The sequence below is a fragment of the Eurytemora carolleeae genome, unplaced genomic scaffold (assembly GCF_000591075.1).
Source record: "Eurytemora carolleeae unplaced genomic scaffold, Eaff_2.0 scaffold26, whole genome shotgun sequence".
Lineage (NCBI taxonomy): Eukaryota > Metazoa > Arthropoda > Copepoda > Calanoida > Temoridae > Eurytemora > Eurytemora carolleeae.
In genome coordinates, this window is record NW_019396043.1 from 595,171 (window position 1) to 656,334 (window position 61,164).

Consider the following 61,164-nt stretch of genomic DNA (forward strand, 5'->3'; position numbering starts at 1 on the left):
GAAAATCTTAAAAAGAATAAGCTTTAATCACGAAATTTCGGATCCTGTGAACTAAAAAAAAGTTAAGTTACAATCACAATTTAATGTGCAGTAACTTCTCAAATAAATAATTGAAACGACGCAAGTCAAAAAAAGAAGAAATGCGCCAAATCAAAAATAAATCTGACAAACGTATACACACGCAGACAGACAAACAGTGAGGATAAATCCTAAAGAATTATTTAAATGGATGGGTTGGGTTCTCAATGGTAGAATGTTTAATAGGTGTAATAGTATACTCTGAACAGACGGAGCTATTCATCCTTCCTTATACGTTCTTAGACTATTCTTCATGTATAATAGAACCAAGATAATCTCTAAAATAGATAAATAGATAAATAGATAAAAAGATGAATAATAAATAGAAAAATAGATAAATAGATAAATAGATGAATTGAAAGATGGGTAAAGAAAAGGATATTTAGATAATTAAAGAGATAAATGGATGCAGAGATAACGAGATAAATTTAAAAATGAATATATAGTTAAATTGATAAATATATACAGTGATAGATAAAGAAATAGATAAAAAAGATAACAGCGATTAATACATAGTTGAATTAATAAATAGATTAAAAGATAGATAGATAAATAGATGAATAAGGCATAGAGCATACAATTTCCAAAAATTATAAACTTTTAGCTATACACTTTGTAGCATTTACCCCCCCCCCCCCCCCCCGGCCTTTAACAGGAAATGAGTTTGGTTCTGCCCTATCTTGATATTGCCATATTATATTTCTAATAATAATTTATCATGACGACGTGTTCTACATTAGATTCCCTTGTCGCTTCCTTTACTATCTTCAACGTATACAATATTTGATTTGAAACAACATATGTGGTTTATTCCATATCATCTTCCTTATTCTTATTCCTTATCCTTATCCTTATCCTTATCTTCTATTTCTATTGTGAACATCCCAAGGGTCATGCGAGGTCCCACAAAAAATTTGGGCCCGATTGGTTCAGCCGTTTTGACGTTTATTGGATACAAACAAACAGACAAACAAACAAACAGACACCAAAGCAAAGTATTTATATAAATTAGGAAAAGTATACTTATCCCTTTCATTAACTAGAGAAACAAACACCCCCCCCTCCCCTCCACCCCCTTAGCCTCTTAATATAAATATTAAATTATTAATATTAATATTAAATTATTTTATTTTGTAAATTTATCGGCGAAGAAAAAAATTTAAGAATACGTTTGAGATTCTAATGGGTAAATGGGTGAGAAATTAAATGAAGGCCCTTCCAGTCAAGAAAACCAACAAATCTGGCGTTCCTAGAATCAAATCTCGAGATTATGTTAGTCTCGAGAATAGCAAAAAGAGAATCAAGCATTAATCCTGATATCCACCATTCTAATGTTCCCAGCTCAGTTCAGACTTAAATGCGAGGAAATATAAACATTTGTTAAATATATCTAATATATATGTATTCTCTATAGATACAGCATGGATGAGTAAGAAGCAGCTCATGTTTCCGACGTCAAATCCTAAAAACAAGAAATATTTTAAAATACGAATCATATTTATTTGATGTATATTTCACTCAATAGCTCCCCCCTATCAGCTTTACAGGGTGGCCTCTACAATGTATTAGGTATTGGACACCCTGTGGTCAGTTTAACTTAATTTAACGTATTTTTGTATTTGTTGACAGTTGGATTGTCTCTAAAAACACAGTAATCCTGGAGTACAAGAAACACAAAAATCCGAGAGTTTTTCGTCTCAAATAATCGACCTTGAAACTTATTTGAGGAGTTATAGTGCTTCAACCCGTCTCTACTCATTTGTCAAGGTATATACTGTATATACCGAGCTTAATCGATCTATCTACTGCCCTACCGTGAGAACTGAGGTAAAAAACGTAGTAAAGAAGAGGGTTGGGAAGGGAGTATATAAATAGCTTTACATCAAAGATAAATACACATTACAGACTGAACAATACATATCATCCAAAGACTAAAACGCTTTTTTGGTGTAGCGTTAAGCCACATCAACTGGATATCTAAAGTGAAAACTTTTAAATTGAAAGGAAATCCAACAAGAAAGGTTTCGATATAATTTAAAGAAACTGAGTTGTCACAAACCCTTTTTTTTGTTAGCAACCCAATACCGTACTCCTTTGATATTTCAAACTATGAATTTTAATACATCACATGATCTAAGTTTGAAATATCAAAGGTTTACAAATTAAGGTTGCAAAGATAACGGGATTAAAAAATTAGCTTTTTTGGCAAAAACTCAGTTTCTTTACAATAGCTTTAACCAACGTTTCTAAAAAATCGTTGTCATTTTGTCTGTGGCCTATTTGGTCTATGGTTGAATAGTTAAGATTATGATTTAGATATATTCTACTCAGGATAAATTATGCATCGTTCATATACTGTCATTAACATGGTTTAAATTCATTTAAACCTTTATGAAACTATTGTGTACTTTATCATTCTTACTCACTTCAACGTGAATTTCATAATAAAGTAATCATCGTGCTAGAAAGTTAAATCAGCTGTACATTATACCACGTAAGCTATAATGTTTTTATTGGTTCCCGGATTTTCTCCAAAAGATTTTGGATATTTTCAAAATATTTATTTTTATTTTTTTACTCCTGCGCAAAGCTTATTTGATCTTTAGAAAACGCCAATCGCCATTGAAATAAGACAAGTACACAAACGTTTCAAAATTAAATCTAAAAGGGCTTGAACCTTCTCGATAAAGAGAAAATTTCTGTCCAAAAAGTTTATAACACTGCGAACTAAATAAAAGTGTTATAAATAGTTATTTTAATGCCAATTTTAACTCATCTTCTTATCACACCTATCGTAGATTGCAAAGATTCTTATATGAATTAAATTTTAAACGAAAGACCATATTCGTCTAGAGATAAGGATAAACAACAAACAATCTTTTAGAAAGTTAGATCGACATTAAGTCATCCATGAGAATTTTGCCAATTACTTCTTTAAAACCAAAGCTAACAACTAGTGCTTTATAGTGCTAAAATGTACATGAAAAGGGCTAAAGAAACGTATAAGTGAGTTAGAGCAGTAACATCAAAGCCCAAGGCGTTGCGACACTTCAAAGTCGACCCATGTCTTAAAAATTGATGAGACTTTTTATAAACAGTCTGAATCTATGTTCCTTAAAGTAAAAAAGGTTAAAACCAATTAAAAAGTCGTTAAATAATTTAATTCAACAAATACGTTTGAAAGTACAAAATTTTTTAAATTAGATCATTTTGGAAGTTTGGACGATTTGTAAAGAATTGAAGAATGGAGAAGAGTGGGATATCTATCTATCTATCTATCTATATATTTATCTATCTATCTATCTATCTATCTATCTATCTATCTATCTATCTATCTATCTATCTATCTATCTATCTATCCAACCAAGGAGATGTCACGAATTAAAGATTATAAAGGAAGGAACTAAACAATAGAAATACCTATAAAAATATATCAAGCTATGATATGTAGTAAAGGGATTGTCCATGGAATTTGAAAGGATTTGGGTTTTCTATACACGGGCATCCATAGTACACTTGAATTTCCGAGCCGGGTCAAACTTTCCGGTCCCAGTTTGTACTGTATCGCCCGGACATTGGGTAAATAAAGCAGAGACTCAATAGGACTAGCCGGTGCAACAAGGTTGACGCGGTCAGCCGAAAGGTTGAATTTACTTTTAGAGGGTCAGAGGAGCGTGTATAAGGTCTTTTCCGGAAAACATAGGATTGACATAAAATAGTGCCTTTAAATAATCTGAATGTAATTCATCCTATAACAGTGAGAATTAAAAAACAGTGGAATTCTTGTAAATTTTTTTATTTTAATTATGAAATGTTGCTAGGTAATTGAAATTGGACTATCACCAAACAAGTGTCCAGGACATTTTTAGAGATAAATCAGTCGCATTATTTAAAATGTTTAAGGAAGAGTTAATTTATTCTCCAGTTTTTTCTGGTTCTCATTGTATACCCTTTGAAGTAAATGCCCTACTTCATAACAGTTTCTCGAACCGTATCTATCCAGGTACAACTAAGATTCTCTTGACTATCAATCTCAACACACGGCTGAAATCCCGTGAACTATCAACGCCTCTACCAATGGGCGTAATATCATTAGCTATTAGTGTCAATACGGACACTGGCAATTAATTGATCAACGTCTCAAACAGAACACAATCCACACAATCCCGTGAACTATTAACGCCACTACTACTTGGCGCGATCTCATTAGCTATCAATTTCAACCAGACACTAGCAATCATTCGATCAAGCCAATTCTCAAGGCAACGATCTCTACCTGTATGTTTCAATGAAACCAAATTACTTTCAACACTGTACTCAAAGTAGAGTTTCTATATCAACTAGTAAATTTGAGGTTTATATGTTACAAGTTAAAGTTAATAGACTGAATTACAATCCCTACATGGTTACCTATATCACATGATTAAGACAATCATGTTACGCATTACAACACAGTTGAAATAGGCCCAATTCAGATGTACGTCATTTTATATATCACTTGATTAAACCAATCATGCTATGTATTTATTTGAAGCGCAGTTCAAATAAATAATATTTTTTTTACGTAGAAGTTTACAAACATAGATAATTAAGAATGTACAACGTACTGCAGGTTTACAGAATATCGTGTTACCCTATATTTATTACACCCGATAATTATTACACCTGATAAATAAAGTGTATTATGATAAAACCCTGAGGATTAACATTTATAAATATATATATAACATATAAAAAATTAAGATATCCTTTACCCTTAGTCCTATTGGTAAATCTCATTGTTGTATATCTACTATTCAGTAGTCTTTCCAAAATCCTCTTTAATGGTAAGAAGATCAAGCATGCACGCAGTGCTAGGTTTATACATATATTTAACATCAGCTGTAGTTAAGATATCATTCTAAATGTGCACTGTGCACTGGGCACATCTTTTATCAGATATTGTCTTGGAATATATACTAAAGGGTGGTTAGATAAGAATCTAGGTATTAAGACCTACGCAAAATTTTCCTGATATAAACCCCTCCCTAGATTGTGCATAGCAGTAATGGGTGATAAATAATATAATCCTAAGGTTTAATAATGGATAGATTGGTTTATTACTAATAATATGTCCTATATAGATCACGTTGGTTACACTGCAATCGTACTCCAAGTATATAAGCTCTACTGTACTCCAGCTACATAGGTTCCACTGTACTCCTGGTTTATAGGTTCCACTGTACTCCAGGTTTATAGGTTCCACTGTAATCCAGGTATATAGGTTCCACTGTACTCCAGGTATAAAGGTTCCACTGTACTCCAGGTATAAAGGTTCCACTGTACTCCAGGTATATAGTTTCCACTGTACTCCAGGTATAAAGGTTCCACTGTACTCCAGATATACAGGTTCCACTGTACTCCAGGTATAAAGGTTCCACTGTACTCCAGGTATAAAGGTTCCACTGTACTCCAGGTATATAGGCTCTACTATACTCCAGGTATATAGGTTCTTCAGTACTCCTGGTTTATAGGTTCTACTGTATTCCAGGTGCATAGGTTCTACTGTACTCCAAGTTTATAGGTTCTTCTGTACTCCAGATATATAGGTTCTTCAGTACTCCTGGTTTATAGGTTCTACTGTACTCCAGTTATATAGGTTCCACTGTACTCCAGGTTTATAGGTTCTACTGTACTCCTGGTTTATAGGCTCTACTGTAATCCAGCTACATTGGTTCCACTGGACTCCTGGTTTATAGGGTCCACTGTACTCCAGGTTTATAGGTTTCACTGTAATCCAGGTATAAAGGTTCCACTGTACTCCAGGTATAAAGGTATAAAGGTTCCACTGTACTCCAGGTATAAAGGTATAAAGGTTCCACTGTACTCCAGGTATAAAGGTTCCATTGTACTCCAGGTATAAAGGTTCCACTGTACTCCAGGTATAAAGGTTCCACTGTACTCCAGGCATATAGGTTCCACTTTACTCCAAGTATATAGGTTCTACTATACTCCACGTATGTGGGTTCTACTATACTCTAGGTATATAGGTTCCACTGTACTCCAGGCATATAGATTTTAATGTACTCTAAGTATAGGTTCTACTGTACTCCAGGTATATTGGTTCCACTGTACTCCAGGTAGATAGGTTTTACTGTAATCCAGGTTTATAGGTTCCACTGTACTCCAGGTATATAGGTTCCACTGTACTCCAGGTATATAGGTTCTACTGTACTCCAGGTATATAGGTTCCACTGCACTCCTGGTATATAGGTTCTACTGTTCTCCAGGTATGTGGGTTCTATACTGTGTAATCTATATTGAATCTGGAAACTCACATGGAGCAACACCTCGTAGATTAACCAAACCCATTCCATAAAGATCTCATCAGTGGATGATTTGTCTGATTTCTACATTTGTTCTGCTCTCCATTCCCCCCCCCTTTGCTTCCTCTTCTTGAAAAGGTGCAAAACGCCCTAAATTCGGCTGGTTTTATTAGAGTTCTTGGGTGCACGACACGAGGATATATTAAAACATTTCTTTCTAAACTTCCTGATATTTTATCCTTGCTCCACCCTCGCATACTTTAAATATACGGTTGACATTCTCAAGTCCTATTTTCTTTCAAGGACAAAACCCAGAAAATATTGGAAAATATCTATCTCGTCAAACCAATGAGCCATGAGTTTCAAACTATCTTAAAGGGACTGTAAACGTATGTTTCATTTAAAGAGGACTATGTCCGATTTATGATATATGCTATTATAATAAAAATATCCTTTTTTTTTCTAGCTAAAATTTTCTTATTGTGGGTTCTCTGTGAAAGTGACATACGAATGTTATGCAGTATTCAATAAATAGCAGTTTTTCTTTTCTTTATATCTTATCTTTTTTTATTCTATCCCATTTTCTATTAAAATTGATTTTGTTTTCAACAAAATTTTTAAATCTGAAAAAAAGCATTTTAAAATTCTGTTTTGTTCATTCCTTAGAATTTTGAAGAATTAATCGAAATATAAATATATTTAAATATTTTGACATGTGTGTGCCCACGACATGGAATAAAATTCATTTGCAAATAAAGAAATATTCAATATATACAGAAGACATATTTCATTCCATTCAGATTTGTCAGTTATGCATTGTTTTTTTCGATTCGCATATTCATAGCAAATTCAGGGGGAGGGGAGGGATAACATTATCTTTTTCATTCAAGATCCGACTGTGGCCTTGTTTGTGCAAATTATTTCCCAATACTTGGGAGAAAAAATTTTAAATTAAACTTACACGTGTTTGTCGTTTATTATTCATAATCCAGTATTGATTGGCTATAAAATCCATACTTCATGGGAGGAACTATTATTTTTTGACAAAATATATGTACATATAATAAAAAGTTTCTTTTTTTCTATAGTTTTTTTTATCAAATTGACAAATAAGATTTTAGCAGATTTGATAAATGAATGGAAAGCTACGATTTTTGATTTGATAAAAGAGTTTTGTTTAAACATGAAATGAATGAAGGAGTTTTTTTTTAGTATTTTTAACATATAAGGGCGAGCATAAAACAACATATGGAATTTTTTCAAAAAAATCAAAGTAAAGAAAACTGTATGATCAAAACTAATTTTCTATAGACTCTCTTTTCAGTGCACTTTGCACTGTACAAATGTTGCTCTTCATAAGAAAACGTTATGGGCACTTTTTCAAGTGGCGTTTATAAAACAACTGTTTCAAAAGTACAAAAGAGCACTGTGAATTCTGTTAAATAAAATAATCTAAGTTTAAAATATTAAAGGTTTACGCCATCAGGTTGCACAGATATAGGGATTCAAAACATTGTGTTTGTGGCAAAGACTCAGTAAGGGTTTCCATCATAGATCAAGGAAACTGTTTCCATTTGGGACTTACTGTAACGAGATTTATTCTCAAAGAATAGATCATATTTTCAATTGTGTTTACAAAATTATACCTGGAGTAAAACCTTAACCCTTCATCCAACCCGTCCATGACCCATCAAATCCATCCTTGTTCATCAATCTTCTTCAACTAAACCTTTGCACTTCAAACTGGTTTGCCAAATCTTTGCAAATTTAAATTCAGATTGTGCAAAGTAGGATGATGTTGTATGAATACTTTTTCCAAAAAAAGGGAATTGAGTTTTTTCTCACAAACTCAACTTTTTTAATCCCTATATCTTTACAATCCTTTGATATTTCTATTTGATCTAGTTCACAGTTTAAAATATCAAAGGTCTACGACACCTGTGGTCTAAAATAAGAAGTTCAGTTCTTTAAAGGGAGTGACCGGCTATGTTAGGTAGTTGAACTGTGTATGCAGTGTTGTGGAAAACTTCTTTCGGCTTTTGCCTTGAAACTCAGTTTTTGCTATAAAAGTCACTCATTTAACTAAGAACTTTAAAACCACGATAACAACATTTCCTTGGTTCTCTCTTTCTGTGATTTAAAGGTCTCAACCTCTCAAGCACAAATAGATAAGAATTTTGCCAATTACTTCTTGAAAGCTAAAGCTAACACCAACTGCTATGTAGTGCTAAAATGTATATGTAAAGGGCTATAGAAAACCATAAGTGAGTTAGAGTGCTAAAATTAAATCTTAATGTGTTGGGACACTTCAAAGTCGACCCTGTCTTTAAAATTGATGTTACTTTGTATATACTGCAGGCTGAATCTATGGTTATTATTTTATTGCCAGTGTATTTTGAAAAAAAAGCTACCTGTCAAAAAGGTAAATCCTATGTTACACATGTGAACAGACATATTCGACATTCGACGCTCTGCTTTATATATAATTAAGTATAGATACATTCATGTGTTATGCTTCCCACTGCACCCCCCCCCCCCCTCTCATTTATTTGTATATTTGCTAAGTGTATATACAATGTTTGCACACTACACAGACCTGGGCTAAATTATGCAAATTCTTTGGTTGGTCAATTGCTAGTGGTGTATCTAGGTGTGGGGTATAAACACTAGTGGAGGTGGAACCCCCTCCCCCTCATATATTATCCCAACCTGTAATCACCCCCTCCCATCTCAAAAAATACATTCTATCACAGTGAGTCATGGATTGAGGAAATGACTTTAGAAAGAAATCGACTTTTTATTAATTATTTCAACCCATCCCACTTTATCAATAGTTCGTGAGCACGTTTATTAACTACAAGGTAATCAGGCACGTTATGACGTTTTAACAAGAGTTCAGACTTAATCAATAGTTAAATTACGTTTTTTCTTTAAATACGAGTTTCAGGCACGTTATGACGTTTAACAAGAGTTCAGACATAATCAATAGGTAGATTACGTTTTTTCTTTAAATACAGGCACGTTATGACGTTTCAATAAAAAATTATCAAATAAATAAAGTTGAAAAAAGACAATTGTGGCGTTCAAAATAGCCTTCTTCTTTAAACACTTTATCAGTGAATGCACGTTTTTTATCATTTTATGTAAAATGTTTTGTTCAAATGGAACTGTATCCTCTCCAGAAGCTTTGATTTTTTGAAAAAAGACAATTGTGGCGTTCAAAATAGCCTTCTTCTTTAAACACTTTATCAGTGAATGCACGTTTTTTATCATTTTATGTAAAATGTTTTGTTCAAATGGAACTGTATCCTCTCCAGAAGCTTTGATTTTTTAACTTGATTCATCGTAGATATTAGATATTTTAAACTATGAATTCTGTTAAAATAAATAAAATAATCAGTTTGAAATATCAAAGATTTACACTTTCATGAGACCATGGGTCATTTAGATGTAAAATCAATTAAACCACTAGACATGAAAATATATATGAAAATAATAAGAAGATTTAAATGAGTGATTATTTGTGAGTCCAAAAAAAAACATTTGAAGTAAAATGGTTTAGGCTTAGTAATTTCTGTGATTTGCAAATATTTGATGTAAATTCTTGAACAGTGTAGAAGTCCAAGAAATAAATTATGTTTCCTGTGTTAATAAAAACTTGTAAAAATTCCTAAATCCCTTTTCTACACTCTACTGCTTTAATCTAGCATTCTAAGTTTCGTGAAATTTACATATTTTATTCAAAATTTATAATCACAGCAGTTTGTCGGGGTTTAAATGTTTCTTTATCAAATATAAAAAAATATCAAAGATAATGTTCTTTAAACTTGATTTTCACAGATTAAAGGGATTGACAACGTAATTCCGAGCACATCTCCAGGTAAAGAGAGGCAACCCCAATTCACAACGGTACCATTAACCTACTTCACAGTAAAAATGATGATTATATCCTTGTTTTTACATCTGAAAATTACTAATCACTGGTTTCTCTATAAAAGTGACTATAGCAGATTTATGCAACAGGCATGCAAAAAATAAAAATTGTCAGAATTAATTAATTTTCTACATAGAAAACCGACAATATCTTCCACACTGTTGCTAAGATAACGAATTAAAAGGTACCGTTGTGAATCTGTCACGCCAACAGTCCCTTTAAATACAGGTCATGAAGAACTATCTTTGGTTTAGATAAATAAATTTCTCAGTCGATTGACCAGACTCATCCTCTGGGCAGAGTTCCGGTTTGAGAGAGGGTTGGATTGCGCCTGCATATTGTTGTACACGGAGAGAGGGATCTCAATCTCAACCTGCTCGTACTCACGTTCACTGGTCAGTCTTTCACATCGGATTGTTACCATTCGTTCCCCCTTCTCCGGGTCCCGACACGTCTCCCCTCTTCGTCTTATCCTCGGGGTTTTGGTTGATATTGAGATCATACTGGAGTCACTCCGGGTACTGGATAGAGTACTAGATTTGGACTTGACACTTACTGAACTGAGACTACCGGTTTTAGACCTGGAGCTGAAAAGGGAGGAATCCCTCTTCGGGAGTGGGGAGTCCTTGCTCAGGGAGTTCCTGAGACATGGAACAATCTTGGAGGAAGAGTTGTCTCTAATAGCAGATCTAGATCGTCTCTTATAGGACGGAGATATTGAGGATTGAGGAGAGGAGAGAAAATACGCGGATTCAAACATTGTGTACACAGATCTATCGGAGAACTTGGAAGAGGTTTCAAGATAATCCGTGGCCTGAACTTGACTAGATACAGCTCGGATCTGTTCTCTCTGCACCCCGGAGATATCAGACTTACAGCCGACCAGTATCAGAGGTATACCCGTCCCTCGTACTCTCGGATACCATTCTCCGACAGTATTGAGGAGGGTGGCAGGGTCGTTCAATCCGAAGCAGATGAGGTAGATATCCGGGTACTCCAGCAACCTCAGCTCCGACGGTTCGCTGCACTCGGAAATAGAGAACCGAACCCTACTCTCGGCAAGGATTAACTCTCTGGTACTACCAACCAATGGACCAGTCTGAAATTAGAACTAAAGTAATTAAATATTTACGACGAGGGTTAAAATTGGTTTTGTGTTTACAATGTCTAGTTCATAAGATAACAAAAAGGATTAAATGGTTGCAACCCCAAACACTTAAGTTAGGACAAAAGTCCTAAATATTAGGGTTTAATGTCAGTGATATTATTTACCGGAATCTCCAAATTAAATGAAACGCGTGTAAAGATTTGAGTCAGTCTTTATTTTATAAATAAATGGTTTAATAAAACTTTAACTGGTTTCTTCCTTTTTTATATCAATTATTATCATTCACAACATTATTTAATGTAAATACCCAGAGACTTCAACGACAATCAAAATCTCTTTCTGGTTTAGCAATCCAGTTGGCAATGCAAGAAAAAAATAACATCTGATATAACCACCAGTTTCTTGAACTTTGAAGTTTTTAACTGGTAATTAAAGAGAATTTCTTTGTTTGTATCCTTTCTGTCACAAGATTTCTTTTATAATAAATGTTTAAATATATTTCTTCAACTGCTCACCTGAATTATCCTATCTTGAAGAAATTTTTTTATAAGAGATGTTTTCCCTACTCCCTTATCTCCTATTAGGGTCACTTTAAAGTCTATCAGATTCATGGTTTTATTCGTGTGTTCACTGCTCCAGGTTCACATCTTTACTTAACGAGGGTTAGGACGCGACTGAGTGTTGTGTTACTGTTGAGATTGAGATTGAGCGTAGTGTGTAAACTGTACTCGGAGTTAGGACCGGGACGGGTTTACTCAGGTTTACTCCGATCCCGTCCATTTACACACAGGATTTACTCAACTGGAGAATCTGTAGATAATTATATATCTTTCACTTCATTTCTTTGGTTCAATGCAAGTGCAGTTAGTTTAATTGTTACTTGAACAGAGCTTTAATAGGATTTGTAGAACCTATATTTACAATTTCATAATTAGGGAAGCAAAAAGGTTTCTACCTATATTTAAGAAGTTATATTTTTATCACACGTTTTAACCCTTTCCCGATTGGGCTTTTTTGGTCTAATATACATAATAGGGAGCTAGGAAGTTAAAACATATCTTTTTCCTATTTTGTAATAACATGCATTACATACTACATTCTTTTTTCAAGGGCTTTACTAACAAGTAAATTTCAGATCTGTAATTCAAATAATAATACAAATAGTTATGTATTTTATAAGACACCCATTACCTTATTCTATCCACGACATTTTTCATTTTTTTTGGCAAACTTTGTCTTCAATTATAAAGTTTGGGCATCTTCCTCAAACAGTTTTTAGTTATCAGACCTCCCCCCCCCCACGTGATATCAGACCTCCCCCCCCCTCGTGATATGGTTAAAATAACTTTTTTCCTTACCTAAAGTTATGAACAACACAAGACACATGGATACACGTTTTCTTGGTCCATCTCGACAAATTCAGAAGATTCATTCCAATATAAGAAAATAGACATTTAGGGGTGCTCGAGATATTTATGGAACTTAAAGGGACTGTAAGAGTAATTTCAAGTGACCCTCCATGCAAAGATTGCAATGCCCAATTTACAACGGTACCCTTAAAAGCTATAAATCTTATTATGAACTAGATATCGATGTTTATTATTTCAAAACATATTTTTTTTAATAATGGGGTTTTTACACTTTTGCAATTCTACTGCAGGAACACATACATAAATTGTCAGAATTAAACACTTTTAACCCTAGAAAAGGCTGAGACAATTCCAAACTATTATCAGATAAAGGTTTAAAAAAATATGGGATTAACGTTTTACAGGTTTAATAAGATCAGCTGAGAATGTTCTGACGAAGGTTTTGTAAACTGTTTCTAAATAAAAGTATTTCTAACCCCGACCTGGCAACACCAGTGCTCGTAAGAATGCAGAAAAGGTACAATATTTTGATGAATAGAATGCAGAGGTTGAGAAAAGAAATGAAAAAAATAAGATTATATTGCAGTAAGCGAGAACAAATGCATTATTTATGACCTACAATGTACCAAGGAGATTAGATTATTTAAGTAGAGTATACTTAAGGGACTGTAAGGGAATTTCAAGCGACCCTACATGCAAAGATGGCAATGCCCGATTCACGATGATACTCTTAAAAGCTTTGTCTGATCAAGTATGAATTAGATTTCAATGCTTTTGTTTCTCTAAACTGTTTATTTTCAAGTGACTTGCCATTTCTTGCTTCTAAATCGGGCATTGCCAACGTTGCATGGAGGGTAACTAAAATTACGCTTACAGTCTGTTTAAGGGACAGTAGTAGGTTACAGTGTACACTCCATGCCAGTGTAACACTCAAGTTTTCCGACACTCAATTTTCAGCTAGAAAATTTAAGAATTCTCTGTCATCTATGATGAGACAAATGTTTGAAAAGGTACCGTTGTGAATTGTACATGTAAATGCAAGCAGAGGGTGGCTCAAAATAACGTATACAGTTCCTTTAGGTTAAAGTAACCGTGCAGGAAGATAAAGTAACAAATAAAGTAAAAAAATTGGAGTGCTTTAAAGGGACTGTAAAGGTGTCTCCGTCTGTATCACGTGACAGTATACTGCACTGCCATTGGTGGGAGTTCTGGTCACGTGATAGGGGCGTATAAATAATATTATCAATTATATCTATTAAAAAATGAAAAATTATTAAATTCCAATAATAATAGGAGCAAACCTAAGTGTCGCAGGCTCCTCTTGGATATAGTTGTTTTTAGATTGGTTGCGTACTTGCTGAATATGATCTGTTCAAGAAAATTGGAGTGCTTAAAAGGAACATCACCATATTTGAGGCTAGGTAGCAATTTCATAAGAACTTTATCAGGTTGCATGACATATTCAAGCATTTTTAGCGAGTAATTTAACATATTTTAAAATAAAATATATTTTTAAGGCATTGACAGCAAATTTGAAGAGTTTGAAGTCCTTTAAAAATTCATTGTTTTTTAAGATCAAAAATATGATTTTGATTCGGACATGCCTTTCTTTCAATAAATAGTCATTTAAAACTACAACAATCCCTTTAAGGATTTAGAATAAAAATTATGCCCCCAACATTTTCTTCAATTTCCATATTCTCTTTGTAAAAGAAAAACAAACAAAAAATTTTGCGGATTTTATAAAATAAATCGTGGATTTTTTTAATTTTAAGGATTTAGAATAAAAATTATGCCCCCCCCCCTGCCTAAAAACAGTTTTTTTATCTTGTGCTAAACCTTCTAAATTACGTTCTTAACGTTTTTCTTTCAAGACTTCAGTTCTTCCGCGTATCTTGTTACACAATCCTACTGTTATAAAAAAAAGATTATATAATTTTTTATTTTAAATGCACTTTGTGATATTTTTTCTTTTTTAAAAATTAGTTTACAGCCTGTGCACTGTGCAGGAAGGTTTAATTAGAACTTTTTTTCTATTATTTTTATTAATTCATTAATTAATTTATTTATTATCATAATGTTTTAAACTTTAAAAATTGATTATTTTTAACTGTGGGTTGTCAGTCAAAGTAACCTCTTGCCACAGAAACAATAGAGAATATTGTCAGTATAAACCACTTTTCAAAATGTCGATATATTTTCCTCCTTATATTAGTTAGATAAAGGTTTAAAGGGTATACCACTGTATCCGAACTAACAATTAAAAATTTTTACTGATCGTTATAAAGATTTTATGAATTTACTATCTAAGAAGTAAGAAGTAGTATTCCAGTGCATTGAAGTCTAATCCTTGCTACAATACAGGCCACACATATGCTTCTCGTTATATTGGTAGGTTTCACAATTTTGATTTGACTATTTCATATATATATATATACATACTAGACATTTTCTTCAATTTCCATATTCTCTTTGTAAAAGAAAAACAAACAAAAAATTTTGCGGATTTTATAAAATAAATCGTGGATTTTTTTAATTTTCAAAAATCGAATTTTCTAGAGTCCAATTTTTAAGGTCCACCACAAAATTGGGACCGATCTGTTCAGCCATGTTGACGTTTATTGGATACAAACAGACAAACAAACAGACAGCAAGCAAAGTATACAAATATTGATATATGTTCCTTATTTGCAGTCTGTCTGTTTGTTTGTCTATTTGGGTGTAGCTGTCCGTTTGTAACCAATAAACGTCATAACGACTGAACCTATCGGGCCCAAAATTTGATTTTGTTTGTGACCTCACAAATGTCCCAAGGGAAGGTTTATGATCAATCAAAATTACAAAAATTTTGATTTTTGTTAAATTTTGAAAATAAAAGAATATCATTTAATCCACGATTTTTTTATATTGGACTAAGTGAAGATGCTCACAGATAGAGTCACAATTAAAAGTTAAAATAGAAGCACACTAAAACCTTTATATATCTATAATAATAAGAAAAAGCAACATAGCTGCATGTATGTAGTTAGTGACTATAAGTCTCTGGAAAAAATTAATAATAATACTTAAAAATAAATAAGTGTGGCATTCTGACATTGAACTATTTCAGCTGATTGCTAGCTCTGCCTTCAGGAATATTCAAGAGGTCGAGTCCTTCACATGGTAATTAAATATTATCTTTAGTTAATAATTTGTTTATTTGACATAAAATTATGACATTACATCATTTGAACTTCCTATTGCCGCGTGGTTCAAATGTGAACCACCCATGCAAAGTTAAAGACTAAGGAAGAATTTGAATCGTTGGTTTAAATTTAAACCGGTGGTTGGTAGTTCAGCAACCGCAGCCCAATTCTTTAAATTTAGGCAGTTGAGCCAGGTCTCGTTGATTTTTTTTAAATTTGACCTTTTTTCCATATCAACCAACAGTCTAAAACTTCCAGACTTTCAAGACTGGAATCTTGATTACATTCCATACAGGGGCGAGGTGGGGTCAAGTTGGGAGGATATCAAAGAAGCAGATTATTATGGTAGTGAAGAAGCTGATGTGATCCCTGAAATACAGAACAATGGTAATTAATTCAAACAATTACATAATCTTAAAAAAAGTACTGTAGATACTTACTAGAAATAATGAGGCCCAAGGTTGTATGTCGAAGTATGAGAAATCATTCACAGCCCAAAACTTATAAATTAACTGTTAAAAAAAATTAGGCAAGATAAAATTAAAATCATCCATAGGTTTCCAGAAACTAATTTACTGGCTTGAACATCAGATAACCAGGAAGAAAAGTTTTGAAGAGTTTACTGAGCTTCAACCAGAGAAAATATCTGATAAAGATAATGGAACCCTGAATTTGTCTCTTCCTTCGGTTAAATCAAATGGAACTGACTATGCCGGCAGCATGACTCAGAAAAAGAAATCTAACAAAAAGAAAGCTAGCAAAAAGAAAGCTAACAAAAAGAAAGCTAACAAAAATAAATCTCAGAAAATTATATCCAAGAAAATGATATCTAACCAAAAGAAATCTAAGAGAAGGAAATCTAAATCCTCTGGCTATTAAGTCCGCCTGCTACTAGGGCTGTGTACAATTCTGATAATGAAAATTGAAAATTAATGGAAGAGTCTGTTAACAAACGGGAAAAACCGTTAATTTTCAGATCCTTAACTGCTGTTTTTGAAAGAAAAAAATTATAAATGAAAACAAAAAACAAAATTTAAAAAGGGTGAATTTCGTTAACGGCTCATACCGTAAACGATGTATAAAATATCTGCCTTTTACGTCATTAGTAATATCGAGATCATTAACTAACGGTTGCTGTAAAAAAAGTATTGTTAACAAAAGAATTATTGCGTTTCAAGCTAAAATACGAACATCTCTGAAAAAAAACGAATTGTTAGAAAAAGTCAGAATTTGCCCAGCCCTACCTACCGCGGAGAATACTATTTTACATAATGTGATTTGTAACCATTAAACTTATAAACATTAAATTTCTGCAAAAATGAATCATTTGACTTTAATAAAAAGAAATGTCATAAAAGAAATCTTAACAAAAAGAATCTCCGAAAAGAGATCTGAATTGAAAAGAATTAATATAATGGATTATCAGTGAAAAGTAACAAATTGCGAGATTTACAATTATACATTTTATTATTTAAGTTTTTACAATATAGATATAACCACCAAGTTACAATACATGCAATTGCTCAGATTTTCTTATTCCCGTATCTTTGCAACCCGCTCTGGGTAATCCTTTGATATTTGAAACTTCAGACTATTTTATTCAACAGAATTCATAGTTTGAAATATTAAAAGCCAACATGATTTGGTTTTTGCTCAAACTTAGTTCCTTTTACTTACAATCAGTAAGCAACTGCTATAGGACCACAGGGTATCCTAATAAACAAGGGAATTAATTGAGAAAACTTTGTGTCTATCTTTGTTCAAAATAGCAATTTTGTAAGTGCTTTATCAGGTTGTATGGCCTATTCAAGCATTTTTAATAGAGAGCATTTTTAACAATTTAACATATAAGCGCGCTACCTCTCTATACTAGTTGCAATTTTCTTAATTCAAGAAAATATATTTTTAGTTAATCGCGTCGAAATGCATGAATAAGCTTTCTTTTTTTTGCCATCGTAATTTTAAGTGACCTTCCATTTAAAAAGAGTGGGCTGTTCAATTCATAACGGTTCCCTTAAAAGCTTTGTTAAGAAACCAACGAGGTTATAGTGTATAGAGTGATGATGTACGCTAATCCTTTACTAATTTTATAGGCCATCAACTATGCCGAGAGCGTACTGCATATTTGTTTATTATAAGTTGATTCTGGCCTAACCTATAGTATATCAATATACAGTTGTAAGTGTATAGTACAGCTAACTGAGCACACAGGTAGAGAACTATCATCCCCCCTGTATGAAACCCTGAATCAAAAAAAAGAACCAAACAAATTTCGTACAATCGTCTCTGAAGTCTCATCCTTAGTGGGTAACCCTGTATATGTTTTGACAGTGTAAACCTTTTGCAATACAAGCAAACTTATCAAGCATACAATTTAAAAATAGGTTTAACATCTCAAGTATTTTAGGAGCCTCTTGAAATAAAAAAAAATAAGAATGTTTAAAAACAGAGCTCAAAACTATGCCAATAATTAGAAACATGTATCCTTGTAATATGATTTAACCTTGGTATTCACATTAATTAATCTATTTATCCATTAGTTATTCTATTATTCGATTAATTAATTTATTACTTGCACTTAATTCAGTGAAAACCTATAAATAGATCTATTAAAAATTGTTTGATGTTTGAATGAGGGTGGGAGTGCAGACCCGCCAGCAACCCCGCATTTCAATATCCAAACCCCCAGATTTTCGGAATAAAATCCAAGTATAAACATCCGAATTTTGAAAAAGCAAATTGGTAAAATAAATTTTGAAGATCCTGTTTACAACTTCTTTTCTGCAGCTACAAGGTTTTAAATCATTTGATATTGAACATTTTTTCATATTTTCCCCCTCTATAAAACCACTGTATTCCTCCTGTATCCCTCTCTATAAAACCATTGTATTCCTCTTGTATCCCTCAAATTTTACTGATCATTATAAAGATTTTAGTACAGTGGATTTTTGACACAAATAAAGAGGAAGACAAGAACTTTTTTCAAAAGATATTTCATCAAAATTATGTGTTTGTTTTATTTCGAAAAGAAATTTTTGTTTTTAGCGACTTTAATACCAGTAATACCTCAAAGGAGGGAAAGCAACCTCCCCCACACAGCTTCCGAACCTCATTTTACCTATTTGCGGCAGTGCGCGTCCCAAATAGGGCTTCAGAACCTCCCCCAAACAGTCTTCCGGGAATGATCTTCCGTTTACAATCCTCAATTGCTACTTAAAACCAGAATAATTGATTATTTAAGCCCGGTAGTCCAACAGATGTTGCAGCTGTCAATCAAGTGACTCAAGCTGTCGTCAGAGTTGGGTCAAAGATTGGGTCTTAAAGTCGGGTTTAAGGAAATACGGCTCGAGCCGAAGTTTTTGAATCGCGGGCTCTGGGGGCTTACTAAACAGATCCAGTTCAGCTGACAGAACCATTGGGATAATTAATTAAACTTAAATATTTTCCAGCTCTGTGTGACAAGCAAAACCATATGTGGGGTTTAGAAGGTTCTTCTACTAGTTAGATTTAATTGACACTGAATATTAAGCATGTATCAGGGTAAACATCTTAGACTTGTGCAATAAACAGTGCAATAGTTCCTTCATAGATTAAATACAGTATATAAGATCTAGAAGTATAAAAATATTCATAACACAAGATTTAGGAGTATATAAATACAGAATATATGATCTAGGACTTTGTAAACACAGAATACAAGATCTAGGAGTATTTAAATAAAGAATACATGATCTAGAAGTATATCAATAAACATAACACAAGATCTAGGAGTATATAAATACAGAATATGTGATCTAGAAGTATACAAACACAGAATACAAGATCTTGGAGTATATAAATACAGAATACATGATCTAGGAGTATGTGAATACAGAATACAAGATCTAGAAGTATACAAATACAGAATACAAGATTTTGGAGAATATAAATACAGAATACAAGATCTATGAGTATATAAATACAGAATACAAGATCCAGGAGTATATAAACACAGAATACCAGATCTAGGAGTATATAAATACAGAATACAAGATCCAGGAGTAAATGCAAGATCTAGAAGTATATAAATACAGAATACAAGATCTAGAAGTATACAAATACAGAATACAAGGTCTAGGAGTATATAAATACAGAATACAAGATCTAGGAGTATATAAACACAGAATACCAGATCTAGGAGTATATAAATACAGAATACAAGATCTAGAAGTATATAAACATAGAAGCAAGGTCTCCGAGAATATAAATACAGAATACAAGATCTAGGATTATATAAACACAGAATACAGAAGTATGTTAATACAGAATACAAGATCTAACAGTAATAAAATACAGAATACATGATCTAGAAGAATATAAATACAGAATACATGATTTAGGAGAATATAAATACTGATCTAGGAGTGTAACATATACCATTGTAACCCTATATCTGTAAATGTGATCTACGTTGTATATTATTAATTATCTACATTTGTAAATAGCTACGTAAAACCTTATCATGATTATCTTAACCATGCGGTAAATAACTATGTAATCATGATTGTATTAACTACGTTGTAAATATTCTTTTTTTTAAATCTAGATATTTATTGTCTTCTTATTTAAATTGTACAAACTAGTTAACATGTGTTCAATAGTAGAGCTTAACGACAAATTCGTTTAAATTTTTTTTGAGAGATTTGTATACAAATTAGTTTACATGTGTTCAATAATAAAGCTTAACGACAAATTCGTTTACATTTTTTTTGAGAGATTAGTGTAAGGGTTACATACATACAATTAAAAATTTGGAATTAAGGATACTTGGATCCTGCAAAACATAAGAATTGAAGAGTGCACAAATGGAGTAGTGGAATATTAAAAGCATATAGTAAGTCATTGACGATAAAAGGGTATGCGGATTGAATAGAAATTTTTAATATAAGAATCGTTTGCATATAAATAAGAATCGTTTGCATATAAAATAAGAATCGTTTGCATATAAAAGAATCGTTTGCATATAAAGGAATCGTTTGCATATAAAAGAATCGTTTGCATATAAAGGAAATATTCTAATGACGTTTGTATAAGGTCGTAAATCTTGTAACTACGAAAATCAAACTTAGATTGTAACATTGTAAACATTTTTTGTAAAAAAGTTCCGAACTGTAGTGTATTTGTGTTGAGATATCAAAGGTTTACACCACTCGATGCAAAGATTTAGGGATTAAAATATTTGAGTTTGTGGCAAAAACTCAGTTCCAAATCTAGAGAACATTCTGGGACTGAACCTGGCAAACTTCTTACTGACTATCATATTTGATAACTGTAACCTGTTTATCTTCTTTAAAAGAACTTCTATAAAATCGAAAATGAAATAAGATTATGAATGTTGGTTAGAATGATCATAAATTCAATAACTTCAGGAGAAAACGTAACATTATCTGTCCTTTTTCAATGTAGATGATTAAAATTATATATGTATTTTGATGTTATATTCAGAATATATAAATGATTATTTCTTGTAATTATATCTGTAATTAAACCGGGTACTAATTTTCTTTGGCGCTCCACGCACACATGAAAAGAATTTATTGACTCATATAGTTAATTTTACAGTTGTTGAAAGTATAAATTTTTAAAAAACGCAGGAAAAAAAACGATTTGAATTGAACACAGCCAAATCTGCATGCAACAACTGAAAATTTCCTTTTTTTCGACATCAAACCCTTAAAAAAGCACTTTTATTAAAAAAAATAATATTTTGCCCCCTCCCCCTAGCAAAAGTGCTAGGGGGGGGGGGCAAGAATCAGAAACTGTATGATATATTATTGAGCCCGAAATGTATTGTATGTTAAGTCCATTAGCGCCTGATCCAATCAGGGTTTAGTCATGTGTTTGTTGTCTATTCTGAACCAATAGAAATAGTATGGCGGTAACATCTATCTATCTATCTATCTCATTATTCAATCAGAGATATGAATCTTTTAATCGGCGCTATCAGTAAATGGAAATATTTATTTCTACTGAAACTATGGTGCATCCATAGATAAAGATAGATTGCGAATAAGACGACTTTTTTCATCTTGAAAGATATAAATGTACAGAGATGTTTTAAAAATATTCATTTATATAGATTAACTAGGTTGGTTGTGAACATTGGCTGTTCTTTCTTATGTCATTGAGTACTTGTGGAGTACATGAGTTCTGCAGAGAGAAATTTAAGTTAGTTTAGTCCTTCTTATGTCCTTTTCAGTTCTCGACAATATGATATATTGCTCAGTGAAATAATTTGATATTCTCAAAATGAAATTCACTCCTGAGTGGTTTAATAATTATGAAATCCATTAAAACACCAAACCACCCCGCTTATCATTGAAGTACACTCTGACCCCTAGAAGTATGAGTTCGCGGACTGTACAATTCTTGGTGATTTTGCGTACATAAGCTATCTATGTTTATTTATTTATCTATGGGTGCATCCTGTTCTCCAACTGACTCCGACACACCACTAATCATGTGCTCCCACATCGCACATTGTTTAAATATTATCATTTTTATATTGGAAACATTCTGGACTATCTTATACCTCCCCTTCCACAATAAAGCAGGTTAGTTTGTTATTAATTTTAATATCACGCACCTCTAACCCTTAACTAAAAGTTAGTTCAACCTAAAGTCTGACCGCACCGGCTAGTCCTATTGAGTGTATTTACCCAATGTCCAGGCGATACAGTACAAACTGGGACTGGAAAGGTTGGCCCGGCTCGGAAATTCTAATATACTACGGCTGCCCGTGATATGTATGTTATAAAAGTGGTCTAATAAATAATTTGTTTTGATTTAATATTTACAGATGGTACTGCTCGGCTTAATCTGGCGTATAATTCTGCGAACAAGAATATCTCTGATTGTCACTTTCTCCTCATCATTTATATACTTAATACTTAATACATATACGTATTAAGATTATACCCTTACCATTTACCATTCACAATGCATATACATACACTACATGCATGACTATACACAATACAGGATGGCTTAGAATAACCATTATATCATATGATGTACAACAAACCTTAACCAATTTATTTTATCCTATTATAAAATAATTAATGATTTTACTTTGCTCATTTGCAGAAATTGACTTTTTTTCTAAACAGTTAATTTGAGAGATAAGTCGCTTACGAAACATACATTTACAGAATATAATCATAATTTGCTAAATTTTATAATAAAAGAAAGAAAGAAGACTACAATCAGTGGTATCTGGATCCGAGTCCATAAACGTTATGTTTTCTCACAGCTGCTGTTGAGACTCAATCCTTAATCGATTTTTAAACATTTTCCGATCCTGGATCCTGAATCCATTTCCTGCTGAAACATGTAGTTTCTAGTTAATGTTCTAATTCATGTTTATCATATACAGGGAGTCTCAATAAAGAATATAGTGATAATAAAGGGAGTGTTCACCAACATTTGATTGAAGAGTTTATTCCAAGATTTCGAACACAGTCAGAATTATTTATTTTTATTTTTCAAAATGTTGAATACATAGGCAAAAAAAGTATTATAAGATTAAAAAACATAATTTTTATGCCTATATTGTGGCGGCTATGAAAGTCGTCTTTCCTTAGAGAACTTCTCGCGGCAAGGAGAAAGAAAAGGGGAGTTTCCCAGAAGCCACGTAGAGAAAGGATGTGATTTTAAAACATGATATATTTTCTAACTTTGTAAGTTTAAATTAAAAAATATAGTTAGTCGTTATCAAATCCTCGTCTTATTGCTATCCGCCAAAATATAATTTAATCTAAATTAATCGGAATTCAGAATCTCTGAAAAGACAATAACTCTTAAAAACATCAAGCTATCATAAACATTTAGAAAAATTAATAACATTAAGTTAAAAATTATAATTATTTGTTAGTATTGAATGAATTATATTTTAGAATAGAAACAATTCAGGAACAATGATCATTCAAATATATATTGCCTAAGTTTCAGGCCCACTCAAAAGATATAACAATCTTCCTAAAAAAGACGGTATTCACACACCTATTATCTAGCTTGAATAATGATGCTCCCCCTCTCCATGGAATAATGCCCCCCCCCCCCCTCCGAGAGATCAAAGGTTGGGGTTTGCCTGGTTTATTATAGATCAAGGATGCTCGTGAACGAGGGGGGGAAGGCTTGATCCACAACAATTCTTTGTCCAAACCACATGCTCTTAATTTATGCCGTCTGAGCCACAGCTCCATCCGCTCAACCTTGCAGTATTTTCTTTTTGATAATATTGTTGGAGATGACTCTGATAAATTAAAGGTGTATGTGGCTCAGACAAAGAATAATTGGGGGTTGCCTTCCCTCCCTCTGTGGAGCGAGGGGGATCATTAAACAAGGATTCAATATCCTCATAAAAAGAAAGAGGAAACGGAAGTAACGACAACAGAAAGGCGTAATTAAAGGTGGGGGGTTTGGACTTACGGCGGAACTCACGGCGAAGTGATGGATTTTCGGCGGAAAAGCGTATCTAAAGGGACTGTTTGTGTAATTTTAAGTGCCTTCCTTTTGATGAATCATGTTTGATGTACAAAGATACTCTTTTAACCTTTATTTAATCGATAATGTTTACACATCAAAAACCTGTTTCCAGGTTGTAATTCCAAAATGATTTACATCCAATAGAAACTAAGTTGAACTTTACAACAGAAAATGAATAAAAAAGCTGATGTGGTCTTTCAAAATTAATCATAAATGAATTTATCTAATCGTCAAAAACACCGGATGCCATTTATAGCACATTTTGTTTTAATGACTAATTTTTATTTTAGTTTGTACGCAAAGGTTAAGATAAATTCTTTTTATATATATAATTACCATTGTAATTTATCGGAAATTAGATAACAGAAAAACATCTAATGTAAAAAAATATTATTAAATCTTTATCAAAAATCATCATATATTACTTTGATTGACATGAGAAAAACTTTTTCAAAGAGAACACATTAATATTTACGAAACATGAATTTTGCAGTGTACGAATATTCGTACTTACACCATACATTATGCAGAACTACCAGAAGTACAGAAATGTATTCTGAAATAAAGACGACATTTAAATTGAAAAATATTGGCTGAGGGAGGGAGGACGTGTATCACGGTTCCTTTATCCCTTGCCAAGATTAATCAGTTTATTTCATGCTCATACATGCATTCAAAATATACCGGGGGGGGGATATGAGACTGACTCGTCTTTCACCAACGCAGCATTGTTAGCAACACAATTAGAAAAGTTACAGGCTCACCCACAAATGATAAGACTCTAAAGACGACCTAAAATCATGATAAAGATTTGAACGCGTGGATTCGTTTTCGGAAATATAGTTTTTAAATGTAAATTAGGGGATTTTGCCATAAAAGAAACAAGTTTACTGCAACGTAAAAAATAATACAATTAAATTCTGTGCAGTCGTCTTTAAAATCTCATCCTAATAGTGGGTAACCTAGGTAAACAGTCGACTGTCTTAGAAACTATGACCATAGTACAAGTTAGTTTGTCATGAAAAGTTTATTTGACTATACAGAAATTTAGTGGAACTAGCCTTAGAGGGCGCTTCGCGCCCATCTTCTAAATTAGTTGTGAACATGTTCTCTTTGTGTAAATCGTAAAACAAAACAAAAATAATTCGCAACACCAAAACAGGACTTGACAGTAAACAAGAAAAAACTATTTATAACACTGTTATTTTGGTTTGCAGTGTTATAAAGTTTTTGGACAGAAATTTCCTCTTTATAGAGAAGGTTCAAGCCTTTTCAGATTTAAATTTTTTCCGAGCTTTAGCGAGAACCTTCGAGATATTGAGAAAATTTAATTCCAAAAAACTTCATAGCACGTCGTACCAAAATAATAGTGTTATAGGTAATTTTATGAAACGTTTGTGTACTGGTTTTATTTCAATGGTTATTTCTAGATCAAATAAGCTTTGAAACAAAGCAGAAGTGAAAATAAAATTGTTTTAATTTTATTGAGATCTTGAACAATGTTTTAGAGGCTTTGATATTATCTTACTTTAATCTATAGGAGCAGACTGAACACCATTTTAGTACCAAGTCCAACCGCTCCCTTAAAAAAGAATTTTTATTTTTATTTTATTTTTTTATTTTCCTCGAGCGCTGCAACCAGGCCAGGGGGCAGCCATTACAGTTTGTACAAACGAAGCTAAATTTAAGCTCCGTTCTTTTCGCGCTCCCGCCCTCCTCCCTTTCACAAGATATCTTTCAGAAGAGGGGAAAAGACCCTCTCTTCACTTTGGGTCCTCCAGGTTGCTTTACCCAGGGCCGGTGAACAGGGTTCACCGGCCATGGGACAGCGGCCAGGGGGAACCAGGTTGACCGGCTGACAACAAACTATTCAGAGCCGGTCAGCAGAGTTGACCGACCTAACCTAGCAGATAGCAAGACAGGTAGGTCAACCAGGTCGACCAGCCTACCTGATAACTATTCTTACGAAAGTCAGAGGTACCGTCACAGGCTGGTCGACCTCAGGAGGCAAGTATTCAGATCCACCAGGGTAAGGGAGAACCATACAGTTTGGTAGAGGAATACTCAAGTACAGGTAATGAGGACAGAGGCGGGCAGAGACAGAAGCGACCTGGCCTTGTGTGTTCATAGATGAGGTAAGATAATATCATCTTCATTTAATTGAAAAAAAAATAATTTTGGAAATATCCTAATTTTTCGGAAGAAAATCCTGGAACTAATCAAAACTTTATAGAATAGATGCAGCTGTAATGTACAACTAATTTAACATTAAAGCACGATGATAACTTTATAGAACGTTCATTATGAAATTCACGATGAAGTGAGTAAGAATGATAAAGTACACAATAGTTTCATAAAATAATTATCTGCATTCTGCATTTAATACATGTTTCAATAAATTTGTTTTAAAAAAATCTTGAGAAAAAAAAAAAAATTGTTAATAAAGCTTGAAATGAACAAGCATTGATGTTAATTAATGATTTGACAAAAAACAAAAGAAGCAAGTTTACAACTATACAGGGAACCAAGGATGTAAAAAATATGATTAAATTCTCATCAATATAGTGAGTAACCCTATTTGCATTGCAGAGTGCAGATAGGGATGTTAACGTTTTCATTGTTTTGAAAAACGATCGTTTCGTTATGAAAAATCGAAAACGAAACGATCGTTTTTAAAAACAATCGTTTTTTCAAAAAGTTCGTTTTTAAAAGATGGTACTTTTTAAAACGATCATTTGGTTAACGATCGTTAACGATGAGAGGAAACCGACCTGAAGGGCATCTGTACTTCTCATTGAGTAGTTTTTAAGAAAATATTGTTTCTTTCCAAAAACGACCGTTTTTAAAAATTTCGTCGTTTCGTACCCTTCATTAACGATTGTTAACGACGACCCTTCGTTAACGATCGTGAACATAATTGTCAATAAATTTTTTTTTCAAAAGCAATCGTATAAAAACGGTCACAGATCGTTTTTATAAACAACGATCGTTTTCTAAAACGATCGCTATTCGTTTTCTAAAAGTTCAACACGAGTGGGTCGTTTTTAAAAACGATCGTTTGGTTTTTGAAAACGAATGAAAAACGAAAAACGACTAACAGCGATTAACAACACTAAGTGCAGACAACTTAAAACTATTACAATGTACAAATTAGTTTGTGTTGAAATAAATGAAACAAATGTTGATGATCTGAAGCAGGATAAGGTTTAGGGTTGGATAGATTAATATCCTGGTACTAAATCTGGTACGAGGATATGTCAAGTTCAACCCTAGATATTCAATTCTACTCATTTAGATTGAAATCTACCCACCATACTACCATTATACGCTCACAGGATTGGACATAGTTTACAAGTTATAAGACGTTAAAAATATCAAATAATTTAAAAAAAAGAAAACTCCTCCCACAACACAAAAAATACCATTAATGAATCTATACATGGAAGTTACAACCCTTGCATGAGATGACAAAGGAACTGAGTACTCGTCTCAAACTCTAGTTTTATAATCCCAACAACCTAATGGCGTAAACCTTTAATATTTAAAACTTTGACTATTAAATCTTGCAGAATTCATAGTTTAAATTTAAAGGGAGTGACTTGCTAGACATGGTAGTTGTGATGGAAGTGCAGTATAGTAGAGAAAAACCTTCGGATTCTTTTGATACTAATAAAACATTTTTACGGTGTAGAATTGTACAAACTGGTAAAATAAGTAAAATAATGAACTTATATTATTGAAAATAAGTTTACTAACATTTATTTTTAAAATTCCGCAGGTTTATGCAAATTCTTTCAGCTAGGGTCGCCTGTTTGAGGTTTTCTTTATTTTAATTGTGAAGACAACATTTTGAAGAAATTTGCAAATCAAATTAAAGAACCAGCAAAGGTTCTACGGTTCTACGGTTTCATCGATAATTTCTTTTCTGAAATATGTTAAATATGTTCCAAAACAGCAAATTAGTCTAAAAAATATTTTTTTTACATGTTTTGTCCAGGTTAATAAAAAGTTGTAAATAGGGTTCTTCTTCAGATTTTCTCTTCAATCTTTCAGCTCAACTACAGTTTCACTCCCTTTTAAGGTCCACGGTATTAACTTACAAATAGGGTTAGAACATTTGTGTTTGAGACAAGTTAGCAGATCCTTTTCAGAGAGGTGTACGATCTCCACTCCAGTTTGCCGAGTCCATTAGCGCCTGATCCAATCAGGGTTCAGTCATGTGTTTGTTGTCTATTCTGAACCAATAGAAATAGTATGGCGGTAACATTTATCATTCTAGCTATCTCAATTTTTTTTTTTATCCAATATGAAACCTTATTTCGGCGTTATCAGTAAATGGAAATATTTACTTCTACTGAAGCTATAGTGTCTCAGATAGGATCTATAATTATTAATTTTCCGGAGGCTGTCAGCACGACTTTGCGCTCCAATTATTGTGTAGCTCTGGATGTGAGGATTTCAAAGTATTTGTATCTGGATTTAATTTTGAGTATTTGGCGAAATAGTAAGTTTTTAGTCAATGCGTGTGTAACTTAATCTAATCTAAACCTTGAAGTGTAAACCAAGACATTTCTAAAAATAAAGATATTAAATCGAAATTCTAGAAAATTAAAAATGAATAAAATCTAGAAATCTACCACGGTGATTGAGCTCTGATATATTTTGTCTTGTCAAGGATCAATTTCAATGAATGAAACCAAAAATATTTTGCATTAATTCAATTTATTTGAATTTAAAAGTTTAAATAAAATATGAAAGAAGAAAAATTAAAGGAGCAGAAGTAATTGCATGAGATATCCATCATCTTTTCTTGAAAATTGATAATTTTTTTTAATTGTAGTTCTCTACAAAGTGACTAGCACAGTTCTACTTCACAAACCATGAAAGAAATACCTTTTAAGTTAGAAAACTGACGATATCTTCCACATTAATTAATCTGACCCTATGATATTGCTCAACGATGGTATTAGAACTACAGTGTGATCACCAGAAAACATGAGCCACATTAATTGTGCTGTGTAAACAGACCCATTTCACTTAATAATAATTATTAATTCTTCTATTCTACAGCTTTCACTGTAAAAGGTTGAATTTAAGGATGGTGTATCTTTCGACCTACGAGAAAAATAATGCGAAAATTTCGCGAAAAACGATGTATTGTCGACTGACGGACAGACAGAAACTTAAAAAGATAGCTAGTGAAATCAAATTCTCTTCATCAAACATTTATTAAAGTAAAGAAAGAGAAATTATTTATATGACATAATAAACTTCGAATATTGACCTATCAAAGCAGAGAATTCCACAAGTTCTTTTGAGCAATTAACTGTTGCAGCTACAAAACTCATGGTTTTCACAAAATTTTCGCATTTTCACAAATTTTCGCATTTTCACAAAATTTTCGCATTTTGTGAAATTTTCGCATTTTCCCAAAAATAAATTTTCCACCGTTTTCGCTTCATTTATTTTCGCGAAAACATGCGAAATGCGACGACAATTTTCGCATTTTTTCGCGAAACGTTTCGTTGGCTGGAAACCCTAAACTGCAGAGATAACTCTACTGAATCAATTTAGAGCCGGCTTTTTCCTGCACACCTGGTTCCCTAATGTACTAATTCTAAATGAGCTTTCTTCATTTGATGACATATCTAACTGATTTGTTAACAAAAGAAGAAACCGATAAAAGACGATAGACAATCTTCAGATCGTTATAATTATACAGCTTCAGGTCGTCATTAGAGTCTTATTTGTTACGGGTAGCAATGTATAATTCTTTGTTTAATATAAGCTCTTGCAAAGAACAAATATAGATATGTATGTACTGTGTAACTTGATTGAACAGCATGTTCACGTTATGGGAAGGGAAAAATCAGTTTAAATTATGAGCCAACATTTAATGGTAAATAAACATGCTAATGGTGAGTAACCATTTTAATGGTGATTACACGATTAAACCATGAGAAAACATTAATACCATGAGTAAATATTTAAACGCATGAGTAAATATGAATACCATGAGTAAATATTTAAACCATGAGTAAACATTTAAATCAGGAGAAAACATTTCAACCATGAGTAAACACATTTAAACCATGAGTAAACATTTAATCCATGAGTAAATATTTAAACCATGAGTAAACATGTAAACCATGAATAAACATTTAACCATTAACCAAGAGTAAACATTTAAACCATGAGTAAACATGTAAACCTTGAGTAAACATTTAACCAAGAGTGAACATTTAATTCATGAGAAAACATTTAAACCAAGAGTAAACATTTAACCAAGAGTAAACATTTAATCCATGAGTTAATATTTAAACCATGAGTAAACATGTAAACCATAAATAAACATTTAAACCATGAGTAAACATTTAAACCATGAGTAAACATTTAAACCAAAAGTAAACATTTAAACGGTTAAACCATGAGGAAACGTTTAAACCATGATTAAACATTTAAACCATGAGAAAATATTTAAACCATGAGTAAACATTTAAACCATGAGTAAATACTTAAACCCTGAGTACACATTTAAACCATGAGTGAATATTTCAACCATGAGTAAACATTTAAACCATGAGTAAACATTGAAACCATGAGTAAATATTTAAACCCTGAGTAAACATTTAAACCATGAGTAAATATTTCAACCCTGAGTACACATTTAAACCATGAGTAAACATTTAAACAATGAGTAAACATTTAAACCATGAGTAAATGTTTAAACCGTGAGTAAACATTTAAACCATGAGTGAACATTTAAACCATGAGTAAACATTTAAACCATGAGTACACATTTAAACCATGAGTAAACATTTATTAAAATATGTGTGCTTTGAGTAAAAACTTCCAGTAAAAATTAAAATATTTTAACATAAGAGCCAAGAGCTAAGTTATCTAATTCTAACGGGGTTAAAAACTAAGAACTAACAAGTAACATTAATTTAAAGTAATCATAAAAACCTTTGATAAAAAAAAGACAAATCTAATAATGTTTTCATTCAGAATAAATTGATTACTAAACATACATCTAATAATACTAGCTTGGATATTAAACTTTCTCTATAAAACTCAACCAACTTAACCCTATTTCTGCTGGGGTACTTGAAAACCAGGATATGCTGGTATATATTTCCCCCCCCCTCTAAATCCCATGTTTGATGTCAAAATATGACAAATGATACATCGTTGGAAAGCTCTTGTGCTCTACTTTTAGAATCTGCAAAAAAATTTGCAAATTTGCAAAAATTGAATTTTTTATCGCAAAATCCAGTTATATAGTAAAACTGTTTGCAAAAACAATTTGTCCAAAAAATGAAAAATTATACATTTTTGAAAAGCCCTTGACCATGCCATTTTAAATATGCAAAAGATTTTGCAAAATTTTAAATAACCTGATTTTTAGTAAAGAAAAACTAAAAATGTGCAACTTTCCTTTGACAGGTTGTTTGCAAAAAATTTGCAAAAAGCTAAATTTTATCAAAATCTGACAAGTGAAAGTGGGTCAAAACAAAGATTTAGTCTGCTACAGGAAAAAGCAGTCATTCAGGCAGTGTGCCTGAGAACTCAGGCAGTTAGTATTAAAGCCCGGTTTTAGGCCTAAAGAGAGGGCTTTGGGTATGTAGGAAAAGTCAGAAAATTTCAACAGCCTCAGACCAATACTTTTTGAGTTATGTAAAAAAAACTACAGGGGGGGGTCAAATTGACCACCCCCCCCCCCCAGCAGGAATAGGGTTAATCTAGAATTGCTAAACCAAGCTAAGAACATTCTCCTGGTTGTACCAAGTTCCCGAATCAAAATTTGTGGCTCATCAGTCAAGGGTTAGGGGTTCTATAGTTATGATCTGAAATACAAACGGAGATTACTACTTTATGTATGTACTAGCGCTGCCCAAGTTACTAAAAGTTAATCCCGCCGTTTACCTGCACTTGAATGATTTTACCGGGAAACTAAAGTCAACCACTCAACTTAGAATCTCAAATCCAAGCTAAGAAAATTCCTGTGGTTCTCCCGCGTTCCCTAATCAAAATTTGAAGCAAATCGGTCCGAGGGGTTCCTCAGTTATGATCGGACAAACAGAGATTACAACTTTAAATATATTTATATACCTAGATATCCAATTTACTTACAATCTTTGTAACATTCAATTTACACGATAAAACATGCATTTCAAAGATATAACTCTGTTTTGAATTGCAAAGATGTTCCATATAACGGGTAATTTTGAATTAAAACATTCAAAATTTCCCATGAAAGAAGTTTGCGTGAAAAGGGTAACTTACTAAATTCAAAAAGTAATAAGGAAGAATGTAGGGGATGAAAAATAGGAAGTTTTTAAATCTTAATTTAAAATATTTGTGAAATATGTTGTAATCAGCCCCCCTGGTATATTTTGTTTCCGCTCTAGTAGACTTCTGATCAATCCCTCAGTAGTGGTTAAATCTTGCTCCAGTTCACATTTCATAGTGTACTCTCTCACAACAAAAATATTTTCGTGGATTTGCTAAAAATCGGCAAATTGCGATATTTCAGGGCTTTTATATTTCTTCGTAAATCATAATTTATAAAACCTTTGAACGCTGCACCCAAGCTCAATAAATGAAGTTGAGAATGAAATGATTTATCATGATGTTTTTACAAGTTAGAAAAAGCCTTGTCCCTCCCACCTCTCTCTGAAGCACTCCATCATGTACAGTACTCTCTATACTCCTACACCCTTTTCTTCTTAACTATCTCATAAACAAGCTAGAGACATTGTTTTGTTGTCAACAGATCTGTTGTAAGAAGAAATTCTATTATAAAATTTAGAACCTATAGTTATAAAAATATTATTTACGTTCTTTATGATTATGTCTCATTATCTTAGTATTTGTTTTCATCTATATTTAATAGCTACAGTGGGACTCATAAAAATATGGAATACGAAGCAATCTTATGTGTTTTTGAAGTAGATGTTATTTAAAAAAATATTAACTTGAAAGCTTTAAAATCGACTGAAATGGATTTTTTGTAAAATGCACACCTGCTGTGTTTTATGTTTATCGGATTTTTTAAAGTCATATTAATATTCCACGGGTCCCACTGTAACACTGAACTATCTTTTGTAGACGTGTCTCTCATGGATGATTCATGGTTTTCCTGATCTTCTCTTTACGGTTCGGTAGCTTGGTAAAATATAGGAGGGGTTCCAGTTTCTAGTCTCTCTTTGTTCAGCATTTTATTCTTATAAATAATTTTTCTAAAATTAAAAATTTCATGTTTTGAATGAAATCAATGGAGAAGAACAAAGGATGTTAAAAAATGCAATCAAAAGACTTTTAAAATTTTATTTTCAGAAATGAATTTTTTGTCTATCTAAGATGCATCTTGAGAAAGGTGGGACGAGCGTCCTTACTCCGGGTGTAATCTATCCCCGAGGGTTTGAGAGGAGAGGGTTGGGACCTCTTCCTGTACACCTGGAGAGACGGAGAAGAATATATTTATCTCAACCAGATCTGCTAGATCAAAAACCAAATGTTCAAAGGTAAGAAGCTCTTTCAAAAATCTTGATATTTGAGAGAATGCTAAATGCTCTAAAACCATTTTTATTCCAAAAATTAAAACTAAATACACATATCATTGGTTTATTCCTTTAATTACTAAGACGTCTTTAAAGGGTACCGTTGTGAATCAGGTAATGCCATCTTTGCATGAAGGGTCACTTGAAATTACGCTTATAGTCCCCTGTAAAGCATGTTGATAAGTTTTTTATATGAATAATTTCGTGAAGTGATATTTGATCCTACCGGATTTGCTAAGAAGGCCTCTTTCAGTTCTTCTATGATCAGCAAAAATATAAAACATTTTTCATGAATTCATGAATCTAAATGCTTTTATATATTTAATTCAACAAAAATAGATTTTTATTTAGAAATATTGATTTTTGAATTTACTTATATTCATTAAGATTAAATTTTCTCATAGACAGAAACCGATTACTCGTTTCAAACCCTAAATGATTTGTCCTATATCTTTGTAACCTGATTGTGTAAACAGCTGATATTTCAAAGTTTGACTGATAGATCTTGTTGAATTCATAGCTTGAAATATCAAATATACACGACATCAGGTTGCAAAGATATATCTACAGTGAAACCCTTGATAACGAATACATCGAAATAATTAAACAAAAGTCGTATTCTTCACTTTCTGATAATGGAATGTTGCAGATATTTAGTTTTTTAATTAAATGATTATATGGAACTCTTTAAAACTGTTCCCGCATATTCATGGCTATTTATTTATTTTCGCAAATACTGAAATTTACGTAATATAGCATAAAACTCATTGAAAAATTGTCAAGACGACATTTGATAAATTCTTCCGATGTATTCGTTATTAAGGGTTTCACTGTATTAGAAGTTTCGAGGGAAGTAATCAGTTCCTTTGTTTAACTTTTTTATAATTCCAGAAAATACTTGGGAAGATTTGGGAGCAACCTGGATCTAAGTATACAGAAACCCCGGAATTCTCCGATCCTTGCGATCTCAACCAGAACCCAGAGAAAGGACTCCAACCGGGACCCGGAGAAGGTTGAGAAAATGGTAATAATCCAGTGTGAAAGATTAACTGATGAGAGGGAGCAGGAGCAGGTTGAGATTGAGATCCCTCTCTCCGTGTACAACAATATGCAGGCGCACAGTCGGAACCCGGGGCTCAGGCTCAGGGTAGCCGGGAGAGCAGGGAGAACTGGGCTGGTTCATAGGATCAAGAAACTTTTTGAAAAGGATTAAAAACTAAAATTTGATAGGTTCAAAGATTCAATAATTCTTTACAATTCGCTGTTTTCTCCTCTGCTTTTCATTCTTTCTCAAACTATCATTCAAACTTTAAATTGTAAATAGATACATTCTCCAAATCAGGGATGTACGCAGGGTTTTTCCAGAGGGGGGGGGCTTCAAATATATGAAGATTTAAAATTGAATAATTAAGATTTAAACATTTTTATATCTATCATTCATTGTGTGTGTCGTTTTTTTTACGAAAACGTAACATGTCACATTATTAAACTGTTTCCAAAAATAATTAAAACTATTTTATCAAGTCTTGAATTGAATTCATAACTACAGTTGGACCCGAAAAACTATTAAATAGGAAGACGACTTACACTCATAATATGTTGGCATATATAATAACATTAAATATATACACGTATTGTACTGCTTGTCTATCAAATTCCTATTTCGTAGTCAGGGGCGTAGCCCCTCCCTGAAATTTCGAGTCAAAAAATGTTCCCAATTTTATAAATCGAATGTGTTTTTCAATTTCAAGCTTTTTTATTTAATTGAAATCTTGACTTTCTTTTCTTCAGTTTAATTTAAAAATCAACGACAACAAGTAAATGTTATTGTTAACGATAAATTTAGAATTAGAAATTTGTAAGAAACTAGACTTAAGTTATAATATTGTTCATATCTAGTAATGTTCCTTAATCAATACTCATTTATCAAAATTGTAATATTGGTCCTAATTTTGATGTTTAAGTATAACTAGTAATTTCTTTTTGTTTTCAAATTGCTAATGTTCCTATTATTGTTCCTGTTCCTAATACTGTGTCCGACCCAACTTAAATCCCTGTCCTAATCCAATATTTTTGTTCCTAATTCCTGAACGATATTTTTATTGTTCCTAAATCCCTGTTCTAATCCATTATTTTTGTTCCTAATTCCTGAACAATCTTTTTATTGTTCCTAAATCCCTGTCCGAATCCTTTAATTTTGTTCCTAATTCCTGAACAATCTTTTAATTGTTCCTAAATTCCTGTTCTAATCCGTTAATTTTCTTCCTTAAAGTTAAAAATCTAGTTTTTTTAGTCTTTAGTCAATAATTTTGACTCTTTTTGAGTCTTTAAAGTCAAAAAAAATTTTTGTTCCTAATTATTAATTTTTTTGTTCCTAAAAAGTCTTGCCCCCCCCCCTCACTTAAATCCTGTATCCGCCCCTGTTCGTAGTTGTATGGGTCCCACTTTTATGTTATCTTATTCGCATTGTAAAGTTTTATAACGGCATTATATTGTATATAGCACAGACAGTTACCATAGAAATATAAAAAATAAATATTTATCAGTATCATATGTTTTAAACTATTTTGAATTAAAAAATGTTCATCCAGTTTGAGAAACAATGATATCTTTGGCACAGGTTCTCAGATAAAGAAATGGCAATGTAATAGTTGTGAATGGTTTATGACACTCTTAAAGTGACTATTTCTTTACGAGGGACCCTCTCAGACGCTTGTCTGATGTATCCTTTCTTTTTTGTGCCATAGAAATCCGCAAATTACTTATAACTAGAAAACCCAAAGTTAAAAAAATCAGTTTTCTGACAGAAATACATGCATGGGTATTATTAAAAGATTAAAGTTTTAAACCACATATGCCACTCTATATTCCTTTTAACTTTTGTCACTTACAACAATGTATAAATTTTCATTAAAATTCTTTGCCCCCCCCCCCTAGTTGCGCCTGTAAAAGATAATGATATTTAGTCTGGTTTTGTAACCTGAGAAAAATATCGGAACAATAGCGTTGGTTTGAAATGAATAATGGTTTCTATCATAGTTCCGTTTCCGATTCAAACCGGAAGTAAGCATATTGTGGGTAAAGTTGACCAGTTAGTTAGTTAGATAGATCAATAGATAAATAGATAGATGTATTTAAAAGAAAACAATATAGAAGATAGCATGGATGCATAGATAGATATGTATAATGTACATGGATAGATAAAAAATGTAGATAGAGAGATGGATGGTTACATAACTTACAATATAGAAGGTAAATGAATGCATAGATAAATAAATACAGGCCGAAGGGTGGCCCAAAAAACGATGACTCGAAAAAGTGCTCTAGTTTATAGATTTTTAAATTTAGAAGAGTTCGTTTAAGTAACATTTTGTAGTTTCCGTTTGACGTAAAACTATGTCAAATGTTCGAAAACCAGTTGATCATTTTTTATAATTCTGTACAAATCTATATTGTAGAGAAGAAGAAAAAAAAGCTTAGAAATTGTAATAATTGATACAAAGCTGTTTGCAACCACGGGGCCGGGATTACTGCAAGTGTAAAGGTTTTTCACGTCTATAGGGGGAGGGGGAAATCTCAAATACGTCTCAGAGTGGTTAAAATTCTAAAAAACACAGATTCAAGTTAATAAAGATTTATTTAAAATGAAAAAGTAATACTATCAGCATGATAAGCTAGTGATGTATGATAGGAGTACTGATCAGCATGATATAGCTACTGATGTATGATGGGAGTGCGGATCAGCATGATATAGCTCCTGATGTATGATGGGAGTACTGATCAGCATGATATAGCTCCTGATGCATGATGGGAGTACTGATCAGCATGATATAGCTACTGATGTATGATGGGAGTACTGATCAGCATGATATAACTATACTGATGAATGATGGGAGTACTGATCAGCATGATTAGCTACTGATGTATGATGGGAGTACTGATCAGCATGATATAACTATACTGATGAATGATGGGAGTACTGATCAGCATGATATAGCTCCTGATGTGTGATGGGAGTACTGATCAGCATGATATAGCTCCTGATGTATAATGGGAGTACTGATCAGCATGCTATAGCTACTGATGTATGATGGAAGTACTGATCAGCATGATATAGCTACTGATGTATGATGGAAGTACTGATCAGCATAATATAGCCACTGATGCATGATGGGAGTGCTGATCAGCATGATATAGCTACTGATGCATGATGGTAGTACTGATCAGCATGATATAGCTACTGATGCATGATGGGAGTGCGGATCAGCATGATATAGCTACTGATGCATGATGGGAGTACTGATCAGCATGATATAGCTACTGATGTATGATGGGAGTACTGATCAGCATGATATAGCTACTGATACATGGTGGGAGTGCGGATCAGCATGATATAGCTACTGATGTGTGATGGAAGTACTGATCAGCATGATATAGCTACTGATGTATGATGGGAGTGCGGATCAGCATGATATAGCTACTGATGCATGATGGGAATGCTGATATTGCATAGGTTCTTCCCTCCAGGCCTCTCCATCAAACCTTTCCATAGTTTGGAGAGAGTTATAGCCTCCATCACTGCCTCCGAACACCACCAAGTTGTCATCTACCACCTCCATGGTCACATCAGCACGTGCATTGAGCATCGGAGGTCCTGTTCTCCAAGAGCGCAACCAAGGATTGTAAATTTCCACAACATTGAGACGGTGACCATTGAATCCTCCTGCAACATATGCTTCTCCATTGTAGAAAGCACAATCATGGGTATACCTGCAGACATTTAGTATTATTATTATTATTATTATTATTATTATTATTATTAATATAATTATTAATTATTATTTGTATTACTACTATAGAATGTTATAACCCTAGATAGAATCTCTTAAAGTTTTGATAAAATTTCATATTTATACGTGAAATAGAATAAAATACATTTTTTAATGCTTGAAATAAAAAATCAGAATAATAGGCATGACGAAAAGGTTTGTATCACATTTTTTTTTATTAATTCATGATAGAATTATCTATTATTTTGATAAGCATGAAGAACCTTCTTTTCCAGAGATAGAACAGATCGATATTTTACACTGACAAATCAAAAATAAACTTCCAGCGAAGAGCTAGAGAATTACCTTGCTGTTGGCATAGGTGGAAGCTGTTCCATAAACCCCTCATTTATATCATAAATCTCTACAGTAGACAAGTCAATATTTCCCTCCACCTCTCCTCCAATTACCAGAACTTTACTTTCACTAAAAAAATTTAATTTCTTATTTTTTTTAACAGGTTTGTAAACAAAAATCCTTTGATTTTAAAAAAGATTTCTCTTTTTAAATATTCAATATTAAATATCCTAACATTCATAAAAAAATCTTAACCAGTAAGTAAAGAGAAATTCTTCAAAAAATAAAAAAAAAATTCTCCCGAATTCCATTCTAACATTTAACAATTATAAAAAACTCAAATTTAATGAACGGGGTTATATAAGTACAAGATAGGAATTAGCTTAGTACCTGATAGAGATTAGCTTGGTACCTTTGGATTAGCTTAGTTCATGATAGAGATTAATTTATTATCTGATGGGAATTTGCTTGTGGTACCTGATAGGGATTAGTTTAGTACCTGACTGGGAATAGCTTAGTACTTGATAGGGATTAGCTTAGTACCTGAAAGGAATTAGCTATAGTACTTGATGGGGATTATATTTATCCCTGATAGGGATTAGCTTAGTACTTGATAGGTATTAGCTTAGTGCTTGATAGGTATTAGCTTAGTACCTGATAGAGATTAGCTTAGTACCTGATAGGTATTAGCTTAGTACCTGATAGGGATTAGTTTAATACCTGATTGGAATTGCACAGTGATCATATCTGCTTTGTGTCAGATTAAAAGGTAAAAGTTTCCAGCTGCTTCCATCGAAAATCTCCATTGAAGAAAGAAATCTAAAATAAAATAAAAATCAGGCCTGATTTGGCTGAAAAGGTTTCTTTTTCCGGAGGCCAAAACTTGTATTTGAAAATGCATGTTTAGGCGGTAAACCTCGAGTTTAGTTAATACAATTAAACTTTAATCCTTCAATTTAAAAGTTTAGGCGGTAAACCTCGTTTAGGCGGTAAACCTCGAGTTTAGTTAATACAATTAAACTTTAATCCTTCAATTTAAAAGTTTAGGCGGTAAACCTCAATTTAAGTCAAAAAAATTAAAGTCTATCCAAATCAAAAGCTTTAACCTCTGACTAAATCTTTTTTATACAGTAAGAGCCAGCACACTCTGGAATATGAAGACGACTTTATGAGTTAAGGTATAATTGACAATTGAGTTTATAAGTTACTAGTAAAACTATATGCTTTGTAACATTATCAAATATACTTAATATTGCTGTAATGTCGCCTTCATATTTCACAGTTTTCTGGTTCTCACTGTATCAAAATACAATCTTACCCGTCCTTATTTCTTCCCCCAACTGCTAGAAGGTTGTCTCCTAGAGCTGTCAGAGTAAAACGGGATCTTGCCACATTCATGCTTTCTATCTCAACCCACCTCCCCAGCTCATTCACAAAACAGATGTGACTAAATAAAATATTCTATTAAAGGGATTGTAGACGTAATTTCAAGTGATCCTCCATTTAAAAAAAGTGGCATTTACAATTAACAACGGTACCAATTCAAAAAAATTGAAAAAAGAATGAATAATAAGTTTTTTCTATCTGACTCACTTTTTGTCTTATTTTAAACTGGCATTAGTTTTGATGAGAGTATTAAAGAAAGAAAAAAATAGTGACAAATTGAAAAAAAAATTGGTTTACCTTACAACACCATCTGGAGAGACGAGATTGCAACTTATGATATTTTTAAACAATATTTTTTAATTAAATACTTTAAAGGGCTTTAGATAAAATTGATTAAAATCAGAAATAACAAATATTCTACTAAATCTTCTAGATTTTTTTCTATGATATTTTTCTCCCGTTAATCTTTATTTCCAAACTATGAGGTCAGAGCTGAAAACTTTAGAATGGTGGATATCAAGATTAATGCTTGATCCTCGCTTTTTCTTAATTTCGAGACTAACATAATCTTGCACTTGTATCCTGAAAAGTGCATAAAATTCAACCAATTTAGAGTCGCATATATGAAGCCCATAAAGTTGAAATTTTGCGCGCCATTTAAGATTATTTACAGAAACGGAAGGGTCTCTCTAATTTTAAAAAACTGGTTTTTGATTTTTTCTCTTCTATATCCAAGAAAGAACGGTTTAAGAAGAAAATCAAAAGTGTGTCCATTGGATACTTAGATTAAGTAATCGAAATTAAGGATATCTCATTCTGAAGATTTCAGCTCTGTTAGATCAAATATTCTAAGCTTGAAATATGAAAAGTCAACACACAAAGAAAAAGGGATTAGAAAATTTGAGTTTATGCAAGAACTCAGTTCCTTTGTAATTAAAGAATGTATGATTATATGAAAAATGTCCAATTCTACATGAGTTGCATTACTGGTATGTTCTCCCCCACAGTAAACTAGTTGTTCCATCAGAACAGCAGCTTCTGAATTTTAAAAATTGATTTAGTCTTAGAAAATAAATTTTTTTGTATATCGTGTTGTTTTCTATTAGTATAATTATCACATTGGAACGCTAAATTGAATAATAGAGAAAACAAAAGTTGAGTTGTGTGTTTCAAAGTTACTACAAACGTTATAGTTAAAGTATCCTCTATTTAAATAGTTGCACGCCGGATTCACATAAATTTGATTTAAACCTCCATCTAAACAAAACTGAAGAAAATATTCATGCTTTTCTCGGACAAAAGCATGTTTTAAGATGAAAACCCAACAATATTTTGCTTATTATTGATCAGAGTAAGATACTGTTGTGAATTATACGAGCAACTCGTTAATGAGGGGGGGGGACGGGGGGGGAATTAAAATTTAAGTAGTAGGTTGTAATTAATACTCAACTTTTTCTTTGCCTAAAATTTGTCTTTTTCAATTGCTGGGGTTTCAACTAAGGAATTGAGTTTTTGCCACAGACAAAAATGTTCTTATCTCTTCATCTTTGCAGCCTGATGGTGTAAACCTTTGATATTTTAAACTGAAAATCTTGATCTAACAGAATTCATAGTTTGAAATATTAAATTTCTACAGCATCAGGTTGCAGAGATACAGGGATTAAAAAGTCAGTGTTTGTGGCAAAGACTCAATTCCTTTGGCCCTTTAATACTATTTGTGATAAGCGTTTAGTATAACAAAGAAAAAGAAATAAAGAAATAATTCCAAAGATTTTTTTAATAAAATCAATGATCCAATTTTTTATTGATAAGTGGGATGTTATTCAATTTTATTATCTCAGTATAATTGACATAACTACCCGCCATATTATGGATTGGATTTGTCTTCTATGGCAATAATTATTTACAACTACTTTACAGTGAAGTTAAGGTAATTCTAATTGGTCTTGGACCCTGTGGTTTGGTAAAATTTTTCATTTTCTGAAAAAGTTGTTGTACTCAATTTGATCGTCGTTTGAAAATGAAAATGCGCGAATTTTTTCACGGGAACTTCGCAGTGCAAGTCGTTATTTTACCTAATCTTCGTTGGGGAAATCATGGGTAGGTATAATGTAGGTTAAAAGGCGGTAATAATTATTTACAACTATTTTACAGGGAAGTTAAGAAAATTTAACTTTACCAAGGGTTCCCAAGACCAATGTTGCAAACAAAACATCTCGAAAAAGTAGTTGTACACAATTTAATAGCAAATGCGCGAATTTTTTCATGAAAACCTCGCAGAGCAGGTCGTTATCTTACTTAATTGTTCAAAGGTACATTAAGTAACTTAACATCCCTCTCTTAACAGTCTTAAGGGAATCATGGGTCGGTAATGTTGGTCAAAAGACGGTAAATAGTAATCTACCTAATCCCTCTAGTTTTCCTACGTCTTCTACTACCAGATCACAGGAGTAGGTTTCTGTAGCGCCAGCTTAACAAATACATATCCAAGCTTATATTTGGCGTGTCAGATTGTAGGGTTGGTAATTAAATACATATCCAAGTTTATATTTGGCGTGTCTGATTGTAGGATTGGTAATTAAATACATATCAAAGTTTATATTTGGCGTGTCTGATTGTAGGATTGGTAATTAAATACATATCCAAGCTTATATTTGACGTGTCTGATTGTAGGATTGGTAATTAAATACATATCCAAGCTTATATTTGGCGTGTCTGTTTGTAGGGTTGGTAATATTAAATACATATCCAAGTTTATATTTGGCGTGTCTGTTTGTAGGGTTGGTAATTAAATACATATCCAAGTTTATATTTGGCGTGTCTGTTTGTAGGGTTGGTAATATTACATACATATCCAAGTTTATATTTGGCGTGTCTGTTTGTAGGGTTGGTAATTAAATACATATCCAAGTTTATATTTGGCGTGTCTGTTTGTAGGGTTGGTAATTAAATACATATCCAAGTTTATATTTGGCGTGTCTGTTTGTAGGGTTGGAAATAAAATACAAATCCAAGCTTATATTTGGCGTGTCTGTTTGTAGGGTTTGTAATTAAATACATATCCAAGCTTATATTTGGCGTGTCTGTTTGTAGGGTTGGTAATTAAATACATATCCAAGCTTATATCTGGCGTGTCTGATTGTAGGGTTGGTAAACAAATACATATCCAAGCTTAACTTGGCGTGTCTGTTTGTAGGGTTAGTAATATTACATACATATCCAAGTTTATATTTGGCGTGTCTGTTTGTATGGTTGGTAATAAAATACATATCCAAGTTTATATTTGGCGTGTCTGTTTGTATGGTTGGTAATAAAATACATATCCAAGTTTATATTTTGCGTGTCTGTTTGTACTGTAGGGTTGATAAACAAATACATATCCAAACTTATATTTAGCGTGTCTGTTTGTAGGGGTGGTAATATAAAATACATATCCAAGTTTATATTTGGCGTGTCTGTTTGTAGGGTTGGTAATTAAATACATATCCATGTTTATATTTGGCGTGTCTGATTGTAGGGTTGGTAATATTAAATACATATCCTAGTTTATATTTGGCGTGTCTGTTTGTAGGGTTGGTAATTAAATACATATCCAAGTTTATATTTGGCGTGTCTGTTTGTAGGGTTTGTAATTAAATACATATCCAAGTTTATATTTGACGTGTCTGTTTGTAGGGTTGGTAATTAAATACATATCCAAGTTTATATTTGGCGTGTCTGTTTGTACGGTTTGTAATTAAATACATATCCAAGTCTATTTTTGGCGTGTCTGATTGTAGGGTTGGTTGGATTTAGCTGAACTGATCAAACCAACATCTTGAATATCCCCAAGGAACGTTTATGATCTGTCAGAATAAAAAATGTCTCTCAAAGATTTAATGAGTTTTGAAATTTCCAAATCCGGAAAAAGTTTTCTTGTTGTTTAAAATATGACAAATGAAGATCAAGAATACAAAGAAAAGATTACTATTCATATAAAATATAATAATAATATATACATTTGATGCCATAGCTGAGAAAATATATGATAAAAACTTACAATCATAAAGGCCTCCAAGAATTACTGCAGCATTAGCTCTGAAATATATACGAATATGTCAAAACTAGAATCTAAGCGTTTGACGCAAACTCAAAGTATACCTAATACCTATATATTTGCAATCTGAGGATGTAAACCTATAATATTTCAAACTTAGACTTTTTGGTCTGCGACTTTAGGCTGCAAAGATATAGGGGTAAGGAAATTAGAGTTTGTTGCAGTTCATTTGTTCACAATGTGCTCTCGTGCACATTACTTTTCTGTCATTGAATAAGTTTCTGTACAGGATATAGAGCTTGTTCTTAGGCATATCCGCAGAGCTCGATATCCACAATGTAAACTTCCTAGATAACGGGATCTAGGAAGAGATAGTTAAGAAATGAATGCATGTCCGATTCACAACGGTCCCTTTAAACATTGGTCTGATCAGGAATGAATAAGATTTCCGCATTTTTTGCGGAATTTTTTTATTTTTAATTTTAGTTTCTCTAGGAAAGTGACAGAATTCAATACTTTTATCAATACAAAAATTACGATATTTTCCTCATTGTTACTCAGATAGATTTTAAAAGGTACCATCGTGGATTGGACTTGTCACTCTAAAAATGGAGGGTCTCATTTAGTTAGGCCTTCGGTCCCTTGAAATTAAACCGCCAGGGGGCAAGGGAACTGATCGAGCGGTTATGAATAATATTTAAAGTACATAAGTTTTCCCCTCTAAAAATCTGATTATTTGATTAGTATTATTATTATATACTAGCTGAAGTGCCCAGCATTGCCCGTGGAATTTTAAAAATACGGTGAACATTTTTTTGAATTTTGAAGAAAAAATGTTGGACTTTTTTTTAGCCTTTGTAACCCCTGGGTTTCCTCAACAAATTTCAGCCAATTTGGTTCAGCCGTTTGACCAGCTATAAGCTAACAAATATATTTGAACTTTATTTATATATAGATCTAGCTTACACACCCGCAAGTAGTTTTCTTCCCTGAAGGTACCACAACCTATAGACAATTAGATTTATTATGCAAAGAAGAAAAATACAGTTATCCGAAAAACCAAAGACAGTTAGATCTGACGAACACTATGATAGAAGTACAAATATGCGGCAACTGGCGGGCAATCCGGCCCACTGACTTACCACTTGATTAAATAATACTTTTAGAAATACCTTCAGTTTTTTTATGACATAATGAACTTTTTTAATTATTCATTCTGCATAGAGAAAAAACCCTTTGAAAGTGAAAACATAGTAAAATTGAATATGGACTATAAATAGACTATAAAGTGTAAATTTGAATCTACATTTCTACTTATAATTGATATAAGTTTGTCATAAAAAATATCAATGATTGATCACCGGTCACCACGAAGTTCCAAATTTTCTTTTTTTGAATAACATTTTAGTTTTTTTATTAGAAAGTTTCGATGAAATACATTTTTTTTCTTCATATTTTTTCTGTCAAGTTTTTCCGTATATTTAAAATTCGGTTATGGTGATGGACCAAACCTCTGTAGAGTAAAAAAGTAGATGTATAGTTCCACATTTTATTGAAAATATATTTCGGTCTGGGTTGACCCTCGTCAGTTCTAACGATATAATAACCATCAAAATCGATAAAAAAATTAAAAACCGTAATAAACAAATAAAGATAAACAAATAAAAGAGATTATTCAAAATAAAAATTTGGGCTGTCAAATGGACATAAGGGAAACGAACTCAGATTATCAGATGGAAAAAAGATAATTTGCAAATATTCACTCTAAAAAAATGTTTTAAGACAATTATTATTCCTTGAGATTGTTTCTGTCACAAAGGTTAAAAACAAACTGTTTAGATGTATGTGTATAAAGTGATGGTGGGGTCGAACTAATTAACGAACTATTGCGTAAATCGGGGGGAGGGGGTTGGGGTCTGAAAGGGACTGTGACGTAATTTCAATTTTTCCCTTTTTTATAGAGGTGCAGTGGTATGAAGGAGAAGGAAGTTTGTCAGAATTTACCATTTTTCTAGATAAAAAAAAAATCTGCCACATAGAGGGTCATTCTAATTTCAAAATGTTGATTAAATCCTGATTTAAAATTATAACATTCACGATATCTTTACTTCATGCAAATCAGTTTAAAAGGTTAAAAAATTAAAAACCCAAAAAGAAAACAAAATCACCTTTTTGCCGCCCACCATAGCTCCGGCTAAATACAAAACTACCAGACTAAGAATCATACCTAGAAAAATGTAAAAAATTATTTTTAAAGAAGAAATGTTAAAAAAAAAAATGTACAGTTAGAACAAAATGAAAAAAAATATTTTAGATATGCTATGACTTTTTAATATGGTGGGAATTATTTTCTTTTTATTTTAATATTTTTGGGAGAAATTTGTGCAATTATTAGCTGAATTAATTCTAAAAATACTGTAGTTATTACAAATTACAAATTCTTGGGAAGATTTCTGAATTAAAAGAAATAACGAAGACCAAAATTTTTCCAAAGTTTACAGATCACTACATGACAGTGAGACCAATAAAACACTGGAATGGGAAGACGACATATAAGCAATCTTATGTTTTTTTAATGATGGTATGAACTAAATAGGGTGTGGTAACAGTTCGCCCAATAACGTTTCACCCAATCACGGTTCACCCAATTACGTTTCACCCAATCACGTTTCACACACAACGTTTCGCCCAATTTTAGGTAAAATAACGTTTCCCCCAGTTTAAAGAATTTTTTGGGGGGGTAAAACTCAAAAGTAAGTGTAGTTTGGGTGAAACGTGAATTGGGTGAAACGTGATTGGGTGAAACGTGATTGGGTGAAACTTGATTGGGCGAACTGCATACCACACGTCCTGTATAGGTTTACCAGTATAGCTTGAAAATTGCGTATAGGTGAATATAGGTCTGTGTCTACTGCACACAATTCATGTGTTTTGTGTTCATTAGAATATTTATAACTATAGAGTCTATAATAATTTGTCTTTTTATTCTACTGTTTAATGTGTCCTTCTGTACTGTATATATTTCCGTTTATGAAACTGTTCAATATGTGGGAAACTTAAAATTAAGTAATATTAAAATTTCAAATAAATATGTTGTCTGAATGTTTTTTTTATTTAAAAAAGTGAGAAAGTATGTGATTTCTGAGCTATCCATTTACCGGGTCTTTTTCCTTAAATTCAAGTAAAGAATATATATATATGTAGAGAGTATAGACTGTATCCACTGTTATCCAGAACTGTTAAAAATAAGATAAAATTCTGTGAAAATACAGGGTGAAATTTTATGAAATAATCTTACTTTTCACTAGCTATTGATTTAGATTTTAAATAACTAGTAGTTAGATGTCATTCAAATGCAATTATGCAATGCTTTAAAAAAGAAATATTTAGAGTCCAAATTGTTTTCAAAGAACCTCCCAAAAATTAAGTTTTTTGAAATTTTAAACAAAAAGTGTGTTATTTTGATTTCATTTCTCTTATTTACATCGTATACACAGGGTGAGAGGACCTCAGAGCAGAAAACTTTAGAATGAGATATATCTTTAATCCCGATTACTTAATCTAAGTATCCAATGGACACTCTTTTGATTTTCTTCTTAAACCGTTCTTTTTTGGATATAGAAGAGAAAAATCAAAAACCAGTTTTTTTTAAATTTTGGAGTCCCCCTTGTTTCTGTATATTAGTCTTAAATTTCAAATTTATCGGCTTCATATATGAAACTCTAATTGGTTGAATTTAATACACTTTTCAGGATACAAGTACAGATTAGGTTAGTCTCGATATTATGAAAAAGAGAGGATCAAGCATTAATCTTGAATCCACCATGCTAAAGTTTTCAGCTGTCTACAAAAACGAGGAAATAAAACTGTGTGACACCCTGCAAGTTCTAGCCTTGGATAAACTTTGTAAAATTAAGAGATAAAAATGCCATTCATTCGCAAAAAAACATGCATGATGTAATCTTAAAACAACAAAAATTTGAATGTCAATATTTTTAAAAACTTTTTTTTGTATCAAGTTATCACCGTTTCAAATAAAAAAAAATAAAAAATTTTGCATCGTTATTTTCTAATGACGTTCATATACAAAGAATAAATTGTTGCAGTTTATAAAGTAACATTCTAAAGCTGAAATTATTACAAGAAACATAAAGGCGGATGGTACTTATTAAAAGACGACATTTTAACAACATTTTTTTTTAATATTTCAATTTATTTTAATTAAATAAAGAGAACTCTTATCTTCTGTAAATAAATAAAATTAAGTCAATTTCAAAATACTTCTCATGGAAATTATTAGTTTCGCCACTTGGGAAATTGTCCCTCGGGAAGTTGCTCTTTGGGAAAAGGCCTTTCAGAAAATACCTTTTAATATTCCAAAATAAATACCATTCTTCCTGAAATATAATATTATGTAAACAAAAAAGTTTCAATGAAATATCAAATATGGAATACAAAATTTTTTTATCTCACTGATTACACGGATAACAATTATTTCCTCATGCATACTCTGAGTCACCCTGGGACGTACATTTGAGATTTCCCCCTCCCCATAGACACGTGGTTAAAACCCCTACACTTGAAAAAAAATGTACTACGGGGACCCATAATAAAAAGACGACTGTTGGACTCAAGTTGTGATTTAAATAGTCCAATGTAATGTTAAAACTGTGTTCCGTATAACAAATACACATTGAATTGCTTAAATGTCGTCTTCCTGTTAGACAATAATAAATTTTATATTTTCTTCTATCTTAAATATATTGTAATATTTAAATTTTCAATAATCTTGTAGAGAAAGTAACAATTTCACTTTTACAGGGTGGAGTTAGAATGCAGACTGGGAAAAATCCGTACAGTCGTCTCTGATGTTTCATTCCTTGTAGGTTATCATATAATATTTAAAACCTACATGTATTATATATATTAAAAATACGGAACAATTTTCTTGAAATAACTGCGGAATAGAAAGGCGACCGTTAGACTCAAGTTCAGGGGCGGATACAGGATTTAAGTGAAGGGGGGGGGGCAAGTTTTTTTAGGAAAAAAATTCATAATTATAGGAACAAAAATCGCGCCACAGGTGAAAATTTTTTTGACTTAAAAGACTAAAAAAGAGTCAAAATTAATGACTATAAAGACTAAAAAACTAGATTTTTAACTTTTCACACATTATTAAGACAAATATTTTTCCTGTTCTGCATTAGGGTTTCTTTCCCCCCTTAAGCATGCTATTGAGAAGCTATTCTAAAAATAGGAACAAAAAGTTCCAAATTCAGAAGCTACGCGCCCCTCCCTAAATCTTTCAGGGGGGACGAATGTCCCCCCCCCTGTATTCGCCCCTGCTCAAGTTATGAGTTCAAATAGTTATAAGTTATATGAAAGAAAACATTTGTATTGTATACACAGACCTATTTCACTTATCTGGATTGTCAAGCTACAGTCGCTGCAGCCTTGCAGGCAAAATTATTTACTTTTTTAAATGTCGCTTTCCTTTTTCATGGTATGAGGAGTCTTAATAATGTACAGGGTTACCCACAAAGTATGAGACTACTGTAAAACATGTTTAACTACATAATTCCTTATAGTAATGATTTCCTGCAATTTTAAACTTCCTTTCTCTTTGTTAATTCATTAAATAAGTCATTTAAAGATCAAATTCGAAACAAGTTCGACCAGGAGTATGAAAAAGAAGGGAGATATATCTGAGGCGGAGTGGGTTTCATGCATAGAGAATAGAATATATAGCGAGGAATTTACTAGAAAAAAGTGTAAAACGGCCATTTTGTTGTACTGTTTCCATACTGCAGGTGTACTTCACATATATATGCTATATAACCTGGAATATCATTTTATAGAAAATCTAAAATTATTGTTAAAAGAAAACCAAATTATGAAATAGGCTGGTTTCATAATTGACCAATGATCATTTAACATAGACTCTATGCCTTCCACTTTACAAACGATGATTTTCCGTTAAAACTATAAATGATGTTTTTATTCACCTAATTCATTATTAAGTTTATTTAACAGTTTAAAAAATTCGAAATTGAAATGGATAGTCTAGGGAACATACTTGTCAACCATTAACTTCAAGACCCCCCCCCCCTCCATGTAATGTCGTCTTCAACCTAAAAGCACCTCTCAGAGACGAGAAACCAAACCAATCAATTTCAACCCGCTTCTCTTTGTTCTCCGAGAACGGAATATAAACACTTTTATTAATTGTGAACCACTTCAAAGTTAAGCAAAGAATATTTACATATAAAGAATTAGTGACTTTCCTTAACATTTAATTGTCACTCTTTTCAGAAGTTTTAATGTATAAAAAAAACGTCTTAGGACTCCCCGACAGTTTAACCCACAGATACTCAAATAGATCGTAAGAATCTTTTCATTATAAAACAGAAAGTGTCTTAACCTAACCTAACCCTAAATAAATACACTAAATTAATTATTTTCTGGATCTACAAAATTCAATTTTGGAATTTTCCGGGGCATTGAACACAACATGAATCCCACTCCGCCTATACCTGACGCGGCCCGCCTTACCATATAATTATACATATGTTTTGTAGACGGTACTTCATAAAAAAAAGAAATATTTGTCTGTTGTACAATTACCGCGTATACAATAACCTATTCTGAATGTTTCTTATACAAATGGAGTACCATCTACAAAGCATGTAAAATCATATGGTAGGGCGGGCCGCGTCAGTTGTATCTCCCTTCTATTTTATACTCCTTGGGTTCGACATATTTTAGTAGTTTCAAGTCATCTTTACAGTCTCATCCTGTGTGGGTAACCCTGTATAATTTTTTTTAATTACATTGTCAGAATTAATGCATTTTTGATCATTATACAAATTTTCAAACATGATGTGGAATTTGTTTGTCGTCTTCATTTAGTCTTTCTGTTTGACTATAAATGTGCTGTTTATAAAAAAAGTGAATATTTTGATGCATGGGTCCCAATAATTCTGCATTAATTCAGTGACGAATTCGATATCGTCTTTCTAAATAATTCTTTGGTTTAATATATAGTGATACCTACTGAGAAAGCTGTATATTTTAGTCTGCTGTTGCGCGACTGCGCTATTTCCGTAAAGACCTAATGTAGATTCAATAACTACCGTGCTGTTTTCGTCCGGACCGGAAAGTAAGATCTTTTCGTCCTACTCTTCTCCATAATAAAGAACACACAGAGTAGCTCCAATCTTTATTTATACTCCGATCTTCAAACTGACAAAATAAGAAACTTTAATACCCTATAGAAAAGCTTTGAGCGATTAATAACAAATCTCAGGCATAAAAACTACGGGGGGGGGGAGGAGCTAAAGAACATATACGATACATGAGAATAAATACAGAAAACACAATTATTTATATATAAAAGGATATTTACCACAATGATCCTCGATTCTTGGCACAGTTGAAATACATTTAATACACGAAATCGGTTTACAAACGATACTGACACTAAATATTCTTTGAGTTTATGTGAGAATCCTGCGCATGAGTAGAGGAATCCGTTCACCGGCCCCAAACCAGTTCTCCTCTCTCAACGTCTTCATCTCTGTACAGGGGTCAACTCAAAAATCATCAGGGGCGCAATATAGACTTTACTAACGCAGTATGTATCTGTGTAACATCTGCTATGTTAACAATTTGTTTGTTTCAGGGAATGGGAAGGAAATGGCGCTGGTCTGGCATGTGAAAGCCAGTCGCACTGCTTTGCAGACGAGTTCGGTATCACACACGAACACTCTTTTGGTACAGACAAACAACATGACTACAGTAAAGGAAATTGCAGAACAATGTCGTCAATTATAATTAAACTTGAATAACGAGTAGTTTATTGTAAACTTTAATCAAATTATATTCTTTGTAAGAAAATTTGGTTTAAAGTGATGACTTAAATGTATTGATAATACATAACATGTATATTAATTACTTATTTTTAAGTAAACAATAACAATAAACAAATGTACGCACCAGACTGTACCAATACCGAGATTCTTATGTACTGTATCAGTTAAACCCTTAATAACGAATACAGCGGAAGAATTTATCAAATGTCGTCTTGACAATTTTTCAATGAGTTTTATATTATATTACGTAAATATCAGTATTTGCGAAAATAAATAAATAGCCATGAATATGCGGGAACAGTTTTAACGAGTTCCATAGAATCATTTAATTAAAAAACTAAATATCTTTGGTTCTGTATTACTTACACACACTCTTTTGGTACATGACACACATACATGACGTTTCCGCCCCCCGTTATGTTTATGTTTTGACTACATACTGTTGTACTATGGTAAAACAAAAAAATTACAGTATACAAATAGAGTCTTGTCTTGTCATCTTGCAAAGATATTATAGATTCATAGACACATTTTTACAGTCATTTACCGTTTTCATCAAATAAACTCTAGCAGACAAAATAATATGATGGCTTTTGAAATTAGGCATTACAATTTGCTATTTCATAACAAAGACGATATAGAATTCGTCACTGAATTCCAATGTTTATTGGGACACCCTGTACTACAAATGTGTTGTTCATAAAAAGCTGAATATTTTCATATAAAGACTAAAGGAAGACGACAATAATTCAGCATCGTACATTATCGTGTAATCATACTGATAATAATAACATTTTTATCAAATGAATTGAGTCTTTGTCACAAACACAGATTTACTAATCCCAATATCTTTCAAACTTGATGGTGTAAACCTGTGATATTTCAAAATTAATTTATATGATCCAGCATAATTCATAGTTTGAAATATCTATCAAGGTCTGCGACATTGGGTTGAAAAGATATAACGATTAGAAAATCCGAGTTTGTTGCAAAGACTCAATTCCTTTGTCAAATATCCATCACATTTTCACTTATAGTAGGACTCATAAACTGTGGAGTGATAATACGACATTTAAAGGGACTGTATATTGATAAAGGATAATATGACATTTAAAGGGACTGTATTGATAAAGGATAATACGACATTTAAAGGGACTGTATTGATAAAGGATAATACGACATTTAAAGAGACTGTATTGATAAAGGATAATACGACATTTAAAGAGACTGTATTAATAAAGAATAATACGACATTTAAAGGGACTATATTGATAAAGGATAATACAACATTTAAAGGGACTGTATTGATAAAGAATAATACGACATTTAAAGGGACTGTATTGATAAAAGATAATACGACATTTAAAGGGACTGTATTGATAAAGGATAATACGACATTTAAAGGGACTGTATTGATAAAGAATAATACGACATTTAAAGGGACTGTATTGATAAAAGATAATACGACATTTAAAGGGACTGTATTGATAAAGGATAATACGACATTTAAAGGGACTGTATTGATAAAGGATAATACGACATTTCTAGGGACTGTATATTGATAAAGGATTATATGACATTTAAAGGGACTGTATTGATAAAGGATAATACGACATTTAAAGGGACTGTATTGATAAAGAATAATATGACATTTAAAGGGACTGTGTTAATGAAGGATAATGCGACATTTAAAGGGACTGTGTTGATAAAGGATAATACGACATTTAAAGGGACTGTGTTGATAAAGGATAATACGACATTTAAAGGGACTGTATTGATAAAGGATAATATGACATTTAAAGGGACTGTATTGATAAAGGATAATATGATATTTAAAGGGACTGTGTTGATAAAGGATAATGCCCGATTCACAGCGGTACCCTTCGATGCTTTGTCTGAATTAAGTTTGAATAAAATATCAATGTTCATAATAAAAAACTGATTATTTTTGCTTTTGGTTTCTACTACAGGAGAACATTTAGGGATTATTAGAAATAATTACATATACGACAATATCTTCTGTATTATTGATCAGATAAAGTTTTCAAGGCTGCTGTTGCAATCTTTGAGATCCGGGTTCAACATAATGACAATATTTTTCGCAAATTTTTTTTGCTAACTTTTGCGCATTTTTTACGCGTGAAGCGCAATTAGTTTAACGCGTTTTTTGTGCAATTTTTTGCATAATTAGCGCTACACCGAAAGTTATGTGAAAAACGTATTTTTTTACGCAAATAATATTTTAAGCAAATTTACCAAAATTGAACGTTTCAGTTAAGTTTCAGCTGAGAATCTAACAATTGAAGGTTTATTAAAAAAAATTACATACAAGAACAAGAAATAAACATGGGAATTCAGTGACGACTTTGATTTTGTCTTTTTAAATACTTCTTTGATTTAGTATAGTGATACCTACTGAGAAAGCTGTAATCTGTAAGAGTTTCGTCTGCTATGTTCACATTTTGTTTGTTTATGTTTTGACTGCATACGGTTGTACTTTGTAAAACAAGAAAATTGCAGCATATAAACTGAGTAAACTTGTCCGTCTTCACTGTTCATCTTGCGGAGACATTATAGACACATCTTTACACATCTTTTACCCTTTCCATAAAATAAACTCTAGCAGACATGATAATATTATGGCTTTTGAAATTAGGTATTACAATGCTAACTCATAACAAAGACATATCGAATTCGTCACTAAATTCCCATGTTTTTTTGGACACCCTGTACAAAAAATTATGATATTATGCTACTCTTTTCGTGCAAAAATGTAGCGCAATGAAAGCAAAAAAAAATAGCTTTCTTCCGTAAAAATTTTGCGAATGAAATCCTACTTGAGATAACGCTTACAGTTGGCCCATTTAAGTAATCTATGATTGAAGAGATATTGAGAGGAACAAAAATGTTATAAAATTTAAACATGTAGTTATGTTTTCCCTTCTGTTGACGTGTAAAATCAAAACTGGATGAGCAAAGATTTTAAATAATTAGAAAAGAACTTTCGAGTGTTTCATTTTAAGGGTATAAAAGTTTCTCCTGCAAGGGATAATTTATATTATAAATACAAATAGAGCAAGAAAATTTTTATACCATCTCATGGGTTAACATCATTTATTCGCAAATAGTTTAATACGCATACAAACAAACATTATGTACAGTACAATACATTACAGTACATGTATTGTATACTATGTACTTACATCACTTACATTTACACTGTTTAGCTGAACATTTTCTTGACTAGCTAACTTTGGCGGACAATTAGAAAAATGTTATTTTTACATAATTATTTTTGGACTTCTCGGGAAGCTCAGTTCGATTAATTAACCAAACAAAATTATTTACAACAGTCTTTGGAGATCTATTATGTTCAGAATAAGAAAGAAAATTTACAAAATATTAACTTTTTTTACAAAATATTATTAGCAAGAAATAACATTAACTAGATTTAATGGGTGATGCCCAAATTAGTATATATAATGCCCTAAATAGATATTTCTGTACAATAAACTAAACTTACATATAAATATGATTAAAGTTTGCACCATTTGTTCAGCTTTGGCCTGGTTAATAATGTATTAAACCATAGCCGGAAGGCGAAAAGTCGAAGACACATGTTTGGATGGCCAAAGGATAACGATAAGGCACTTTTGGCAGCCAACAAATTTTCAAAAAAGTAAATGATTAAAAAATTTAGTAAATAAAGAAAATCTCTGTGAAAGTCTGATTTTCCATTGATTGTCTCTGTAAATTTATTGCATAATTCCAGAGTAGGTTATTGAGGACATAGAGGGGACGCTAGGAGGACTAGTAGAGGTGTGTATAGGACTACTGGAGGTTAGGAGGGAGCTGGAGGGGTTGATGAGGGGGGAGGAGGAGGAGGTGAGGAGGGAGCTGGCTGGGTTGAGTAGAGGAGAGCTGGCTGGGAGTAGAGGACTTGTCGAGGTTAGGTTGGATTTATTCATACACTTCTCCATGTGTCCTTTTAGGACGTCGCGCCTCTTAAACTTCCGGCCGCAGAGTTGGCAGGGATACGAGGCCGAGATCCCGCATTCATATCTCTGGTGACGGACCAAGGTCGCCTGGTGGAGATAGGAACGGCCGCATCTCGCGCAGGAATATTTGTTGGTCAGAGGATCTCGCGGATTTTCGAGGCCGTGCGCGTCAGAGAGGTCGAGGGAGCGGGTGAGGGAGGACAGGGAATTGTCCATTAAAGGGAATACAGGACCTACTCCGTCTGAAATCATTTCATAATAATATTTTAAAAATTTATAATACATAAATTTTTAATAATAAATAACAGGGTTGCATTGACTAAGTAAGTAATCTATGAATAATTTGAGCAATTCAATGAGTGAGCAATGAGTAGTTTTGAGCAATATTCAATTTCCGGGAGTGAGCAATTTTTACAGTTATTTAGCAATGTAAATTTTTTTTTATTTTGAGCAAAATTAAAAAGTTTTTGAGCAATTAAGTTGATACAGTTGTAACAAGGGGGGCTGGAGCGATACTAAGAGAGTTTTGAATTGTTAAATTATGAATTTTCTTCATGTGAACTTTCAAATGATCAGTTCTCTTAAACACTTGACCACATGTTTTACAGGGATGGGGCACGAAACGCCCCTGATGCTGATGACGAACATGACGAAGCAGCGTGCATTTGAGATTAAAAACTCGTGCACAAATTGTGCATTGAAACTTGGCCCCTTCCGAGGTTTGACACATGGTATACACGGAATCAGCATTGGAAATCCTCTTGAGTCGAGTGGGGGAGGCGTGGCCTGTCGGGCCCCCCCCTCCCCAACCTCTCAAACCTCCGTCTGAAACAAGAGAGGAGGTCACAGTCTTTGGAAAGGTTTTTGAACAGGGACGGGGTAAGGTTTAAAGGTTTGAGAAACCCCGCGCTTTTTTCTTGTCAAAAAAGTGACTTCCTCTCTTGATTTAAATGAGCATGGAGCCGAATTTTGTGATTCAGTTTAACCATGTACAGTCCTCGTGAGTAAATTGTCAAAAAATCTATTTTGTTAAATTAAACAATAAATCATGCTTTCTGCTCTAAACTTGCTTCAACCCCCGAAAAAAGAAATACTTTTAGCAGTTTTTTGACAATTGATGTTAAACCTCTATACCCCGCCGAATGTTCTAATAAGCACAGGGTGTCCAATAAAAAAGAGGATGTAGATAAACCAGGGGACACCCTGTAGGTTAGTGAAAAGGATTGGTTAGTGGGTTGACTGTGTCCCTCTCTTGTCTCAGTTTAAGGGGCTTAACAGACCCACAAAAAAAAAAAAAAAAAAAAAATACTAAAAAAAAACTAAATACAACAAAAAACTACAAATTTAAAACACCCCAGCCTGTTCAAACTGTGCCCCTTTTATCCAGGGAAGTTTATTTTTTATTTTGAAGATACAGTGAAACCCATTAAACTGTGGATTAGGAAGACGACATTATGTATGTAAAAGTCGTCTTTATTGTTCACAGGTTTAAGGGCTCCACTGCATAAAATAGAAAATTGACTTAATTTATGAAAAAAAGTTATAAATGGCATCATTCCAACCCTCCCCCTTTCTAGTTCTACTAAATAAAGAGTTTAAACTTTTTACCCGAAGCAATTGAACAGATTTTTCAGGCTAAAGTTGGCCTACTTAAAGAGTCAATATTGACATAGTGAGTTTATTCTTCACATCAAAACCAAACAAAATCCAGAACTATGAATCCCAGTATCCCGGTCTTATCTGAGCTAGTAAATTCATCATGGAATAACTTACACACACACACCTTGAATAAATCACACTAATTCAAGCAAAACCTGGCACACATTTATACACTCAAAAAACATGAAAACAAACTTGTTAGAGGGACTATAAGCGTAATTTTAAGTAAACCTCCATGTAAAAATTGCCATTCCAGATTTACAATAAAATGGAAAATATTGAAGTTTTTCTAAAGTAAAAAAGTTTTAAATCCATGCAGTAATATTCGCAAGTCACTTCTGTAGAAAAACCACAATTGAAAAGAATCAGTTTTCAAAATAATAAAAAATTAATATCCAATTCGTACTTAACCAAAGTTTTAAGAGTACCGTTGTGAATCGGGCATTCATATCTTAGCATGGAGGGTCAATTGAAATTATTCTTACAGTCCCTTTAAATAAAATACACTTACCGTCAAGTGAGTCTTCGTCTTCATGTGGAATACCCGGAATCTCCTCTCCTGTCCAAGGATTGATAAACCCAACAGCAGGAACTGAAATTAAGTTAGGATTTAATTCATTTTCTTTGTTTCTCCGACGTAAACTTGACTCTGGTATAAGTATTTAAAGAATGTGAACTATAACATACCTGCACGTTCAGCCAGCTCTTTGTTGCTCATTGCTTCTTCTTCGCTGTCGTCTACACCGTTCTCGCCTAAATCCATTTCAGCAATATCATCATCTTTTCCGTCAGAGTTCTCTTTGTTCTCCTTTCCTGTATCCCGGTCTTCGTCGATCTTAAGCACATCCGAGTCCGATTCATAATTATTGTTAGGTGCACAAGGTCCGGAGGAGGGAGCCATGATGTTCTTAGACTTCGGAGACATCCTGGAGGTCTTAGCGAGCAGGTCTTTTTTCACCGTGAGTTCCGGTTTAACGCCGTTGGATTCCAGCTTTAAAGGAGATGATGTAACAGGGTTCTTTCTTGGTTTCTTCATGGGCGGTGGCACAAGAGCAGCATGCTGACGAGCTGCTAGAGCAAGCTGTTCATGGAAATCAAACATTTGCATGGGTGGTGAGTCAACCATTTTGGCAAGCCTGGCAGCTAGGATTCCACCGGACATTGGGTCTAATCCCTTCTTTCCTCCGATCTCCTGCTTGTAGGGAGTGTTAAGCTGCTGGGTGATGGGAATACTGGGGATATTTAGATGGTTTCCAGGATGGTTTAGCTCTGCCACCTGTTCAAGCTTCTGTTTACTAGCTCCCTCTGCTAGACCTCGAATCTGCAGGGACTCCGCAGTCTGAATGAAGGAGGACAACATGTGCTGGGGGACGTTGGCCTCTCCCTTGTACATGTATTCCACCAGAGACTTGAGGTTCTCGAAGTCCACGTCCTTCATCACGATGACAGGGTGCTTGTCGTTGAGGAAGGCCGACTTGAACAACGTCTGAAATAAAAGGTTGAATTATTGACGTATTTTAACTTGAAGATAAGAGATGCATGATCATTTGAATTCAACAGGCTATTAGTCTTTAGTGTAGAATTGTATGCGCATGAAAGAAATAGGCAAAATGTGCATAAATTTATCTATTTTTCTTCAGAGAAAAAGCATTTTCAGACTATATAGAGACGTCTAAATATTTCAATTAACTATTTACTTTTTCATGGTTTAGAACTTTTTTCACTATAGTTCAAAATTCAAAACTCCATTTATATTTGGGTTTGTGAGTATTATCATCTCTGAGTCTACGTATTTATGGTGGTGCTAGCTAAGCCGGCCAGCTCACCGCCTGCCTGGTTGAGAAAGGCACTATGCTGCCTGAAATGCCTGCAGGATGCCTGGAACCTGGAGGTACCCCCAGGCACTATACCTGGAACCCGGCCCAGCCACCCGACCACGGGTATTTATAGTTGCGCAGGAGCTAGGCTGCCCGGCAGGATGGCTTTCTATCCAATATAGTCACGTGGTTTCTATCTTACTAAATATCTTCATATCTATCTATACCTTCATTCCTAGCTATCTCACTTCCTAGCATTTCTAGACTATGCCACATTCCATAGGTGCAGCAAAACATCCAGGTTCGGAGCCGGAGATTCCCGTCCCTACCCTTTCTATCCCTAGAACCCAGAGCTGGGTCCGAAACCCTCGGAGATAATCTCTCCGAGTTGGGGAATGTCACATATTCATTAATTCTCCAGGTGGGACTTACACCCCCCCCCCTCTCTATCCTCCTAGTTCAACCCATTTCCCTCTTGTTTTGTCCAAACAATATTCTCTATTTTTGAGAGTTTTTCTCCGAGGAAAACTACTAAGATATATCTAGTGTATCCAGGTAGAGTTGGATAATTTGGTTTAAATTTGTGTAAAATAAACAAGGTTTTGTTATCTTAATAAATCCTTATCTCTCTCTATACATGTATGGTGAACTCTGCAGTAGCTCACAGAGATATTAATTTTAATCCTAACTCATACACTCAACAGGTTCCTAACTATCATAACCCGCTCAGGTTCTTAACTATCCTAAACCACTCAGGTTTCTAACTATTCTATTCCTAACTCATACACTCAACAGGTTCCTAACTATCCTATTCCTAACTCATACACTCAACAGGTTCCTAACTATCCTAACCCACTCAGGTTCCTAACTATCCTATTCCTAACTCATACACTCAACAGGTTCCTAACTATCCCAACCCACTCAACATGTTTTTAACTATCCAAACCCACTCAACATGTATCTAACTATCCTAACCCACTCAGGTTTCTAACTATCCCAACCCACTCAACATGTATCTAACTATCCTAACCCACTCAACAAGTTCCTAACTATATCCTAACCTACTCAGGTTCCTGACTATCCTAAAAAACTCAACAATAATAAGGCGTATAAGGTTGGATTCAGATTCCGGTATGCTGTAGAGCTGTAAGGGGGAGGGTATCTTGAGTTAGGGTAGGAGGATGGGGGGTATCTTTGAGTAA

At 33.0% G+C, this 61,164-nt stretch overlaps 5 protein-coding genes across 5 annotated transcripts; 2 read left to right on the top strand and 3 right to left on the bottom strand.

The window, feature by feature from the left end:
- Window positions 1–10,160: 10,160 nt before the first annotated feature.
- On the bottom strand, window positions 10,161–12,141 carry LOC111701476 (ras-like GTP-binding protein rhoA). The gene is made up of 2 exons (XM_023472775.1): window positions 11,941–12,141; window positions 10,161–11,416 (listed from the first exon to the last, which is right to left on the bottom strand). The coding sequence occupies exons 1-2, from the start codon at window positions 12,034–12,036 to the stop codon at window positions 10,568–10,570; spliced, it is 945 nt and encodes a 314-aa protein (XP_023328543.1). The 5' UTR covers window positions 12,037–12,141; the 3' UTR covers window positions 10,161–10,567.
- A 2,801-nt stretch (window positions 12,142–14,942) lies between these two features.
- On the top strand, window positions 14,943–17,303 carry LOC111701386 (uncharacterized). Its single transcript, XM_023472658.1, has 4 exons — window positions 14,943–15,186; window positions 15,905–15,957; window positions 16,276–16,367; window positions 16,537–17,303. Exons 1-4 carry the CDS (start codon window positions 15,169–15,171, stop codon window positions 16,857–16,859), a joined length of 486 nt encoding a protein of 161 aa, XP_023328426.1. The 5' UTR covers window positions 14,943–15,168; the 3' UTR covers window positions 16,860–17,303.
- A 16,546-nt stretch (window positions 17,304–33,849) lies between these two features.
- Window positions 33,850–35,848, top strand: LOC111701309 (uncharacterized). The gene is made up of 2 exons (XM_023472540.1): window positions 33,850–34,033; window positions 34,961–35,848. The coding sequence occupies exons 1-2, from the start codon at window positions 33,870–33,872 to the stop codon at window positions 35,280–35,282; spliced, it is 486 nt and encodes a 161-aa protein (XP_023328308.1). The 5' UTR covers window positions 33,850–33,869; the 3' UTR covers window positions 35,283–35,848.
- A 1,839-nt stretch (window positions 35,849–37,687) lies between these two features.
- On the bottom strand, window positions 37,688–52,178 carry LOC111701239 (influenza virus NS1A-binding protein). The gene is made up of 12 exons (XM_023472434.1): window positions 52,023–52,178; window positions 51,751–51,859; window positions 46,786–46,844; window positions 45,588–45,622; window positions 44,621–44,658; window positions 42,986–43,051; window positions 41,569–41,619; window positions 40,879–40,891; window positions 40,514–40,642; window positions 39,916–40,014; window positions 39,205–39,324; window positions 37,688–38,839 (listed from the first exon to the last, which is right to left on the bottom strand). Exons 3-12 carry the CDS (start codon window positions 46,840–46,842, stop codon window positions 38,533–38,535), a joined length of 915 nt encoding a protein of 304 aa, XP_023328202.1. The 5' UTR covers window positions 46,843–46,844; window positions 51,751–51,859; window positions 52,023–52,178; the 3' UTR covers window positions 37,688–38,532.
- Window positions 52,179–55,585: 3,407 nt separating this feature from the next.
- LOC111701379 (protein tramtrack, beta isoform) lies at window positions 55,586–59,631 on the bottom strand (the record flags this gene model as incomplete). The annotated part of the gene is given in 3 exon segments (XM_023472647.1): window positions 55,586–56,728; window positions 58,657–58,737; window positions 58,833–59,631. Coding segments are annotated over 3 exon segments (1,365 nt in total), but the record flags the coding sequence as incomplete, so codon positions are not given.
- Window positions 59,632–61,164: the final 1,533 nt, after the last annotated feature.

Excerpts from the sequence above, each read along its gene's own strand:
- LOC111701386 (XM_023472658.1), top strand. Across the intron at positions 15,958-16,275 it reads GAGGTCGAGTCCTTCACATG|GGGCGAGGTGGGGTCAAGTT; the intron begins GTAATTAAATAT and ends CATTCCATACAG. Across the intron at positions 16,368-16,536 it reads CCCTGAAATACAGAACAATG|GTTTCCAGAAACTAATTTAC; the intron begins GTAATTAATTCA and ends AATCATCCATAG.
- LOC111701476 (XM_023472775.1), bottom strand. The coding sequence starts at position 12,036 with ATGAATCTGATAGACTTTAAAGTGACCCTAATAGGAGATAAGGGAGTA. Across the intron at positions 11,417-11,940 it reads TTCAAGATAGGATAATTCAG|ACTGGTCCATTGGTTGGTAG; the intron begins GTGAGCAGTTGA and ends TTCTAATTTCAG.
- LOC111701309 (XM_023472540.1), top strand. The coding sequence starts at position 33,870 with ATGCATCTTGAGAAAGGTGGGACGAGCGTCCTTACTCCGGGTGTAATC. Across the intron at positions 34,034-34,960 it reads CAAAAACCAAATGTTCAAAG|AAAATACTTGGGAAGATTTG; the intron begins GTAAGAAGCTCT and ends TTATAATTCCAG.
- LOC111701239 (XM_023472434.1), bottom strand. The coding sequence starts at position 46,842 with ATGATTCTTAGTCTGGTAGTTTTGTATTTAGCCGGAGCTATGGTGGGC. Across the intron at positions 39,325-39,915 it reads CACTGTGCAATTCCAATCAG|TGAAAGTAAAGTTCTGGTAA; the intron begins GTATTAAACTAA and ends AAATTTTTTTAG. Across the intron at positions 38,840-39,204 it reads CCACCTATGCCAACAGCAAG|GTATACCCATGATTGTGCTT; the intron begins GTAATTCTCTAG and ends AAATGTCTGCAG.